The sequence below is a fragment of the Haemaphysalis longicornis genome, unplaced genomic scaffold, assembly GCF_048455015.1.
Source record: "Haemaphysalis longicornis isolate Haplotype H1 unplaced genomic scaffold, Haemaphysalis longicornis Haplotype H1 scaffold_6, whole genome shotgun sequence".
Lineage (NCBI taxonomy): Eukaryota > Metazoa > Arthropoda > Arachnida > Ixodida > Ixodidae > Haemaphysalis > Haemaphysalis longicornis.
Window position 1 is genome coordinate 29,286,794 of NW_027526407.1, and position 71,206 is coordinate 29,357,999.

A 71,206-nucleotide genomic window follows, 5' to 3' on the forward strand; every position below is an offset into this window, starting at 1 on the left:
CGCTGTGGGGTCCGGCAGGAGAACCTCGGTCGATGCGGACTGCGACTCGTTGCTCGGGGTGTAGTCTGATGCGGACAGCGACTCGTTGCTCGGGGTGTAGTCTGAAAACTGCCTCATACGCGATGGTCTGTGCTGCTGCTCTGATAGTCTGTGCTGCTGCGCTATGGATGCTCCTCGCACGGCGGCACGGGCCTCTTCACTGTTTTCAAGCATCGTCTCCGTATCCGCCGGGGGTGGCCGCTCTAGCGCGCTGGTGGTTCGAAAGAACTCACCGTCAGGCAGCCAGGAGACCGAAGGTTCGAGCAGCGATTCATCCCTGTTGGCGAAATTGTACCACGGCTCGCTCGTCTCCCCGCGAGGGTGCCGCGGGCGCCTGTCAGCAGGGCTGCCACGCGGATGGTGCGGGCGCTGCGCCGGTTGTGGCACGGAAGCTGCCGGGGGAGGTTGCGGAAATTTCCAGCGCTCGGGCGTTGCTTGCCGCGAGGGTAGGAGGGGCCGCCACGGGGAGCCCAGGGCGGTGTCGATAGCCGGAACAGAATCGGGTCCGCGATGTACTCGGGAGGGCGGTGCTCGGTGTCCTGCTTCGACGGTTGGTTGTAACCGTAGATGTAGCTCATTTCTTCGGGACTAAGATAGCGCTCTCGAATCAGCTCTGAGAAGGTTTCCAAGCACATTCGCTGAAGCTCTGCCCTGGTCTGCTCGTACGGTGGAAGTGGTACCGACACATTGTTCACTGATGGGAACAAACCAAGGTTGGTGATGGCTGGTTTTCCAAGTAGGGCTGTGCGTAGACCAGGTAAGATGTAGACTTTTTCCATGCTTTCTCGGCCGTTGAGCTTGAAATGAAGCCTTGCCAGTCCCGAGATGCGCAGAGTCTTTCCATCTGGACCCTGAAGCCTCCGGTCGGGGGAAGTCAGAACGACGTGCTTGAAGAGCCGTCGGAATTGTCGTTCAGGGATAACAGTCTCGTCCGCACCCGTGTCGATTTGGAAGACCAGGGTCTGTGACTCGACGAGGGGAGAGACTTCCCACTTGGATGAAGCCGTCGTCGCCATGAGGCCCAGGAAACCTGGCTCCTGCTCGATGTTTCGAAGAGCATTTGCTGAGCGGCAGACGGTTTGGAAATGGCCCTTTTTCCCGCACTTCTGGCAGACGCAGTCTTTGGCAGGACAGATGGCCCTCGCGTGACGCTCTTTGCCACAGCAGCCGCATTTCTTGAAGCCCCTCGGGTGGTGTGTGGTTGGGGGTTGCGTTGCAACTGGGTCTTTAGCGGGTCTACTCCGCCGTATCAGAGCGTCGAGGTTGACTGCTTCCTTTGGCGTGCCCGATAAGAGTTCTGCCTGCTGCTGTTGGACTGCTTCACTCTGACGAGCGATGGTTAACGCCTTCATTAGGTCTAGGCTGGGGTCAAGCTGCAGAGTTTGCGACAGTTTATGGTTCTTGAGGCCCACGACTAGTCTGTCTCGAATTAACTCTTCGCGGAGCTCCCCGTAGTTACAAGAATCTGCTAGTGCGTGTAGGGCTGTTGCGAAATCTTCGACTGACTCACCATCCAGCTGGACTCGGGTGTTGAATTTCGCCCGCTCGTAGATGATGTTTCGCCGAGGTATGAAGTAGTCCTCGAAGCCCTTAAGCACTGCGTCGAAGTTCTTCTGTTCGTCAGTAGTCAGCTTGAAGGTATTGAAGATGTCCTCTGCCTGGGGTCCCATGAGGTAGACCAGTGCATCCACCTGGCATTCTTTGGGTCGATCGCTGAGCCCTGAAGCAGCCCGGTAGCGGAGGAAACGTCTCCTCCATTGGGGCCAGTCTGACGGTGAGAAGGTGAACGGGTCAGGTGCCGTGATCTGGAACGAGGCCGCGCTGCCGTTCTTGTTGGCCATCGAGGGTGAGTCGCTCGTGAAGGTCGCACGCAGGTCTGTAGTCGAGGGAAGGCCCGTAGACGAGGCAGAAGCGGCTTCAGAATGAGGGTTGGTTGGGTGTGCTGACGTGTCGTTCAGGCGGAGAGCAGCGGTCAGCACATCCCACTTCTGACACCATGTTGGAAGGAATGCCTGCCCGGCGCCACGCGCATGACGTCAAGGTCATGGCGCGAGGCGCGGGGCGTGAGAGCTTTATTCTCTTCACTATGCTACACGTGCGGGTGTAGCAGATTGTCCCACAGTGTGCGGAGTTTTATTGTTTTTATTTATTATTTTTTTTTATGTTCATGAGGCCTATCGTAAAAATTCTTACCCGAAACTTGCTTGCGTTTTCTGTGCTCAAAAGTTTTTCGCGAAAAATTTACCCCGCGTAATGAATGCACCCCTAAATTTGCATCAATTTTAAAAAAAAGTGCGATCATAACACGAGCAAATACGGTAAAAATTACCTGCATCATGGTTGGCAGAACGTATGGTTGTTAGTCCGCGCTTTCCACCACCAGTTCGCGGTTTCTGCTCTTGCAAGATTTGTATTCGAAAGCGGCGCTTTCGAATACAAAGCGGCGCTTTGTATTACAAAGCGAAAGCGGCGCTTTCGAAGAATCGGAAGCGGCGCTTTTGGGCAGCGCAAGACTTTCGGCGTTTCTTTGGTACTGGGTCACTGCAGTAGGGCACCAGTAGGTTTCCGGTGGGTTACCAGTGAGCACGGAGTGAGAAACACGACAAGGAGGAACGTCGTCTCATGAGGCGTCAAGATAACATGACAAGCACTTAGCGCAGGTTAAGCTAGCGGTATCTGATATTCAGCAGTTTACAAAACAGTCCCCTTCGTGACAAGCAGTGCGCGAAAGGTAGCAAAGGTAGCGTTTCTCTAGCGGCCAGATGTCTGTAAGTAGTCTCTACATTTTGTTTTTCCGCCCTGCAGACCAATCCTTAACGTATCTTTGCCGTACGACCACTGAAGTCCGTCGGGTCCGGGTCACCCAGGAGGTGCTGTCGAGCAAGTTAATCAAGCCTTGCCAAGTAAGCGCACAATTGACGCGAAACTGCGCCAAAACAGGTCCAACACCGTCGCTAAAGCAGACCACAAAGCCGACGGAAGGGTCCCGCCGACGCGCCCGCCGGGGTGAGCACAAGGAACACTGGGTAATAGCACCCATTCGCCGCGCCATCTACACTGTGCTCCGTGAGTGAAAAGCGCCATCCGCCTCCCCAGCCACGTTGGTAGTTTCTTGTCTCACACGCCACGAAGGAACCGCTGGCTGGTGGAGGTAGAAATCTTTTCTTTAAAAGGAAGACGACGACGGTGAAAGGGCACGTGATTTCAGCCGGCACCGCTCCGAGATTCGCATCCTTGACGCTGCCTCAGCTGGTGGCGCAGCAATCACCAGCGAGCTAGGGCGCTGTGGGGCACCTCGATGCAATCCCACTCACTGCTATTGTTGCGACCATTTCTGCTTCTCTCGGCGACGAAGTAAGGCTATCCAGCCTAAAGGCTGAAGACTTAAACGTTGACATCTTATGACACTTTATTTTTCGTTCAGAATAGGAATTCCAATTTTTTGACCAAGCGTAAAAAGGAGCTCCACGTCGGACCAGCATCAGAAAGAAACCCCAGTCACTAGTGGTCCTAACCGTATACAAACATGTAGGCGGCTCAATGATTTGAAACAGCGTTCTTTTTTGTGGCCAGAGAAGGAGATCGCAGTTGACGACTGTCAGCCGTGGGCTATTACAGGGAGGCTAATCTTAAGTATTGTTCAGTGCATGCCACTAAACAATACTGAAACAGATTCTCGACTGATTTTAACGTACTGTTTTATTGAAGAATAGAAAAAACAGCGCAAAGTATGGGACAAGGAAGAACAACAGGACGAAGCGCTGACTAACGACCAAATGCTTTATTTCCGCGAACGGTATTGTAAAGGCATGAAGAAAGGGGGGAGGCGGAAATACTAACAAACAAAAGCTTGCAAACTTTACAAGGCGAGTGGATTGGACAGATATAGGGCCAATGACGGAACGCTCACACACGTGTCACCGCGTTCATAAATGCGGTGTGCCTCGCAAATTTCGCGAGTACTTTGGTCCCTGTATGTTTTGAAGATTTGGCACTTCTTGAAGAGGGGTTTGCGTCCTCATTTTTTACAGCGCTTCTTCCTGGTGTTCTTCCTTGTCCCGTCCTTTGAGCTGTTTTTGCTATTCTTGAATATGTACCAACCAGGCCAAATTTTTACGTTGTTGTTTTATTGAATTCCAACTTTTCTCCCAAACAAATCCGCCCGCGAGGCTGCGCTTGGAGGTTATTGTTGCGTAAGCTACACTGGCCGAGGTTGAGCAGTTTCGCGTGGACCCTGAAGGGCCGTGCTGCGCAAGTGCGAGGAGCATTGGATTGGATTTGGATTAGATTGGATTAAATTGAATTGGAAATCCAATCCAATTGGAGTACGGACGTCATAGCCGCGGCAGACGCACTGGCGCCGGCGCGTGCCCAGCTGCGTGCCTCCGTTGCGCAGTAGCCAAGTCTGGCGGTGCGCCGGAGCCGCTTGATAGCCGTTTCGCGTGGCTCCTGGAGAGCCGTGCTGCGCATGCGCGAGGAGCAGTGACTGGAATGGACTGGACCGGACCGGATCGGTTTGGACTGGATTGGATTGCTGAACCTTAGCTCACGCTATGTATATCCTGGCATAGCCGAGCTAAGCCACTGTTAATTTTTGTAGCCACGTTCCTCGCTTTGTGAAGAAGTTGCACGCACACGCCGCTGCCGTTCACGCTGTCTCGTGCTGTGAGCGAGGAAGAAGAGGACGCTCAACATGGCCGCTGTTCAGGACACAGCCCCGAAAACTGATCCCGGTAAGGTTTAACCCCAACCCCACCCTGCATTCAACGCGGAAAGATTCCAAATGTCAACGCGGGCGCATTCTCTCCCCGCCTCCTTCCATTTCAGTGGTTCCGAGCAGCTCGGCACAGGCGCCGGCAGAGTCCGACGCCCCCAAGCAGCCGCAGAGTCCTCGGGAGAAAGACCCTCTCAGCGGTTCTCAGGAAAGCCAGAGTAAGCACGACCGAATTCAGAGTGCGGGGTTCATAACGCGCCGAGGCTTCACATGGGCTATGAGGCGCGCCGTAGTGGGAGACTTACGGATTAATTTACACCGCATGGAGTTCTTTAACGTGCGCCAAAATATGGCTGCGTCTAATCTCGCGACAGCCGTGAGAATTACCTCCGGGAAATTCTCACGGCAGTTAACATGAAAGCTGGCTGGCCTAAACTTTGCTGAATAATATTACGTCCCAACGTAACCGAACGTAACATAACCTCACCGAACTAACGTAACCGAACCGAACGCGTGATAACCTACCTAAATCCAGTCCAGCAACAAACCTAATCTAACACAGTCCAACGACACAGAACACAACATATAATAAACGTAATTAAACCCATTCTAGAAGTACTGTGCGTCGATGTCTCGATACAGTAGAAACAAGAGTAAAAAAAGCTTTAACAAAATCACGATGACCGAAAATGTTTGAAAGCTAAAAAAAGAAGAAAAAAAAAAAACATCGCAATGTCGGACTCGAACCTGAGCCTCTTTGTTTCAAACCAAGTACTACACCACAGCGCTACAGGACAGCTGAAAACACAGCTTTTTGGGGAATATTAATCCCATAGAATCTCCGCGTAGCGTGCTTAACCAATGAGTGGCGGCTGCCGCGAGAAATTTCTTGCAGTAATTCTCACGCTTGCCGGGATAATAGACACTACCGTAAAAAAAGCCTCGAGGGCCATACAGTAATGTTTATTGTCTTCAGAGTGCAAGGAAGGGGGGGGGGGGATGTTCGGGAAATGCCAAACTGTGGCTGATGTTGACACCGTGGGAAGAAAAGCAGACGGGATGACGCGAAGAAAAGGGTGGAGCGTATATCAGAGGCCCCAAGATATAAATTTCCCATTTGGCACTTCATAGCTTGGCCTTATAACGAAACGGGAAGAAGGAAACTCAGAAGCTTAAAAGGACCGTTCAACACTTCCGATAAACGCTTTCACTGTTTGCTTCGCGTCTCGAAGAACTGCGGAATCTATAGCTATCCCCAATACGGAGCGGCAGTGCGGGATTTGCTTGTAGCAGCAGATAGGCCTCCCGTTTCTGCTTTAGTGTTGCGGCTTTCTTTTTAGAGTGGCCATCGAACGCATTCATTGATTGCTGCAACTGAACGAAAGCCGGAAATATCCGCCACACCGCTGTAATGACGTAGTTCCTGCGGTCGAAGAACGCCGAGACCGGGACAGAAAAAAAAATCTGAGCAAGGTTCTAAGTTATCTGATGGGCATAGCGCAAAAATTTTTGGCTGAGATATTTTTAGATACCCTAATCGAAATACTGAATGTGGTGGTGTATTATGTTCTGCAAGCATTTAGGATTTAGAAAAAAAAGTTATAAGAAAGTGTTGCAGGGTATCTTTATTAGAATCATTCGAAGAAGGAGAAGCGACAGCTGCTGTTTATGGTGACGCTGTCTGTTATGCGGAGCGCAGTCATTCCCTATATTCTTCACTGCTCACCTTCTTCCCGCAAAGGTCGCAGATTAGTAATGAATGTTCTGAGTTCATGTTGCAACACTTTTGGGGACTGGGTAGTAAAACACACGGCAGAGCAATAAGGAAATTTACTTGTGCCCACTAAGCCCATCTTCCGACTGGTGTGCATTGAGTTCATTTTCAATCGACACGTTGGGAGTTTTACTCAGTCCAGAGGGACTCCCCATTTTATGCTATCCACAGCTCCTCCATCTTTTCGAGGTCTCCTCAAAATGCCCCCATAAAGATCGTTAAAAGAGCCATGAAGACAAAACACAAGTTTGGTTCATTCGAAATGTTGCTTCGTTAGAATCATAATGACGCCACTTTTAACGTACTCTTCGCTCAAATAAGCCATATAATTAAGGGAAAAGGGAATGGCCATGCGACCCACTAGCTCATTTCCCGACACAGAACCTATGATGTCATATGAGCCCAGCTGTGTGATTGGCTCAAGCTGGTAAAAGCAACCGCAGTTTAGGCAGACCTTATGAACTTGCCGAACGAGCTATTTGCTCCTAAATACAGTGTATATCCATTTTACAGCAGTAAGAATGGCGCGGTAAACAACAAAAGTTACGAAAATACACGTAAACATAGAAATACCGATGCGCACTACTGTCGGCACTTGGCGGACCAGGCTTGTTTTAGCTGCACAACAGTCCGACGCTTTGGAGTTGTCTTACACAACGCTGGCCGATTGGCGTAGGCGACGTTGCATTACGTGACCCTCTTTGTCAAGCACACCCCATGTTTCACGCAGCGATTACTTTCTACCGTAACAAAAACAAGCCAGGTGTAAATACGGTCAAAAACAAAGCAACGGCGGAGTGCTGAGTATGCTAGCGCCACCTGGGAGGTTCGACGGAAAGCGAGGCTGCAGAGCCGAATGGCGCTGTGGAACTTTGTGTACGCGCCGTTATGACTTAATTGTACACGTCACCAAAACACAGGATTTGCGGGAGAATCAAAATTTTAATTTTTCAGTGAATACGGCATCATTTGTTGCCGTGCAACGGCTGGGGACGCTATAAAACACGACGTCTTTCTAATAAAACGACTTGTATTTTGTCTTGATGGCTCCTTTAAGTGGGCCATTATATTCTTAGTTCCAAGGGTTCAAACGAGGATATTTTCTCGGTTGTTTTCACTGAGTCCAGCCTTGGCGTTGCAACACTCCGGGTCAACACGCTTAATTTAGCGGTGGGGTAGTATCAGCCACTGCCGCTTCGGACCCCGACGACTCTGAGAACATTGACATTTTTAGACACGCTTTGGTTGGACCCGATATGATGCATGAAATCCGAATGGTGTTGCCTTTACGAGTGCTCGTTATGTTTTATAATGGCAGGAAGAAAAAAAAACATAGCAGATTTTTTACCTTCTGGCCAGGATATCAACAACACTGGAAAAAGCGTTATTAGGCGCATTACATACATTTATTTATTTATTTATTTATTTATTTGTTTGTTTGTTTGTTTGTTTGTTTGTTTGTTTGTTTGTTTGTTTGTTTGTTTGTTTTACCCTGAGGGCATACAGCATTGCAGAGGGGAGGGGCTTACATCGATGAGCAAAAAAGAAATCAAAGGCACGCGACAAATGTTCAACGATTGCACGCACAAAATACTATAATGTTTCAAAAATAGGAAAAAAAGAAAACGTGGTACAGTAAGCGCAGAAAACGCTGCCACAAACACAATCACACTCGGAGGAAAGCAAAAAACAAACGGTAAATGCACTTCATTCGCCGTAAAAGAACAATATCTACGCAGAAATGACGGATCGATACAAGCATACAATGCACTAAAAAAGAAACAAAAAAAGACATTATGTTCCACAGAGTGTAAGACCAAAAACAACAAGAAAAAAAAAACGAATTTGAATTTGACAATGCTTCCAGAAACCGGTCAGGGTTAGTAATTGAAGTTAATGAGGCAGGCTACAAACACGCATTTTGGTTTATAAATTTAACTAAATCATTACTCCGCCGCTGATTGAAGGAATTCATGCCCTCGTGAAGCTTAGAGTGTCGAAACCGCTTATTTGTTTGAATGTAGCTTGAAAAATCTCCCACCTTCTCTCGCGGGAACCCGTGTGTAGATGCGACGCATAGGGGGTTCACGTTGCAGCGTTGGACAGCGGAGGAACGGCGCTGGAACGATGGAGCGGAGCGGCGCAGGCACCGCGTTTTATAGCGCGCATAACGGTGAGGGGACGCGCTGGCGCCAGGGCGTCTGCCGCGGCTATGACGCAACACAATCCAACACAATCCACTTTAATCCAATCCAATCCAAATCCAAGCCAAGCCAAGACAAGTCAAGTTAAGCCAATCCATTCGAATCCAATCCAATGCTCCTCGCGAAAGAGTGTTTGCTATCGGAGAAGAGAGGGGGTGAGCGGCGGAGAGCGCAGCTCACGCGGCGAGGAGAATGGGGGAGGGGCGGACGCCGACAACAACGCCGACGCCGGATTCAGGGACAAGGCGAGTGAATGAGATCCAGTCGTATCTAAACTGTGGAAAACGGATATCGAAGCCAAAGGTGTTACGTTGCTGGGTTAGTGACAGGAAAACAACGACCAGATGGAGATGAGAAAAAAATATGCAACACCCTACCCGTCTTCTCAATAGACGAAATGTACTGATCTCGATTACATTACAACAAATACTCTGACATGACCGGTACATCTATCTATTCCCTACTCCACAACTTCTGTTTTCTTATATTCTTGAGCCTATGTGTATTCAACGAAATTAAACTGGGCGTGACGCTTGATGGGTGACACTCTTGTTGCGTACACTAATTATCACGTCACTAATAAAGGCGCTAGGACCTCCATAGTTTGATACCACGCCGCTTATATTTCTAAGAAAGTCTCTTCCAAGCAACGCAGTTGTTATCAGTGGCGAAGCCGGCTTTACAGAAACTCGGTGGACAGCGCTGCATGGCGACATTTGAGTTCTTTTGGAGATATCAGTTAGAATACCCTTGGGACAACATGTTTGGACACCACACATCTTATATTGGCCCTGGAAGAATGTCTACTCATTAATGTATTGGTGTATCGTGGTGAAACAATCTTTAAAAGGACTAGGTATACAAGGCTTCATACACAAAACTTTATGTGGGTATTTATTATAAATCCTCATGGCCTCCACATTACTTCTATGAAGCAGCTCCCAGGAAAAAAAAAAACGTTTTCCCAGAAATACACGTATGTTGCAATGAAGCCGCATTTAACGGGGCTAGGTGTAAGGCAGAACGGCCTGAGCACTGATTCCACAACTGCCACTTTTGGGTCCCTGCAAGTTTTTCTTTCCTTCTGGGATTGTTGTGTACGCGCAGTTTTCACAATAAACTCCCGTCTCGCTCCTCAGAGTATTCGCGTTGTTGCGTTTTCGTTTATTCCACAGCCTCGCGGCTCAGCAGATGGGAATGGAGTCCTTGCGTTACGTCTCTACGAAAACAGCCGATCGAGTCATCAGCAACATAGTTTATTAGTGATTATAAAAGAGAAAACTGTGCTTGTGAATAAAAGTCTTCATGGTAGATTATGGGAAGGGCACAGCTTCTGGCTTGAGCTCGGCATGACATTTGGATTATTAAGAGTTTTTTTGGATTTGCTCCAACACAGCGCGCTTTATTTTCTGCGGGTATAATAAAATACTCTTCTTGGAGTTTTGTGGCACTGTGTTTGAATTTATGGCCACTGATACCTTTTAATCCGAGCCAGTGATGAAAAAAAGGCGAGCGTGTGGTATAATGGCGGTCCATGATGGAACAGACGGCCTTGATGCGAACCTCAGAGATGCCAGCGCCAGATTTCTCTCTAGTGTATATTGTAAGAAACTATGATTACAAGACTGCTGACTTTTTATAGCTTGGCTGCGATCCATGCATCTAGAGGTTTTATATTACTCAACTACACTTGCCGCCATTCCCTTACACAAGAATCAATACAATGAAACCCAGCCGCGACGACGTTCCTCTCCGCCCCAATAACCTCCCACACATCTGTATTAGCCATAACACACCCTCTACGTTGACTCCTCTGTTGGCAGGGACAGCTCAGCCGCGGGCAGATTTCCGATGCAGAAAGTAATGGTTCGGCTCTCAATACCCCAAGACTGCTTCTCTCGTCATTTCAGAGCCATCACGCTGCTCTCGTGAGGCGGTCAAAGCTCCCGGTGGCTTCCAAGGGTCGCCGACCTCTGAAGCTGAAACCGCCAAAGCCAAGTTGCAGGAAAGTAGCCGTAAGTCTCATTCTTTCACATGCCCTTTTGAAATAGAAGGATCGCTGTATCCTTTAAACTTAAATTTAGTCGAGTATACGGTAACGCAGGTAGGTGAGTGCCATGCACATGAAGGCACGCATTCTAAAACAAGTTGGATTTGCTAATTTGATCATGTCGCAGCAGAACAAAGAACAGAATTCGATGAAAATAATTGTGGAGGAAGGGGGGGGGGGCGTATTGGATATTGCGAAGATATTAACCCCAGGTCATTAGCCCACTTCGAATCTGCATTATGCTTGATTCGCTTGACATGCACCGCTAAACCTGTTCGGTGCTGGAAGGCTTAGGTGGGTGCTGTGAATTATATCTTGCATGTATCGTAAGCATGCTGGGCTAGAGATAACCGATAATTTGACGATATTGTAGGAAGTACCGATTTAGGTCATCCTTTCGAGAATTTTTTTACTTTCACAAAGCTGCGCCACCTCTTTCTCTGTTATGTTAACTGTCCAGTGGAAGTAAATTGAATGGGGACTGGGAGCTAGAGAGCTGTATCGTTGTTTGCATCCAATAGCAAGCTTATTCTGGGCTCTGATTTCACACATCTTTCTGCGTTATAGTGCCGCGAACCTTGCATTGGGTTGGTTTGTTCTGTTTTTTCCGCTCCGCTCCGCTCCGCTGGTCTGTGTTATCTGTGTGCCAAATGAAGCGCTTGTTCCATTCTTTATTCTTGTGCTGCATGTGTTATCTGTATTGATAGGGAGAGCGTTTCGAATTAACGTCACCTGTCTAGAATAATCTTTTTTGATCTACAGTGTTTTCAATGCAATTCGACAGTTAGAGAAAAACTCGCACCGAAAGATAAACGCCCGCAGAGCGAATGCCGCAGTATTCGATTCGCCGACACTCGCCTGCGCACGTCATTTCGTTGGCTGTTGCTTCGCCGCCTGTGTGTTCTTTGAGTTGTTAGGGGAGCAAAAGCTCGCTCCAATAAAATTGTTTTTCCTTCAAGCCAACTGCGTCATCTTTGGCTTCGTGACAATATGATGCTTCGCAGTTTATCCAAATGTTACTGCCTATGCGGCTGTCAAGGAGAACGGCCTTCCCATTAACTTTGTCAAGGCTCTTAGGCTTTCCTTAGCCGGTGACATTGGTTGCGCTTACACGCCTTTTGTTTTGTTGGCCATGCAGCCCTCTTGGACAGCGACCGACACGAGGGAACGGCTCGTCACGAGAAGTCACAGGATGCGGCAGTGCCAAGCCAAGTCGACCTGTCTTCACCGACAGGTCAGTTCTGTGCTTTCGCGCATACTCTGCTGAAATGAAAGGCAAGTCACAAAAGGAATCAAAACGTAGAAGTTAAGAGCTGTGGATGTACCGCATAGCATTCGTAAGCGTGTGTGCACGCACATTTTCTTGCAATAGGGAGCCGTGTTAAGAGATAAGTGATAACAGACAAATCGTTGTCCACAACACACGCTGCTATTATGCCACCATCCTGGCACCGAGAGTATACTGCGCGGATCACAGCTGAGCTAGAGGAACGTCGCGACAACCGTACGTATAATCACCAACTTGGCCCGGTTAAATTTCTTTTCAAGTTTTTCAGTTTTTTTAAAGAACAGTGAGAGAAGACCTGGAATTTATTTAACTGTGAAACAGCTTTTAAATGAAGAGAGAGAGAGAGAGAGAGAGAGAGAGAGAGAGATCTTTAATGAAGTGAATTTAAATGAAGACAGCGCTTAAACTAGCCAAAACCCAAACGTTAGGGGGATTTATTCTAACGGGCACTGGAATAGCGGAAATCTCTGACCCATAGCTTGACTAAAACAACGGGACGCCATGCACACACAAGTGCATGCATATGGTTTCTAAATGACCGTCTGATACGGTTAAGAGTATAAATCGTACAATCGCAACCTCTTTGTACCCTTCAAGATGCTCATCGGTGACCTAATTTTATGCAAATTACGTGGAGTACTGGTCGTACGTGCGGCCTGTCCTTAACTGCTTGCGGATGCTCCTGCTCTTTTGCGAGGCCGTCTTTTTTGCACATCCCGGCAACGTCATTTTATTAAAGTTACCTTAACTTAATTGTTGTTATAAGAGTGATCTGTTTTTTTATTGAATCCGTTGCACACGATGTACACCGGCGTACGGAAAATGGGTTGAAAGGGTTTATTGCATTTCACTTCCTCCCTGACTGTACAGAAGAACTGCAACAAACATTTCGTTCACTTTAAAACCGCGGGGCGGAGGCGAATGAGGTCTTTCTTTTAACAGCGATGCTGTTTAAGTTGGTGGTTAGGCTGGCGCACGCGCCCAGCAAAGATTCGCAGAGCGATGACGTCACCGCGCGCGCCAGCATCGCTTCACTGTAGCCGACTTTCATCCAGCGGCCGCGCCGTAGCTTTGCCTAGCCGGACGAGGGTTCGATTCTTAGCCGCGGTGGGCGCTTTCCTGATGGAGGCGAAAAGCAAAAACGCCCGTGTGTACGAGATTTCGGCGCATGTTAAAAGATCCCCAGGTGGTCAAAATTAATCCGGAGCTTTCCACTACGGCGCGCCTTATCGCCTGCCTTGCGTCGGCGCGTTAAACCCTGCTGCAATCAATCAATCAATCAATCAATCAATCAATCAATCAATCAATCAATCAATCAATCAATCAATCAATCAATCAATCAATCAATCAATCAATCAATCAATCAATCAATCAATCAATCAATCAATCAATCAATCAATCAATCAATCAACCAATCAATCAATCAATCAATCAATCAATCAATCAATCAATCAATCAATCAATCAATTAATAAATTAATAAATCAGTCAATCAATCAATTAATAAATCAGTCAATCAATCAATTATACAATCAGTCAATGAACCAATCAGTCAATAAATCAATCTTTCAATCCATGAAAGAATGAATCAATCAATGAATGAATCAATAAGCCAATTAATCAATCAATCAATCAATCAACCAATGAATCAATGAATGAATGAATCAATGATTGAATCAATGAATCAATGAATCAATCAATCTTTGCCTTGCCTCGCCGTACGGACGCCACGGATGCGCAGATGCGAACTAAGCAGCGACATCACCACAGGGGCAAAAAGCAACTCCGCTCCAGCCCCCGCGGAAACAGAACAGCCGGGCCTCCGACGAAGAGAGCTATGGGGCGACAGAAGTAGTAGTAGGCACTTTATTTAACATCGGGCTCAGGGAAAATCGCACCATGTAGAACGGGCTTTACTCCGGCCGATGAACAGGAAGCGCGGCACGAAAACCGGCGCGCCGCTACTCGACAACGGATGCGACGACTTCGGCACGATCTCGAACATCGCGCCGGTGAAGCGGCGGCGGAAGTCACCAAGCTGCAGAAGATCCGGAGTTACGAGCTTGCGTTACGGAGCAAAGGCGTGCGTTAAAGGCCGCCAGCCTAGCTGATTACCGAGTCTTTGCCCCACTAGTGCGATGCTGCCCCAATTTTTGAACAGTTCCGGAATTTATATAGACTCTTGTGTCTTGCGAAATTACCTCAAGGAAGTTATTTGGTTTCCCGCGTTTCTAGATGGCAGCAAGCATGACCTGCGCACCCATTCTGCTTACTTTTGTAGTTGCGGAGACGTCAATGATCTTATATACGTAGTAAGGTGGCAGCGATTTATACCTATGTGCGACCTCAAGCACTGTTTGTGCGTCAATTCTATTTAACCTACACTTAATCATCTAATTTTAGATTATAGTGGGTACGTTTACAACGGGTTACGCAAGTCACATCTTTTTCGCAGTATAGTTCGCCGACTACCTCAGTCTCCCTCTTCAAACACACCAAGAAAGGTTGGCGCCGTAACAAAAGGTTAACTACTTTGAATCCTCTCTGGAAACAATGTTACGCAATGCTGGAGCCTTACGACGTCCTTCGGCGCGCAAGCAATGGCTTCCTTTCGCGTAGGTGTAATGGGGCAAGGACATTTGCGAGAACCAGATACCTCTCTTCTCCCTAGTTTCGTGTCTAAGTTTTCAAAAATGGAATTTGCATAGCGAGGGTTTTGTTATTGACTCTTCTGGCACCAACAATATTTTTTCGTAGAACTTCATGAGAAGCCTCAAGAGGAAGGGCGTTTACTACCGACAAAGTCAAAGGAAAAGGAGATACGGGAAGTGCACAAGCACCGTAGCTCCGAGGAAGGTAATTATTCGTCTCAGTGCTTAATTAGAATTGAGATACATCTTCAACGGGGATGCTCAAATTTCAGATGTAAGTCCCCATTTTGATTCTGTGAACGTGATAGATATGAAAGAGTTTGGTATGACTGTTAGTGGGGAAGAGACTATAGTCTTAATGAACCAAACGTGAGTCCACAAACCAAGAGGTTTACGAAAAAAGTTCCCAACGTTTCGGAGACTACACGGCTCAGCAGATTTATGAGGTATTTTTTTCTTTCCTGTTTGTTCCTTGCTCCTGCGGGTGGGAGTTCGTGGGCGTAAATGAAGGTTAGGGCACCTACGGATATATTCAGCCTTCCACGAGTCCTTGTATGTGCCAGGATTCGAGGGAGATTCTTTGAGTAATTTGTTTTTGCGCCAATCACCTGCGCGCCGGTGAGTATGGCCGTTTAAAGCGCGTAGGGGCTAACGAAGCACGGTTATGACGGGATCTGAAAATTGTAACCAATTGAAAAATCAGCCTTTCCAGCTGTCTATAGAGCTTTATAGAGTCTGAAAATTAATATGCGGAAAACTAAAGTAATGATTAATAACCTCGGGACAGCACAGCGGTTTTAGATAGGTGGAAAGGAAGTGGAAGTGGTACGCGAATATATCTACTTAGGCCAAGTTGTTACCCCGGATACCAACCATGAGGCAGAGATACTTCGAAGGATAAGGATGGGGGGGAGTGCATTCGGCAGGCATTCTCAGATAATGAATGGCAGCCTAACATTTTCCCTGAATAAGTAATTGTATGACAGCTGCATCGTACCGGTACTCATACGGGGCATAAATTTTGAGGCTCACTAAGAGGGTTCAACTTAAACTGAGGACGACTCAGCGGTCAGTAGAACGGAAGATGACAGGTGTAACGTTAAGGTACAAGAAGACAGCGGAGTGGGTCAGGGAAAAAACGCGTGTTAAGGACATATTAGTAGGAATTAAGAAGAAGAAGAAAGGGGTGTAGGCAGGGCATGTAATGCGGAGGCAAGATAGCCGTAGGCCATTAAGGGTAACAGAGTGGATCCCTAGAGAAGGCAAGTGTGGCAGGGGGCGGCAGAAGGTTAGGTGGCCAGGTGAGATGAAGAAGTTTTCGGGGATAAATCGGTCGCAGTTAGCACAGGACCGGGCTAATTGGAGATTAATGGGAGAGGCCTTCGCCCTGCAGTGGGCGTAGATAGGCTGGTGATGAGGATGATAGAGTCACCAGGATGCTGACAAAGCTTGCACAGAGGTTAAATCGAGCTGTATGCATTGTCAAGGCGTCCTCAGACATGTTTCTTCCCCGCTTCCAGACTCGATCGGGCAACGCGCGGAGATGACGCCACTGCAGCGCAAAATCGCCAACGTGACTTGCTGGGTCAGCACAGCCATCATATTCGGCGCCGTGGCAGTCATCGTGGCGATCGCCTTCGTTCTTCAGTCGAGGTACAAGTTCCTCAAGGAGTGCCGTTCTGCCGACTGCCTCAGCGAAATCCGTTACCTGGACGCCCTCACTGACGATGCCGTGGACCCGTGTGTAGACTTCTACGGGCACGTGTGCGGCAGGTGGAACAGCCTGCACGGCGGAGGCGGCTTCGTCCAGGATGCCCTCAGCAGGTTCTTCGACTCCCTGAAAGGAGCGGTGCAACGGGCCAACCCTGCAGCTTTCGACGACATGGCGCAAGGTGTTCTTTCCGGTACCGCGAAATATTAGTTTTAGCAGTCCGTCTGTTCCGTCATTAGAGAGTTTTAGCATAGCGTTACCGTGTTTACGTTACCGTCTACCGGGTTTGCGGGAGTCGACTACGCGACGCGAGAGTTACCGTGAACGGTAACTTACCGGCAGAGGCTTTACCGTCGCCAGCGGCTTCCGGTGATACGGTAAGCGGTAACGCAAACACGGTAACGAAATGCTAGAACTACCTATTTACGTAGTTATCGTGTTTTCCGGGACCCGACTGCGCCTGCGTGTGCGGAAGGGCGAGAAGGAAGAGCGAAGAGGCGCACCCCACCTTGACGAATGCACATGCATGGCAAGGGCCTGTGTTCGGAACTAATCCCCCTACCGCGACGAATGCACAAGTGCCCAGACGGGTTCCGGTCAACACGGTAACCACGTACAACACGGAACATACGGAGTGAAACTCTTTAATCTAGAATAAAGAATACGGACTGCTAAAACTCTCTAGTGTTAGCAGCCCGTCTGTTCCGTCGTTTACGTAGTTACTCTGATTACTGGGACTCGACTGCGCCTCCGCGTGCGGAAGGGCCCGGAGGCGCACCCCACCGGGACGAATGCACGAGAATGGCGAGGGCCTGCGCGCGGAACTAATCCCCCTACCGCGACGAATGCACAAGTGCCCAGACGGGTTCCGGTCAACACGGTAACCACGTACAACACGGAACATACGGACTGCTAAAACTCTCTATTAAAAAAATATTGCTGTGGGGATATTATTACTACGAGGGTAAAGTTCTCCAGGAAATCATTGGAATGTCGAGTACCCGTATGTTGGCAAAGAAAAACCATATTCCCAAAACGTAAATAGTACTTTCAGCATTTGTGGAAGGAATGTGTTGATTGTGTGCATGATTTTGAAAATATATCCGGACGAAAATGAGGTCTGACTTTTTCATTCGAATACCTCTAGAAGGGAAAAGAAACGGGGTTCTTCAAACGAAAATAAAATTACTTAAAGAAAATGTGGATGGTATACTGCGTACGCGTGCAAAAATCCAGAAGTTCGAACAAAATTAAGTCTATCTTCTCCTAAGCGAAGTGCAAACGACAAAATCCGCAGAATTGTCCATCGAGACGTTTCTGCGGCTTTTCATGCAGGTGGCATGTGCTCTCCGAACTCAAAATATCTCAGACGGCGCTTGCAAGCAGAATGAAAAATTGTAGATTTTGTTACAAAGACCAGCTTGGCATTGAACATTTTATGGTAGTTTACAGCCATAATAGATGGCGTCAGGATTTTGATTTGGTGCACGGTTATCGCTTTTAGTATGCTGGACAGGCATAGAATGTGGGACGCGTATACGCGCGTGCTTAGAAATGTGTTCATTCGACCGCTCAGTTTCCCCCCACAGATGTCGCTGACAGCTGCAGGGAAGCTTTTGTGAACTTGAGAGCAGCTGCTTTTAAAGCTAGGCATGCACTGTGCTTGCATGGAAGGGAACAAGATCTGCATCGCATCCTCAATAATTATCCTTTACAATTCTCTGGAGGCGCCTTTACGAGACGGGGTAGGCACCAATATGCAGGATTGAACATAATGTCGGGAAGGAATTCAGAAAGGGTTACCAAAAGTAAAGTTTACTTCCTGACAGGGAAGGCCGGGGGACTTCGGCTCTAGGCTTAGATGAAACGTTAGGCGTTTCCAGTGTGACGTCATTGCAAGTACTTGTGTTCGGTTAGTCGAAGGTTTCTTCATTTACTTCTTCCTGATATCAGCGAGGTAGTTTTAGTGACACATAGAGTGTTATTCGAAGGATCCAAGAAAACACATCAAACTTGAATACTCAGCACTTTGGGATAGTTAAGACTTCAGCTTCTAAACGTTTTCTCTGAACGCAGGTTTCCAAGTGGGACAGCAGCTGTTTGACTACTGCGTCACCTACATGAACTCAACCACCTTCAACCTACAGAACGACCTTGTTTCTGTGCTGTCCGTCCTCAATGGGATGAAGCTTGTTTCCGCCAACACATCCAGGAACGCGTTGATTGTTGCACTACAAGTCTCGTTCGAGACGGGTCTGCACGCAGTCGTGGGCATCACAAGAAGAACGGGGCGTCCGTTAGAATCGGGCTCCTACCTTCACTTCTACAAGACAGCCACCCTACGCGAGCAGCTCCAGGAAGGATCCGAAGCAGATGACGTTGAGTCGTACGTCGATAGCGTAGTCGCACAGGTGAGGTACTTGACGAATAACACGGGTGGCTCTGCAGCGAAGTACATCGCTCGCGACGTTATGGACACCGACAGTACGCTCGCGGCAATGCACAGCGGGGACCCGGATGTGAGGTGGCTGGAGGCTGAGTCCCTCAAGTCGGACAAGGCGTTCCCAGAGGGTGTCTGGAAGGAGGCGTACCGTATCTTCGGTGCGAGCGGTCTGCCTGAAGCTGACGTGGTCCACGTACTCTTCGAAGACTACAGCAGGACCCGCGACGTCTTCAACTACCTTGACGGCGAGCCCGCGGAGACTACCGGCTGGTACCTGGCGATGATGCTTCTTTCCCAGGTGTGCATGTGTCTGTAGCAGTTAAAATGACTGTCGAATGGGATTCTGTAGAAAACGGTCACACACGAGTGCTTATGACTGCAAACCTCAGCTTTGGAACGGTATGGGATACTTTGCGGGATGTCCTGGTAGGGTATCGCTTCATGGGAAATACTACCACGACAACAATCAGAGTACGGAGTTATAGGTTGCGGAGAATACAGAGCTAAAACTAAAATCAGACCCACCAATTGTTGTCCTTTCATTATCTCCTGTTCATGTCTCTCCTTGGAATGAGCGTGCTCGACTTGAGTGCGACCGGTCGTTGTCTTTACAACTCTCCGTCAAAATAATTTGAAACACGTTCGAGCTGAGAATGTGAGAACGAAGAGGCTTGCAGGACCTGCATGGTGAAGAACAGGTAACAGATTACATACACAAGTAGGAGCTGTTCTACGAAGGGACGAGACAAAGTTCAGGGGCACAAAAAGCTGGATGTAGTGATGAAATGGAGTTGGAAAAAAAATATGGCGCAAAGAGGCAGGGAGAAGATATGGGGGGCGCACTGCTGGAAATATTTAGCCATAGAGAACTGAGAAAAGGCGTCAAATAAAATCGGGCACACGGCCCGTAGCTCACTTTTGTATCAGCCTTACTGGCCCATGCGGCCTCCGCCGATAAGGTTTCGCAAAAGGCAGAAGACCATCGCCCATTTGGAGGTAATTGAGAAGGGGCTAAGCAGTATGGTGAGTCCGAGTTCGAGCGCAAAGAACTGATTTTGTTGAGGGAAACTTAGAGCAGGTGTGAGCCCTTCATCGGTTGCACAGGACGGAAAAACGCTGCCATAACAGATGTCAAATATGACGCGTGGGTGATGTAACACACCTGCTTCAATTACGAAAAGTCGTCAGTTTTCGTACTCAGATTCTGTAGTTCTGCCTACGTGTATTGCTTTGAAGGATAGTTAAGAATGCAAGTTAGGAGCTGTTCGATCATGACATCACTACAGGTGCAACATGAAATATTCTTGACGTAGTCTTCCACTGTATTTTTTTCTTTTTTGATTCCTCGAAGCTGGGGGTTGTTATAATTGCCGGCAAGCTCCTAGCTCTTTTCGAAGGTATTTTTATGAGTCGTGAAAAACATTACCACCAAGTTGAAAATCACAACAGGAATACTACAAAAACATAACAGGAATTCCTGTCACACGACAAAAAACTTTGTTGGGACAACAGAAGCCCATTTGTTACGACAAAGCCATCTGTTGTTACGACACACATTTCTGTCGTAACGACAAAGTCAATTTTCTCAACGAGAAACATTCCTGTAATCACAACGAGAATGGCATTTACGCTACTCTTCACAATGTGCGATAACATTCAAACATGTGCAGCTACTGATGGAACATCGGGATCCCGACAAGACGGGAATTCGGGACGACGAAACATCGAAATCAGGACAGGAATACGGCACACGACAGAACATCAGAATCCCGACACGACAGGAATACGACAAAACGACAGTGCGACATGCTAAAATACGGAAAACCTACAGAAATTTTTCTAGTCATTTTTGACTGCGCACGCGCATTACAAATTTTATCATCTAAGACAGTAATACGATATAGCATGATGTTTTCCGTCCATCACTTGAAATTAAGGGAGTTGGGTCGTCCCAAAGCATGCTGTGTTCTTTCTTGTTCCCTGAACCCGGATCAGAGCGCTACATTTTGTTCTTTTCATTCGCGCGATATAAGCGTACATTGTTATCGTTGCCATTATCAGCAGGAACTTCATTGTGTCTGGTACCCGACAAGAGCGTCTCCCATATACCCCGAAGTGCTTCTATTGTTAACTGCCCGAATCTATTCTTTGCCACCAAACTTCTTTATCTCGTATTTCCACCGTGTTACCGGTCTGCTTCTGTTGTCCTGCTTGCACTCCTATCTCTTGTCAGGCAAAGTTGTCCATCGGTATCCAACAGTTTTCCGTTCTCTGCTTTACACCTCTAGCCGAAATTAGTTTGATTTTCTTTATTTGAGCAATGGCGTCTTTTACCAAACCTCTTCCTTGATAAACCTTTCATTTTTTTCCCTGAACGTTCCTCTTATCATTTGTCCTCCCCTTACCGATTGCGTGCCATTTGGGTGATCACCGCCAGTACGATTTGATTGCATACAAATCTTTTGTAAACCGATTTTCCCACTGATTTTTGTGTGCTTTATTTTTCTTTGTTTGGACCTATGTGAACGAGCTGTTCACACTTCCCGTAAGCGCTATGTTTATTATGCCACAACCTGTGCCAATGTCAGTTACACGTATTGTACACTTTCCCAACTCCTGCGTGACATGAACCGCATCTTTTGAGTTGTTCGGTGATTATGTATAATGCTAACTTACACATATTTAGTTCTTGTTTCTATGTTACTCATGTTTAGCGCTTCCTTTTTGGCACATTTTGGTGATTTAGTTGTTGTAGATATCTTTGTTAGCCCCCCTTACTCAATGCCCTAGCCAAGGGCCTGTAAGGTACGTGTAAATAAATAAATAAAACTAAATAAATTGTTTTCAGTGAGGGAGGTTCCCTACACTTTAATTGAATGTGCTTACCGAAAGCCTTAAAGTTAATACGAACTCCGTGCCATATTTTTTCACCATCGTTTTTGCCCGCACGGCAAAAGTGAAGTCTGTGCGAAGGATCCAACCACGGGACCAGTATCAAACCTTGCTACGATTGCAAAGTTTGAGCATCTTCTTAATAGGAATTTAATCTGTCTGCCGTGTGTCTAAACTCTCCCCGCAGGCATTGCGCTTCGACTTCGCCAGGCGATTCCTGCCGCCTGTGACGCGGAATGCAAACTACCTCTGCCTGGACGCCGTGAATCGGGCACTGGAACTGCACTGGCACCTGTTCGTGCGCGAGCTGAGCTTCTTCGAGCTCTCCAATAATCCCGAGGTGGCAGAAATGTTCGAGCAAGCCCGCGACAACGCCATTCCCAAATGGATGGACTACGCGACGTCGGGAGACTTGGAGGACGAGACGGCCTCGCTGGCCAAAACGAAGCTGAACCTCGCCTCGTTCCAGTCATACCTGCCTCCCAAAGACGTCCGAGTGCGACCCAGAGGTATATGCGTGCACGCCTACTGTATTGGTATGCATCGCATTGCTAGAGACCGGAGCTTTGGGCAAAATGCCTATTTTCCCCTTGTGTCCATAACAAGCCTGTTCAGAACTTATTGCTGGGCGTGTTGGTTTTGGTCTGAGAACATACTGAGTAGCGCAAAGAAGCACACGCAAGAAAAGGGACATGGGACAGATGCTTCACTTCCAACTGTTGATTAGCGAAGATTGCATCGTACATTTATACCTAAATCCACACATGCGCAATATTTATCGTCCGTATTTGTCCACAAGCCTATACGTCCGTAACACACAATCATTCTAAGCAATAGTTTATCTAAATGAGCTTTTTAGTGCGTATTTCAACTATACGGTCTTTTTATCGACTAAAATAGCCTTTTTTGTGTTTTATGTGCCTGTTTTGGTGCTGTGAGTCAATGTTCTGCAAGGACTGTTCTGGCTTCAGAAGCCCGCAACTTGCCGTTGGTCGCACGCCGTTTACGACAAAAATCCGCGCTCCGTGCCAAACACGCCCAGAAGCGGTAACCATGCTCAAACCGCCGTCACCTCGACATTGCCAGCACGGCCAAGCCGCCAGAAGTCTGTGGGCAGCGACACCGCAGCCAAGCTCTCCGACGTCACCCCTGTCAGCAAGAGCTCTTAGGTTCTGTGCGCTTCTGAAGCGCTGTGTGAGAACCTCTGCCCTGTCAGAACGTCTGGTGTGTCAAAACTTTTGCCCACGTTCCTATGAAGCGATAAAAAAACTGGGGTTGATTCCTCTGTCATAGGAATCGATAAAACACGAAAGTGAAATGTGCAGTAAAATCTGCAGCTGAGCATGATTTGCGGGTCGTCGGCTGTCTTGTGGGTGTGCTTGGCGAGCGACTTCCTGGTGGCGGGCAGCTTCGGCAAAGGTGTACTGGTGTTATTTCCCTGACAAATATGACGTACGTCAGTCAAATCTTGGTGTACCCCGGCAAAAACACGTTCGTGTTAAAATATGAAACCCGAAAACAAAAAAAAAACCCTAAGTAAAGCGTGCTTTTTAGTACTAGAGGTTGCTTCCCCGCAAGAAGACCCTGTGTGCAGGGGTGCACCCTTTACAGGCACTTGCTTCATTGCACTGTTGTCACTTCCGTGGCGGATATGGCGTCAGTGAAATCATCGTGTATCCCGGAATAAAACACTTTCGCGTTAAAACAAGCAAACAAAAAATGAACGCTACACAGCCGCGCACATACCGCTCGAGTCAAAGACGCCTCTTGGGGAAAACCGCGTGCAAATATGAGACAGCGAAGTTCTAACTGACGCCACGAACTCGTTCGCTGTGAGCCGCCGAACATGGGTACATCCCCGACCGACAAGACTGAGCACGTGTAGCACGAAGGAACGAGAAATGGACCTTATTGGAAGGAGGATCTCAGCCCTCCAGAAGTCGTCTAGTCGTGACAGCCGTCATATGCCGTGCCGGATAACCTTTAAGGGCATTCTCTAATAGCATTAGGGGAATTAATTCGAAAGAATCTTGCGTGCTGTCTAATGTTCACAATCGGTATATAGTGCATATTTACTGAATGGTGTTACTCCCGCAGCTTCGCTAATCATCCGCTTTTGCAGGACAGAATGGCTGACTAATTTGTACAGAATTATTTCACTTCAGTGTACTATCTATGGGATTCATCTTTGTTGTGAAGAGCTGCGGAAGTCGTTATTCTCTGTCAACGAATAATAAGGTGCACTTAAGATGTTTCTTCTGAGTGCAGTTGTGTCTTCAAGGAGCGGTTACGAATTCTGGCTCTTTCACCAGAGCTCTTTGCTACACCTGAAGGAACTCGGCTGATGGGGGAAAATTACAACAAAACCACTCCGGCGGTATTAACAGCTTTGCAGTCGACAAAAGCGTCGTAGTCAAAAGTATTCACACCGCGCATGACTCATTCGTGTGCTTATTTCGCATTCTTAGCAGAAAATATTTCAACAGCTGAGAGCTTCGGCGCCACTCCGACTAAGAATGCTGAGCTCATTTGGGAGGTCCAGGATCGATGCACCACCATCCCCGAAGTACAGGTTGCTTAAATCTGACTAACATAGACTTCCTCGATTCCCTATGCTAAAAGAACTGCCGAAGGTTCTGAGCAGCCAACATTCTGGTATTCCAGATGGAATTAGATCATGGAGTGTCCTGAAGTACAAGTAGGCTCCCCCAACTTCAGTGGACGTTGAGCGTTCTTTTTTTGCACGCAATTATCGACTGAAAGGATGTACAACTTCAAGCAGCAATTCATTAAGATTGATGTGGTTCGTCATGGCTTTCAAGCCTTTCCTTCAGTGTCGAATCGCCGTGCATTTCACGTAAATTTTAAATAGCAACTCGCCTGTGGTTTATTTTCACGAAGAACAAAACTGTTTTCCCACAGCACGTGATTGGTGCACTGTTTTCACCGCAAGTCAAAAATTTGTCCTAACACATGCTGCAGAAGTAAATAAGAATTGAGCCTATATATGCCTAAATGCACTTTTCAGTGCCCATTAAGCAACCTAAAACCTCGATTTTTCGAGGCCTAAACTTTCGGTCTCTACGTATATAAGCAGTAAGAATTTCTGCGTCACACCTCCGAAGTCTCATTTTCTGCTACACGATCTCGGCAACGCGGACGCATGGAAACGTAGTCAAGAGATTATTTCAATTGGTTGTGGTTCATTCCCTGTTTACTTTTGTGGCCACTGGTATTGGGGCGACAAGAGCCCCGCGTGATACGGGATTGTAAAAAAATTCGGCATCGTGGAGCAAAATAGGGATCAGAGTAGCCGAAGGTTTAAACGACAACAAAAAAACGCTGTATAGAATTCTCAGCGCAACCAAAATTTTGTCGGAAGCTCGTAAAAAGTGAAGTAATGGATGAGAAAAGGGAAGTAGGTAAATTTGGGTGGGAGAGCCGAACTTCGGGCTTCCGAAATGCTATTATTTATTTATTTATTTATTTATTTATTTATTTATTTATTTATTTATTTATTTATTTATTTATTTATTTATTTATTTATTTATTTATTTATTTATTTATTTATTTATTTATTTATTTATTTATTTATTTATTTATTTATTTATTTATTTATTTATTTATTTATTTATTTATTTATTTATTTATTTATTTATTTATTTATTCGGTGAGCGCATTCAATATCTCTGGGTTGGACTGAGACTTCAAGATTGGTAAGACATAGATCGATGACGGGCTTCTCAGACTGTGCCCAAGTCTCGTCACTGGCATCTTCAAAACCGTAAAAGACAAGGTTGGATTGCCTGTCCTCAGAGCCGTCCATCCTGGCGACAAGGCTAGTGATATCACCGCAGTTTTGCTCAGTTAGTGTCTGTCAGCCGTCGACCTTTTCTTTTACCGTGGCTATTGCAGAGCAGTTGTCTTCAATTTTAGAGTCTTTTAGTACTTTCTTCAAATTTTTCCTCGTGTTGCAGCAGCGTAGAACGTATAGATTTCATTTCATTAAGGATGGCTGCCTGTCTGGACTGGATATCGCTGAGGACAGACATAACGTCGTTAGGGGTATCAGTATTAGCGAACCCAGTTGTAGGGCCAGGGTTTGTCTCGATGTCGCCACAGAATAGCAACAGCGCTCGCAGGGCACGAATACAGCTACAAACAATCTCTAAGCAACAGTTGGGGCTCGGGAGCACTAACAAAGTAGCGTATTTGGCACGCTTGGAAAATAGGGGAACAGGAATTTTTTACCTGCACAAAAAGCAGGCGTTGCAAGTAGGGTTTAACACGCCGATGCAACGCAGGCGATGAGGCGCGCTGTAGTGGAGGGCTCCGGATTAATTTTGACCACCTGGGGATCTATAACGTGCGCCGAAATCTCGAACACATGGTTGTTTTCGCTTTTGCGCCTTTATCAGGAAAGCAGCTGTTGCGGCCGGGAATCGAACCCGCGTCCTTGTGCTCAGCAGCACAACGCCTTAGCCATTGAGCCACCGCGGCGAGTCGAAATGTGAGAAGAGCGGTCATGTTTATAACACCGCGGTGAATCACGGGTCCGGCTGAATAAAGCTAAACCTTCTGGCCGTCTTGTGCCCTTAGACACCGAAAGGTGTACTAGAGACATCTACTGAGCCCACAAGAAGCAGCGATTGAGCGAGAAAAAAAGCGCGCTTCAACAAAACTTTATTGGCGTGTCACAGCAGAGCCATCATGTCAGATATACTAATGCTGTAGCGATTGCACGGCGTTGAAAATTTAATTGCAGGGTTTTACGCGCCGACGCAACGCAGGCGATGAGGTGCGCCGTAGTGGAGGGCTCCGGATTAATTTTGACCACCTATGGAATCTTTAACGTGCGTCGAAATCTCGAACACACGGGCGTTTTTGCTTCTCCATAAGCACAGCGGCCGCCGCGGCCTGGAATCGAAACCCGCGACGTCGTGCTCAGCAGCACAACGCCTTAACCACTGAGCCACCGCAGCGGGTGGCGTTGAAAATTTAAATTTAGTAAACAAATTATATTGCAAAAACGTTGGCCAATGGCCAAAGTTTTAAGCAGGTATACATGTGAAGGATAAGGCGCCAAGACCGAAGGGTGATGCGATTATGAGAAGATTATGGGTTTTGGACACTAATGCTTTCACTTTCACTAGAATATAGTGACTGTTTAGGTATACTCGTGGTTTTTTTCAGGTGTAGGTTTTTGTGTAATGCGGTCGTAGAAGATATTACAACGGCGAGTTTACACTTCTAGCCAAGATGGCATATTGCAACGAAACAACGACGCTAAAATATGACTCGTGAAGCGGTGCGTCAAGACGTGTGTCTAATTAGATGCTTCAGGAAATATGTTTTGGCGATTTCGAGCCATGCCGGGAAGGGGACCCCCCCTGCAGTATGCCCACCCCTGAAAAATGTTTTCGGCACTAAGAGATGGTGTCATGAAAATGAAATAATTCTGCAACTTTAAAAGATAGGCCCTCAAAAATCTTTTGCCTGACTGGCTAGCGGGCCTAGCATAGAACGAAGGGATGCTACGACGGAGCAATGAGGAAAGTAACGCTACTAAACTCGAACAATAATGACGGGGAATCAACACGTAAGCTCCGAGGGCACTATTTTCTGCTGTGTGTGGGTATAAAACACAAAGGCAAAGTGAAGAAAACACACTTTAGGGTATGTCAACAATAAAAGATCTCAAAATGCGATGCAAGCCTCAGGAAATATCGAGTAAGTCGCTGTTCTGGGGACGAGGAAGAATCTCCATGCTGGTTATATGTCGATATAACGGTGACGTGCCTTGACACGCCTAGTGACACGCCCCATCATTATTTCAGGCCACGCGACGTCAAAATACCCGCTGGGCGTGGTGAACATTACCGTGAATTTAATATGCGCTGTGCGCCACAATTTGAATTTGTTTTTCTGTCGTGGCTTGTTGTAACACGAAAGTGTTTTATGTTGGGATCCACCAAGATCTGACTGACGTCATATTCGTCACGGAAATGACATCGCCAGAAAAACGCGGCTGCGCCAGGATTCGGGCCGGGTGCTCCATCGCCGCAACGGGAGGTGCCAGGCGCTTTACCGACTCCGCTACGAGCTGAAACGCCGACAGACGTATGAACTCGCCATATATATTTCCTATAACCTCCTCTATTTCGATGGTGCTGCCGTCTAGGAGAGGGGAAGCGAAGTAGTGCATCACGATTCTAATGAGCGCCCACAGTTGGCGCCAGCTGAGCTCATCGGAACTTCCTCCGTACACTACACGGAGCAGGGACGCAGTAGTCGAACATTTGCGAAAACGACACCCCAGACGGTTGCCGCTCACCAAACACACCCGCAAGACAGCCCCGCAAGTCATGCTCTTTCGCTGCAGCGGACCGTGAGTTCACCAAACGATTCGCTGACAACCCGTTCGGTTTCGGTGGCATGGTTTGCGAGCGCGTATGGTTTCATTCGGATTTACGCTGTGCTCCGGCGCGTGCAATCCAGTGTCTATGGTTGATAAGTCTGATGGTGCCATACCGACAAAATATAAATAGTTTTACCGATGCCTATGAAAGAGGGATCAACCACATTTTTTCATGTCACGCACATCTGCCCACAGGTCATAACCTGACGTACTTGGTTCCTGGTGCGCCGTGGGACACTCCTGCGGGCAAGAACTTTCTCGGGAGTTACATCGCGCTCCGAATCGCGACGCAACGGGAGACGATGCTGGTGAGGCCACCGGATGCGGCCGAGGCGGAGCTGGCGCGCAGGTGGGCTGACCCATGGCCCGTGTACGCGGAGGCCCAACATGCAGTCATTCTGCCAGCGGCGTATCTGGCGAAGCCGCTCATGTACGCGGGGTCCTCGGCGCCCGAAGCCAACTACGCCACCGTTGGAGTCGCTTTGGCCAAGGCCCTCTCCGAGGCAATCGACCCTTACTCGCGGTACGTGGCAGCGGACGCAACGGATACCGTTTATTCGCAACATCGGTGCATGGTGTTCTGGACTGCGAAAACACGTTATCTTAAGCGAAGCATTGGCGAGGAACGGGAAGAACGTAAATTTTAACCGACAACGTTGTTGTTCGTAGCGTTCAAGTAGCAGTTGTCGCTTAGAATACTGTCGCGTAACCGTTTCGGAAAATCTTGTAAGGGAAAGCAAATCTCTGCCAGAGGGACTGGTTCCGGTGACTGAGAGCCGTATCTGCTTGCTTCGGCACAAATGGCGCCAATAGACGCTAGCATTTCTGCTGCCCCTTCCGTGCAACGTTCATCAAGGCCTTGAAACTTGCCTCTGACCCCCTGCTTCTTACCTCTTCCCCTCATGCTCTGACAACCACCACCTCCACCCCTCTCTCAACCCTACCGTTCTCCTTCTAATCTGCGCTCGTGCCCTCCGTTTCTGCCCCTCGTACACTTCTTTCATGCCCCTCACCTTTGATATTTGTATCATACTACGCTCTATTTCCCACTCCATTCTTGCAGACGGGTTCCACGAGTTCCCTCCCTTTTCCAGAATCCTGTCTCTTGCTGTCCTTCACTTCTCCGTCCCCCTTCGGATGATGATCTCTCTCCTTTCTCTTTCATCCACCTTATCTTCGCTCCTCCCTTCCCTTCCTCTTGCGCTTCACTTACCTTTGATATTTGACTTACCTTTGACCTTTGACCCATACGTGATTCCGCCTTGCTACGACCTGCCTCCGCTTCTCTTACCTCGCTGCTTCCTTCACCTTTCATGGTCCCGCAACCATCACCGCAGGCAACTCTCCCTCCTCTTCCTCATCCACTTGTCCCCACATTATATTCTCCTTCTGTATTGTCGCGTCTGCCCCGCCGTGGTGGCTCAGTGGCTAAGGCGTCGTGCTGCAGAGCACGATGACGCGGGGTCGACTCCCAGTCGCGGCTGCCTCTTTTCTGATGGAGGCGAAAAGCGAAAACGCCCGTGTGTTCGATATTTAGGCGCACGATAAAGACCCCCAGGTGGTCAAATTAAACCCGGAAGCCTCAACTACGGTGCGCCTCATCACCTGTGTAGCATCGGCGCGTTAAACCCCATAATTAATCAATGTACTGTATCTTCCCCTTCCAACTCATTATTACCTTCTGGCTCATCCCATTCCCATCCCTCTTCCATTACTGTCTTTTCCCAGCATGGCCTTCCTCATCTGCGAAATCTATTAGCTTGAATCAAGGCGGAAATTTGGGTGAGTCTGAATACGTTCATCTTGCACAGCGTAAAAGGACGGGACACGAGTAGGAAATACACCACAAACGCTGAGTCAGCATTTGTGGTGTCTATTTCTTGCTGGTGTCCCGTCCTCTTGCGCTGTTCAAGATGAACGTAATCTATTTGCGTCACTCGATTTATGCCACCTTTCCTCATAACGTTCCTTCAACTGCAGCCAACTTTAACTCACCAATCACAGTCATAACATTTTCAGCTCTGATTTTTTCAAGCAAAATATATTTTCCTATTGTTACACTAAACCTGATGGCTCAACCAAGCCCAAACAGAATAGCGCTAGTTGTGCAATTATTAATTCAATAATGAGCCAATAATAAGGACATCCAGCAAATAAACATGTTATGTTAAGCAGAAAAAGTTTTCCTGCATTTCTTCCTACATTTTATGACCACAAGAACCCACAAACGAAAAATTACCTTTGTAATGCACATATTTAGCAGATTCATAAGGTTTGAAATAAATCTAGTACCGATGTTTTTTGGCGTCATTCTTGTAAGTGTGTATTCACTTTTGTATTCAGATTTTTCTTTTTTGTAGCGTCTAGCTCTTTTAAAATGCAACAATGGTGATGTTTATCGCAATAGTCGTCCTTGAAGGACATCCCTCCAAAACTAGCAGTTTGGTTTCGATCCCTATGCGCTACAGGAACTTTTATGTGGTGGAGCCCATCGACATCGCCAGGTCCGCAATTGCGAACAATTGCCAGCGGTTTCGTAAGCCGCTAGGGAGGAGGCTCACCCGTAACATTTATTGTTGATTAAGGTGACAGCCTCACGGGTGGGGGACAGACAGACACAGGCAGCCACATTTTCGCGTTACGCAGTCTGAGGGAGAATATCAGCAACGGTCTTTAAATATTTTCCTGGTAGAACTTCAGCGGAATCGGGCTCGCATCAGCATGCGCTAAATATGTAACAGTGCATAGGTGGAAGGGCACTGTTTTACAGTGCCATTCCACAGTTCTAGCAGGTTTTATTCAAAAGTGATAAAGTCCTACGCAGGTTTTTTAATGAGAGCACAAAATAGCTCTTGCTTGGGCTGTCGAAAGTGCTGCGCGCTTCGTAGTGCATTGTTTATTGAAAGAAAAAAAATGAGCGAAAAGACATAACCTACGCGCTGACGACGTCAATTCAAATTTGGAAAGGAGCTCAATGTTGTTATCTTCGTTGCCATATATTGCTACGACGCAGGGAGGTAGGCGCAGGGAGGTAGGCGTGAAAAGTGGTTTATAAAATTACAAATCGTTCTTCAGCACCATTAGGTAAATCATGATTCCTGAACTGAATGAACATTTCAGGCAGCTGGCACTAACCTTCCAGCAGGGTGGTGGTGTCATCGGTTGCCTTATTCATTTTCTGAAACTTCATTGAATGCAGGTGGAACGTTACGTCATCGGGCAGCTTCTGGTCACATGGACTTAGCTTGGCGAACAACTTCATTCTGGCCTGCTTCGTCCAAGCCACCGGCATAAAACTGGTGTCCGAGCGCCACCTGCGGGTGCAAACGGTTGCGTACCGAAGAAGTCAGTTTGCCTGGATGCGTGCCGCCAGGGTTGGACTGGACATGCTCCGCAAAGCCTTCTTTAATGGCTCCAAGACAGAACCCAGGAGCGACTCAGCCTGGACCAGGGCGCAGAGGATCTTCTTCAAGCGTTTCTGCCTTCTGTCCTGCGGGTCGGATCGAGGCGTCCAGTTGTCGTCTCGGGAGCGCTGCACGTGGCCACTGCTGGGCATGCACGAATTCAACGAAGTTTTTGAGTGTGCGGGCAATGGAACGGTCCAGCAGTACGCGAGACACTGTACGCCACTTTGACTGGATATTGAGCTGATCTCTTTCTTTGTGTGTCTTTTCTTTCGGACCACTGTACTCCTTTCTTTCTTGACAATTTGCTACTGAATTAAATGTCACAGAGAGCAAGACTCAGAGACTTTGCAGTAATTCTTGCCCCTTTGTGCACTATAACCTTTATTACATTTACATAGTCACACCTATATACCCATACCCCCTCGTGAGTAACCCGCCACGGTGGCACAGTGGGTGAGGCGTTGCGCCACTGAAAATAAGGTTGCGGAGTTCGAATCCTGAGGCCACTGTGTGTATTTTAAATGAAGCTTATATGGTAGGGGTGTTCAGCAGTTTGGACGTTTAAAACAAATTTTTCCGAGAGTAGAAAATACACAAATACAATTTACCAGTAAAGGAGATAAGTGTAGCCACGCTTTTGCCTTCATAGAACGTAAAGTCTTAGGTGCCCTGTAAAATTTGTTTTTTAAGGGACGCAAGAAAACACAATTGGCCAATGTGGCGATGCTATGGAGCAAAATAAAGACACGCAGGTTGTCTAACGTATTCAAGAGACCACGTACAAACTGTTGCATTACAATGTGCCCTCACTGGGTATCGAATAACGCAAAAAAAAAAAAAAACAGGACTGTGCGCTGCAGCATCGGGCGTTGCTAAACTTCTGCACATAGTGATACTGCTTGCACAAGGCAATCAGCGAATGAATCGGCTTGAACAAAATAACTAGGAAGATCGACCAGCAGTAATCTGGGGTGAAAGAGAACTGAATCTTCGGTGAAAACAAAACGTTGCATACCCACAGCAGACACATACCCGCAGTGGGATATTGGAGCGTGCTCATTAAGCAGGAATGCGCGGTGTTACTGTACGCTTTTTTGTGATTGGTTCTGCCAACCCATCAGTGAATCGTTTTCGTCCACGAAGGATTCAAAGAGTTGTGCGCAATGAGAAAGGCGCTTTGTATCCGACCACCTTCTCAAAAAAACACCTCGCGCACTAAGGTTAAGAGCAAAAATTTTGACTTGTTATTGGAGAATAAAATTGATTTCGAAAGCTGCCAGGCCTGACCTGATATTCCATCGCCAATTTGTGATTTCGCGAATGCACGACGCTAAAGCAATAAAAAATATTGTTATTAAAAGAAATGTGTAGTATGCTGTTTTCTGGAGCTGTATTTCTTCTGCTTCTGAGCAAATCCTTCTACTAAGTTGTGTTTAAACGTTTCTGTAGGTCGATTTTTTGCGCTACGCGATGTTTGCACGTACAGATGGACAAATGAAACGCGAACGCCGATTAATTATCAACCCGAACACACAAAAAGCGCGATTTCGTTCCATACGACTGAAATTGCAGCGTGGCCTTATTACAGTAACAAATATTGAAAGCGTGTCCTTCCAAATATACCACTACAGAGCCATTATTTTATCTCCACTACCCGTATTCTCTGAATCTGGGTGTCCTGCTTCAAATTCTACTGCACATGCTTCCTTGTGCTTAGTAGAAGGAAGAAGAGGACAGTCGATATGGCCGCAGCCCGAATTCTAAATGGATTGCTGGAGGATCATTTGTCAACCCTTCATCCCCATATCGTCATTGTTACCGATGCCTCACAAGTTGATGAGAAAGCTGGAGTCGGGATATTCTCCCAGTACCTCGATTGGTCCTTTTCGATCAGGTTACCTGATTTCACACCTATTTTCCAGGCGAAATTATTGGCAATAATTTTGGCTCTTCAAAAACTTCAGCATAGATTTTCTCATGTAGTTATACTTTCTGACTCCCTCTCTGTGAATTCCGCATTAACATCCGAAAAAGATTCTCCAATTATCCGCACATTCCGATCATTTGTTCCGCGTCAGCTTTGTGAGGTTCGGCTAGTGTGGGTTCCAGGACATGCAGGAATCTCATACAATGAAGTGGCTGCTCAATTAGCCAGCATGTCTCTTGGTGGCCCTGTGGTCGTGCAATGTCAAAATGACAGTTTTCTATTGGGGGAGAGATTTAAACGTCTACAGCTACTCCAGGCTTATAAGCAAGACGCCCTTCTATCTTCTAGAGATTATAGCCACCTTCGTCATGCATGGAAGCCGATGTTTTGTGAAACAAGGATATGCGAGGTAGCAATCACTAAACTTCGGTGCAAAATTCCCCCACTAAATTTTTATCTTTATAAATCTCGTCTGGCTCCATCTCCGCAATGCCCTTTCTGCGACGAATTGGAAAATATAGAACATTTCCTTTTTAATTGCCGCAGCTTCTCCCCAATGCGACGCACGCATCTGGAGTCAACCTTTAGACGCCTTAACCTTCCGCTATCTAGTTCCGAGGTCCTGTCACTAGGCGCTTCCGCCCTAGGAGTCTGCCACAGGGATGTTGTGTCTGCCCTCCATTCTTATGTTGCGGCGACAGGCCGGTTTTCCTGCTAGCCAGCTAAACATTCACACATAGCTCATTTTTCTTCCTGAATCTACTTTCATATTATACGCATTTAAAAAATTCTGTTGGGTATTTCCTTTTCTAAATTTTGGGATATAAAATAATATAGGTCACATCCTCATTAGGCACAAAACTTCTTGGCCAATCCCCCGCGTGGGTATTTGGAATTTTTTTTTGTGTTACTCATAAATAAACCATATATATGTAACAACACAAACGATTTTTTTTGTCACTTTATGGTCACCCGAAAAAAAATTACGATAATTTTTTTCTCGAAATAGATTCACCCGAAGAATTCAAATCAGCAATAAAAAAATCAACCCTGTGGGTTCGCATTTGGCGAAAAAAATCGACCCTACCGAAAAAAAACCGAAAGGGCTAACCCCGTTATCGCCTAAAAAAGAACGAATAAGTGGGATAATGATGTTAGGAGGTCATTGCGCCCTTTCTCTTAGGTTCCAACACCGTAATTTGTAGCTGAAGACCCTTTTTGTGTGACAAAAAGGGTGGCGACCGACCGCAACACCCTTGATTTTTTGTAGTGCGTTGATAGCGTGTGAAATAGGTGTTCACGAGCCAAAAAAAAAATGAACGCTGGACCTGGGTTTTGACCTAGCTTGTTTTGGTGTTGCTAAGTTTCCTAGATTTTGCTATGCTTTGCTAAGTTATGCTTCATTTTGTGATGTTCTTGATAGGCTAGGCTTAGTACTGAGCGTGAGGCGAAGTTTAGCCGGATTTTACAAGGCTGTTCCAGTGTGTAAAACTCCAACCTTTTTGGCACCGAGAGCAACACCTCTCCTTTCGGCCACGCTGATTACACTAGCGCTCCGAATCCTGCCCTTGACGCTCCATTCACGCTGAAAAAAACTTGACCAAGCCCTCTCTTGTCTCATCGGAAACGCCACTGCCGGTCACGACCACGTAACCAACAAGACTATCCCCAACATGGACAATGCCCCTCTAACAGCTTTAATGGGTTTCTTCAGCCTCCACTGGACAAACGGCACCTTCCCTTCCCAATGGCGGCACGCATATATATGTCACTTATACCTAAGCCCAAGGAGTTATTCCAGCTCTCCAACCTTCACCCCATCTCCCTCACCTCCTGTTTCGGCAAACTCTTCGAACGCATGGTCCACAGCTGCCTCACTACTCCCCTTGAAGACAACGACCTATTCTCCCACATCATTTTTGGCTTCCGCGCACACCTCTCAACTCAAGATGTTCTCGTACAGATAATAGGGCAAGTCATCGATCACCTCAACAAAATTCATCCTAGCCCCATCTTAGCCATCGACGTTAAGGGCGCGTTCGACAATGTTACACATCAGGCCATCTTAGAAGCACTTCGAGAAACCCAGTGTCACCGGGTGCGTGCATGTACGGGCCTTTCTTACCGACCGCACTGCCACCCTTTGCATTGGGCCACTTCTCCCAACACATTTCGCACGCCTCAGAAAGGAACACCCCAAGGTTCAGTTTTATCCACCCTTCTCTTCAATATTGCTCTCCTCAAGCTCCCACCTCTCCTTCGAACCATTCCTGGTCTCCACCATGCCCTATACGCCGAGGATTTAACTCTTTGTACCACCACTGGATCTCCTGGCACACAACAAGATATCCTTCAAGAAGCCATCGAGGCCATCCTCGCTTATCTATGACCTTGAGCCCTCGTACGTATGACCCCAGTAAGAAGGCACTCATCATCCTCTGCACCCGCACTTATGGGCGACCTCCAGTTCTTGCACTAGGTTGTGGGAACTGGAAAAAAAGCTCCTGCGTTTTTGCTAGCCAAAACCCTGCCAAAAGCCTGCACCAGCCATACATTCCACACCCATACCTAAAGTACACACCCTTCGTATACTCGGAGCCCAATTCCATCAAGATGGCCCTGGCGCTGCCGTTCTTCCCCAGCTACAAGCCACTAGCTGTCACCCAACTCACCCATTTAATCAAACCCGTCACAAATCACAGTTAAGGTTTCAAAAAAGACGATACAATACGACTAATTCAAGCACTTTTAATTATTCGCCTCACATATTCCACCCCATATTCGCCCTCAAACCCAAAGTCGACATACTAACTCGAAAAACCTTCAAAATCGGACTTTCCCTCCTCGCTCAAACCTATACTTCGCTTCTACCAAAGGCTAAAATCAGTTTATCGAACGCTACATTTTGTGGAATGCAAATACTCCTCCTCATTTGCCGACGCGAAGGCACTAAAAGGCAGGCACACATGGCCATTATCCCATCCCTGCAATGCAGATAGCCGTTTAGGTCTCTGAACTTGTTTAACAATCTCTGGAACTTGTTCAACCATCTCTTGTGAAATTTCGGATATGAGTGCCGAATTATTGAAGAAAGAGAAACATACCAATGTTGGTGCCTTTAGTATCAACCCTGAAAATATGCATTACCCACTGCCTCAAAATCATCTGTTTGTTGCCGTAAAAGAATTCATTACTGTGGACAGTTGATAAATTGGCATTACTGTAGAGCCTGTTTTTGAGCTACGGAGGCTTTTATTGATTTCAATGTACGATAGTTTTAACCGAGACGTTCTTCTGGAGAAACGTGGAGTATGTATCTGTTCTAAGGTGGCTCCAATATTCAGTGACATTTTTCAAAGTAAAGTACATCGAAACTGAAAATATGATTTGAGGAAGTTTTTGGCAGGATGGCACGTTGCTGTTCTCTTCTTCTGCCACATGTGGATTACATGGTAAGGTCGCGTCAAATGCAAAACACATGGCGAGTGAAAACTGTTGCCCTCGATTGTTTGCGAAAAAGACGTCACCGCCGGGAGTGTTCCTGAGCTGTGATCGATAAGGCAATGATGTTCATTGTCCCCGTTGCTTGGCATTTATCCTGAACATTTTTTTTTGCATGTTTCTTAAGGCGACAAGCTACTACGGTCCCCTCTAAGTGTAAGTGAGTCATGCAAGGGAGGTGCGACTTCTGCCATATGCGCTGATGTGGCAAGCGAAGCGAGCGTATACGGAAAGTGGTCTGCAGTTACAAAATATTTTGTTCCGTGCTTCCGTGCTTTGTTCCCTGCCCTGTGTGCGTGTGAACTTACATATTTCTTGGCACGGATAATACTCAACAAAGGGGAGTTTTAAAGAATGCGGCAGCTTATCGCCCACTAGTGCGCATCATCTAAGGGTGCGGCCACAGTGCTACCAGGGAAGCAGAGAATTGTGGAGTGAAGAAGCACAGAAGCCGACTCGAAAAGGCCGAAGATCAGCGTGGTCGAGATTCATTCGCCTTTGCGGGTCTCACAGATTGTTACTGTCGTTTTTCCGACGCCAAACGCTGGTATGTCATGCAGTTTCTTTCCTTGTCTCGCGCTTATGCGTGTCGAAAATAATAGCTGCTTCAGTCCTTGTTTATTGCCAGTTTCCGTCACCGTAATTATGTAACCAACGTACCGTAACTGCTGAGTAAAACTGAGATCATGGTTAGCACATTATGTGGTAATGCAAACGCAAATCGCTCAACCTTTTCATTTCGAAACGAAGGAAAATGTGTTAACAGCAGCAAGCTCACTTTGTCTTTTCTGCTGCCCTCTCTGGTCTTCAATCCTTCATTCCGTTCAAATTTACGCGCTTAGGTCATGTTGCATTTATAGTACTGTATCCGACAACCATCATTATTAGTATAGCTCCAGGCTCGCTGTCCTAGTAACAATTTCCCCTCTGCTAGGGCTACCAGGAGCCTAGTGGTTAGCCGGCGTATGGGCTCTCCGTGCGTCCAGTCATCCTTCCCCTTCACGCTGTCTGGAACAGGAGACGCAGCGCGGCAGCTGAGCTTGACCGGTGTTATGATCTGACCGGCATAGCCAACGGCTTCAACCAGAACAGTAGCGACGTACTTTCTGTAGCACCTTAGATTGGACTCCTTCCACATCTGTTCGGACGATGTCAGAGGCTCTTCCTCCCACAGCGCTCAGCAACAGGACGTAAAGAAGGGACGCAAAACTCAGCGCTGGCTGCCAACTGTAGGTTTTAGTGGAGAAACGTGAAGATATATACTATCAAAACAAACACAGTAAAATGTGCCCTTGAAGTCCCTAATCTTTTCTCTATCGGATAAGGAATTAGAATATCTGGACGGTCGTCAATGCGAAAAGGTTAGGGAGTTCAAGGGCACAATTTATTGTGTTTGTTTTGATGGTATATATCTTCACGTTTCTCCACTAAAAGCTACAGTTGGCAGTCAGCGCTGTGTCTGTGTCCCTTCTTTGCGTCCTGTTGCTGAGTGCTGTGCGAGAAGCAACTAGCCACTAGTGCGTGTTCGTCAGAGTTTCTCTTTCCTACCCCCTTCCCTTCTTGTTGCACGCGCAACGACACCGCCATCGCCGTAGCGTTTGCCGCAATGTGTCCGACATATCCTGGCCAAACTACGAGACGTCCTCCATCACACAAGTAATGCAAGGCCAGTGTGCCTGCGAGTCTTGTGCTTTTCCCCTAGATTCAAAACCGATCAGAGTTGCTTCCCATCGGTTATATGGCGCGCCTGCCTGGAAGACCTGCTCCCAGGCCGTCACGGCGGCCTTGGTCATCAGGCGCTCGTGGTTCACGGACAGCACGGCTACGATGACCTTGGTGAAGTTGAAGTATTCCGGCTTGACGCCTTTAATGGTGGTGGGGAAGTCCGCATTCTTGTCGATCAGGTCCATCGTCTGCTGCGGCTGTTCCAGCGAGTTGATCAGGTTTGCTCAAGTGGGATCCCACCGCGGCGCCGTGTGCCCTGCGAACGCAACAGCGGGTCCATTGCTGACATAAGTCATGAATCACGATTCGTCCGGGAAACTTCGGGCTAAGGTTGCAAAAACAACTTACAAGCAAAAATGTTTACAACCCCAACTCGTGGCCTTACAGGCTATGAGGAGCGGCCTGGCGGAAAGCTACGCATTAGTTCATGGCCGTGTCTAGAGTGCCGTCCGGCGGTACTGTAAGCACTCCGCTAAAGGAATGTCAACCAGAGTTTCGATGAAAAGGGCCGCCTCTGGATCCACTTCGCCCTGCATTAACGTAACGTAACGTAAACTAACCTAACATAATCTAAAGAAAAAAAAACATTTGAAACACCCAAAACCAACCTAACCCATAAAAATTATTAACTTAAGATGTAAAAAAATAAACGAAGCGAGAGCAGGAATAGAACTACCGCGGTAGTAACAGGAAACTAAGACAGAACCTTCACAACACATCGGCAGACGCTCTGGCCTGTGTCAGCCCTGTATTAAAATTAGAATGTCGGACGCCACTCTAAACGTCGCTGTTGCGCCGAGTTATAGTGCCGTCGGAAGGACTTTTATGAACACTGCGTTAGTTTGTTCCACGTGAGCAAACATCTACACAAGGGAATTTCCGCGAAAAACAGCAGTGGCCGAGATCTAGCTCACGTAGTAAGGCTGTACAGTAGCTCGTCACCATCGGAAAACATTGGCCATTAGACTCGTGTAGACGTCTAGACGCCGGCAAGTGGCGTTACCGCAGAAATAAAGGTCGGGTGAGTCCGGGCCTGGATACCGCACACACTATTCAGTTGCAGAAAGAAATTTGAACCTCGCATATCCATTGCAAGGCTCAGTAAACCCAGCTGGCATAACCGCGAAGCACAAAGGCGTGCATTCCAAAGAAAATGTAAATGAAATGAAGAATCAGAGCGAGCCGTAATTATGAAACTGTTCGCTAGACAACTGCGCATCTGGACAAGTGGCATCCAGATGCTGAAATCCTTGCAGCCCTGAGAATGCAAGAAGCGACAGATTTGTGACCTGTAACTGAAATGAAAGCTAATAGGATGAGCGAATGAAAGAGTTTATTGTTTGGAGAATTGAAAGGAAAGTCCACCAGCAGGTGTAATTTGTCACACATGGGGGTGGACACCGGAACTCATGCTGATGGGCGGATTGGGGGAGGGGCTGATAGATTGATATATGAGAGAAATAGAAGAGAGTGGGCATATTTCTAGCATAAAAGCGTCAAATATAAAGAACAAAACACAGAAAAACGCAAACAAGCTTAATCAACTAGCTATGTACAAGTATCCTGACATGTATAATACAAGCTAGACTATACCCCCTTTTCTATTCCCTTAACTATAAGAACCATATATTACCCAGAACCTGCACCAAACTCCTTTCCGCATCCGATAACGAAAAAAATGGGCACAGTAAAGCCTCCGAAGAAGTTTGTAGTCCCGATTTATAGCCGAAATTTAAGTGCTTGTCACTGCATATTTCGTGCATGCTTAGGCCGCTTTCGGCTCCGACGCCACCGGTCATTCAGCATAACTCTTGCAGTATGCGGCTCAACTCGATTCTTCCGGCTTCCTTCAAAAATTTAACCAAGCTCAGGTATACTATAAGAACTCTTACACAGCCAAAATACGACAGACCGCAAATGCATTTTTTGACATGCTGCAAAGAAGATGTGAAAGGCCAAGTGCAACGAAATCTTCGGTCGCCTAAATGCACTGTTTTGCGGTAGTTTACTTTAAAAGGCACTACGTGCAAAATCTGGAGCCCCAAATTTGCGTTACTGCATTGCAAACGAAGATCGAAAATTGCTCTTGTCCAAACCGAAAGTGGGAAAAAAGGGCAACCGTTACGGCCGGCCGGCCTTCAGCTTCTCGCATTTCGGAAACGCGTGAAAGCAATTATTCATGCAAAAGGCGCGAATTACGCGGCTTACTCGCGGGAGGCCGCCCGTAAAAGGTCTACTGAGGAGAGACGATGGCACGACGGGAGTCCTGCCTGGAATGTCATCCGGAAGTTCGCCGCAGTGCCAGCCAATCGTTGCGACACTCTGCTGGGTGTTGCGTCGGATGAAGTAGCGTGTTTTCAAACGGTCTTAATAAAAATGCTGCGTGCGGGTGGAGTTTAAAATTAGGTCACAAGAGACTTTAGTAGTGTATACCACACGTTGAGGAGGAGGATGAATAAACGTGTATGTGAAGTTGTCAGCCCAGGGGAGGAGTCCTCATTCCAGGACCCCTTGAGTCCGTCCGGCTTCTTGCGCTCGCTGCACCAGCCAAAGCTGGTCGCCAGGGTCCCAGCTGGACAGTGCTCTCTCCCAGTGCTCAGGGGGGGGGGGAAGGCAGGGGTGCAGGTGGGGGTTCTTATCACAGCCCCACATGATATGGTAGAGGGTGCCCGAAGCCTCGCAGAAGCGGCATTGCGAGGAGTACATGGTGGGGACCAGAATGTGGGCTCTAGTGGGGTGGGGAAAAGTGTTTGTTTGAATGCCTCGGAGGTGGCGCTCTTGTTCTTTCGTGAGGCTTTTGTGCGCAGGGGGATATAGCGTTCATTCCGGGCGGTAATGCTGGGTGATTTCGTGGAATGACAAGAGGGGGCAGACCTGCCACTGCTCGCCGAACTCCTGGCTTGCCCGGTGGGTCAACTCTCGGGCACTCTGATGTGAAGCTTCGTTGCCAGACACGGCGGAGTGGGCTGGAGCCCAAATAATCCTCACGGGATGTTGAGGAGGATGCTGGAGAAGAATTGTTCGGGCAGGGCGTGATGTGCAACCGCTGGAGAAGGTTCTACATCCTTGTTGGCTTTCTGTGATTATTATTTCTGCCGAAGTTTGTGCAATCGCTAGGGAGATGGCTACTTCCTCCGCCTGCAGCGAGGGGATGGCAGGAATTGATGCGCATGTAATGAGGTTGTAGTGGCGGCAGCCCCTGTAGCACCAGCTCCAGCGACATCGCTGGATCGAGCGCCGCTCCTCGCGCATCAGCCCGATCGACATGGTCACAGGCTGCGTGGCCGCGCGGGCGCACGAGGCACGGGGGTCTCGCTGGTGCTCACAAAATAGAATCTCCTTTTGCCTTGCGACGAACGGTCGTCCTGCCTGAGGCTGCTTCCTCTCGCCTGACATAGCGCCCCACAATTGGTGACCCTACCGAACACGCCACCGAGGTTAATGTAGATCCATGTCCCTCGACAACCAGGTCTCAATCCGTTCACGAGAAGCCGGCGAAGCAGTCTCAGCCTTGACCGTTAGGCTTCCGCAATTCTGGGAGCGCCACCCGACGACCTGGTTTCTGCAAGCAGAGGCGCAATGCCAGCTGGCTCGGATCACCTCTCAAGAAACCAAATTTCTCCACGTCGTCCGAGCCCTTCCGCCGACAGCCGCAGAGGAGATCTCCGACATCCTCGCTTCGTTCAACCACACCCACCCCGCAGCGCCTTACGACCAGCTCAAGGCTGCACTCATGGAGCGCACAGCTGCTTCGGAACGCATGCGCATCCAGCAGCTTCTTTCCACCGAGGAGCTCGGCGACCGAAGGCCAAGCCAACTCCTACGGCGCATGAAGCAACTACTTTACACGCATTCTCACGCCATGGATGACACACTACTGCGTGAGCTCTTCCTTCAGCGCCTACCTTCCAACGTCCAAATGCTCCTCGCCACTGCCGCAGCCATGTACCTGCAGGCACTCGCCGCGCTGGCAGACAGTCATGGAGGTCGCCACCCCCTTTTCTCAAGTGGCCGCGGTTGCATCATCTGAGCCCCCGTCTCCTCCCGCCCCAAGGAACCCCGCTTCAGCGCCCAGGGATTCCGCCGCTTCATCTAGACTCGACAGCCTTTGCGATCGTCTAGAGAAGATCATCGTTGCCGCAATACGCCGCGATAACTCGTCGCAACGTTCGCGTCAACGTCATCGCTCGTCGTCGCAGCGCCGAAGCTCAGAACGCCCGCGCTGTGAGTCGCCCAACCACGGCATTTGCTATTACCATCGCCGTTTTGGCGCTGACGCCCGCCACTGCCGCCTGCCCTGCGCCTGGACGGGAAACGGCCTGGCCGACCGCTAACGGCGACAAGCGATCTCGGCCCAACTCAGGAATGTCGCCTCTTTCACGTCACCGACCGCACCACCGGACAGAGATTTCTCGTGGATACCGGTGCCCAGGTTAGCGTTTCGCCCGCTACACCGCCGTTGCACGTCAAGTCTACCACGACAGTGACACAGAGCCCGGCTCCACTCCTGTCGCAGCATAACTCGGGTGCAGCGCATGTAGTGGCACCCTCCGCGGACCCCGACAACACAGACGCGACCCTGACTCTACATGAAACGCCCCGCGCCCACCCCGACAACCGCGACGTGCACGATTACCAGGAAAAGCCCGACCCACTGGCGACAGACGTCCAGCCTCATAACTCACCGATGTCGCCACCAGAGGAGCGCTTTCCCGAAACTCGTCGCCGACGTCGCCAACGACTTCGTAAACACCAGTCGAGAAAGCGAGTTTCGTCATTGCCACTGCTTCGGCGCACATCGACGAGGCGTCAGTGCCGTCTTGGCAAACAACGTCTTGCATGCCGGCTACGACCAGCGTTGTGGGCTCATATCCGTCGGCGTTCCTGGACGTGGGGGCCTCGCTGCAGCCGCTGTCACCCTAGGAGTCGTACGGAGGTTACGCTTAGAGCATGCGCAACGATGTCGCACCAGACACCGCCGTGCTCAAACCGTCACCGCCGACAGTATAAGCCTCCTCGTACTGGCACACGAACGCCAGTGTACACACGTCGCAAGAGTCTGGTCATGGAGCGCCCGTTCTACCGGCCCCGCCAAGTCTGCACTGTGGCCGCGGTTTATGCCTTTTTCAATTCGGGACTACTCCACCGTACACCAGTTCGTCCCACCTTGCACTCCAAGCCAAGGCCACCTGAGGCCAATCAACGCTCCGGAGGCCCACAACGGACTGACCAGGACTGCTCCCATAGTTTACCTGCGATTTGCCCTGGACCGTCTAAGGACCTTTACCATGGATAGGCCTAGTTAATTATCTGCACATAGCTTGTACTTCGGCTTCTTGCTTAACGCGCTACGCGCTAGGGGGGGGGGGGCCCTGTAGTGGCGGCAGTCCCTGTAGCACCAGCTCCAGTGACATCGCTGGATCGAGCGCCGCTCCTCGCGCATCAGCCCGATCGACAAGGTCACAGGCTGCGTGGCCGCGCGGGCGCACGAGACACGGGGGTCTCGCTGGTGCTCACAAAATAAAATCTTCTTTTGCCTTGCGACGAACGGTCGTCCTGCCTGAGGCTCCTTCCTCTCGCCCGACATAGCGCCCTACAAGGTCTTCTGTAGTAGAAACCACAGTGGTCGTAGCTGTTCGGCCGGGATATGAAGCGGCGTCTGTATAGACTGTGGCAGAGTTTCGGCCGTATTGATTCAGAATAGCTTTTGCTCTGGCTTCCCTACGAGCCTCGTAATGTGTCGGATGCATGTTGCGTGTCAGTGGGGCCACATCAATGAACTTGCGAACCTCATCGGGAAGCTGAGTCGCATCCGCCTTCCGCCTACGGGTGTTGCAGAGGAGAGCGCAGGTGTAGTTGAGATAGAATGGCTCTACCGGTAGGGGTAGAGCTCAGGCGTAAGAGTTGGCTCAAATGCTGGGCTTCCAATAGTTCATCTAAGGTATTGTGGACTCCCAACCGCAAGATTTTCTGCGTTGAGGTGGTAACAGGTAGTCCTAATGCTAGTTTGTACGCCTTGCGTATCATCGCTTCCACCTTTTCGTTTTCAGTCTTGAAGAGTATGGCGTAGGGGAGGGAGTAAGTGATCCTAGACACCACGACGGCTTGAACCAGCCTAAGTACATTCTCCTCTCGCTCTCGCATACCCCTCGTCTTGGTACTAATCCTCCCCATCATGTGGGATACTTGCTCTGTGGTGTTCTTTAGTCCGTTGAGCAGTTGGTTGTTCGAGCGATCCGCTTTGGAAAATCACGCCCAAAATTCTCACTTGTGGAGCCGAAACAATTACATGGTCATCCATATGTAGAGAGATGATTGGCGACCCAGGAGGAGTTTCTTCTTGCTGAGAGGATCAGCAGCTCCGATGTCTGCGGCGAGCATTCTAGGCCACACTGCCGTGCATATTGAATGGCTGTAGATTGTTCTCCATGTCCCGTACTGATCCATGAATGGTCCATATGGTAATATCGTCCGCATACAATCCATGGCGTATGCCTGGTACGGCAGCCAGGAACGGAGGGAGACCAATCAGGGCTATGTTAAATAGCAAGGGGGACAGAACGGCACCCTGGGGTGTGCCCTTGTGGCCGAGGGAAACGGGATCAGATTTTGGGTCACCCACCTTGAGAATAGCTTTCCGGCCGTGAAGGAGGTCTCGAACGTAGGTGTAGGTAAGTTGTCTGCGGTTTAGGCCGTTTAGCTGTTTGAGTATGGCTGTGTGGTTGACATTATCGAATGCCCCTATTAAATCTAGGGTTAGTATGGCTTTTGGGTGGTCCCGGGAGGCTTTAAGCATGACCTCTTCCTTAAGTTAAGAAGTATGTCCTGGGTACAGAGGTGACTGCGAAATCCACACATGGTATGAGGAAACATGTTGTGCTGTTCGAGATAGTTCTGTAGCCTTTTGTGGATGATGTGTTCCAATAACTTCCCCAAACACGAGGTTAGGGATCCCTAGATGGGGCGTAGATTTTCTGTGCTCGGTGGTCTTCCAGGCTTTGGAATAAGGCGCACTTCTGCCATCTTCCATTCTTCCGAGAGCCTACCTGACCTGCACACCATGTGGAGGTGGCCTGTGAGATCAATACTAGACTCGTTATCTAAGTTAGCCAGCAGCTTATTTGTTATGCCGTCCCCACCTGGAGCTGTGTTGCGCCTGATGATGTGCCCACACGTTGGAGCACTATTTGGGGCAGGTGATTTTTTGTTGCAGTTGGCCTTTAAAGAAAACTGCGAGAAACGTGGTCAAGACAACTGTGGTTTTCATAGATGCATTTACAAGACATTAGTAGCTAATCTTCGCCTGACTTTTCTGCACGAATAGTCTTATTTGATTTCTTAACGATGTTTCCGAATTCCAAGTTTCCCCGTACGTAAGTATGGTGCTGATGAAGATATTCTAAACAAGTAAGGCGCTCTGGCTCATTTGAGGGATAACGAATATACATTTACTGTAAAAGTGCTGCATTATGACAAGTACAAAATGTATTTCAGTTTTACAGAAAAAAATATGCGCACGGGCAATGCTCTCAGACGCAGCTGTAGAAAGGTTGCATTCCCTGTTGAGGTCGTGGTTAATTTATATTGTATGAAAAGGCAAAACGGGGCGCCCGATGCTTTACAGTGATGAATGCACGTTTAGTGCATTTTATGCCCACGTTTCGGGTTAAAACTTATAAAAACGTTTTCATATGTACACCCCGAGATTTTATGGGCGCAGTGTTTCGAAAACCCGGGAACGTTTAATATAAGTTGTGCCCAGTTATTGACATTCTCCTATACTGTTGTCGCGTTTAAGAAGGTTCGATTGTATACGTCCTCACAAGGCGAGGGACTTCGCAAGCGGGAACATACTTCAACGGCGCTCCCAATCGGTGTGGCGTTGTGTGTTATCCGAGCCATTTATCGCCTTTGTCTCCGGCGAAGTTTCTACTTATCTCCAGGCCTTCGAAGCAGCCCAAGCCCTCGACGGCGTACTAACACTTATTGCCCGCCCAAGATATACGGCTGGACATCAAAGGTCTCTACCCGTACTTTGTGCTGTTTTCGTTTGGTCGTAGCTCCAGCGTACAGAGCTCGTGCTATCCGCCTTTATTATGCCAATACCCTTACAAAACGCGCTATCACCTGCTGACTGGTAGTGTGCACGGCAGGTTCCCCTCCCGTTAATGGCGAGATATCTCAATCGAGGTGACTGCCGCCCTGAGGTATGCGCGCCGCGATAGCGTCGCAACTCAGCAGTTAATCATCGTTCTGCAGCCGCACTATAGTGTTTCACACAGGGGAAGACGCACCCGCCGGTGGCTCCAAAATGGCTCCCCGCAGCCCGTACTACACGCTGTTCGGCTACTCGCGGGACTTGGACTGGAGGCCGACCTGCTTCGTGGACCCCGTGCCCACGGTGCGGGTGTGCAGCCTGTGCGGCCTGGTTCCCGACGCCACGGCGCAGCTGCCCTGCGCTCACTTCATGTGCCGGCCCTGCTACGAGGGCTGCCTGCGGCTGGGGGGAGTGTGCGCCCTCGACGGCCAGGCCTTCGGGCGTGACGACGCCGAGTGGATATCGCTGTCGCTGGAGAACTTCATGAGGAAGAAGGTGAGACAGTTTCTGGTCCTTCCGTATAGCTTGGAGGATCGGAGGCAGCTCAGATTGCGGTTACGGCGATCACTGCCAGTAGTGGTAGAAAGCACGTTTATTATAGAACAAAAGCACCCGTGGTCCAGGTAGGGGGAATAGGCGGTTAGGTGCGAGGGAAAAAAAATCAATACGGCTAGGAATATAAGCTGTCGCTGAGAGAAGTCTCCATGGGGACCATGAATGGTGTTTTTTCACTCATGGTTCCTCGCAGCACAGGATAAATACAGACACAGCATTCACAGTATCAGTAACCGAGTTAGGCCGCCTGTAAGGGAATAAATGGCTATTTTATGAAGTGTGCCCGGACCCACTTGATATAGAATATACATACATATATATATATATATATATATATATATATATATATATATATATATAAATATATATATATATATATATATATATATATATATATATATATATATATATATATATATATATATATATATATAGTCAGGTAAAAGATAAGAACAACTTTGCGGTTAACTTGTTTATTATAAATTAGTCCGACAGTTTCGGAAGTGGAACTTACTTCCTCAGGGGGACAGGGATTGTCCCTGAGGAAGGAAGTTCCACTTCCGAAACTGTCGGACTAATTTATAATAAACAAGTTAACCGCAAAGTTGTTCTTATCTTTTACCTGACCGTTTCTTCTGGCCCGTTGCAAAACTCATCGAAATCTATATATATATATATATATATATATATATATATATATATATATATACACATATACATACTTCTCTTTTATTAGTCATTTCGGGCTTCTTTTCTGGTCTTCGCAGACGAGAAAAGAGAGCATGTGTCACTTGATTGTCCAGTATCTACGACTTCACCGATTCACACAGCTCATTGCAAGGCTGAACTGGTCACTTTAGATGAGAATTCCGCAGCCTAAAGTGAGTGTTATCCAAACCTGCAATTTTGGTAACGGTTTCTGAGAATTCCAACAATGAGTTCTCCTCTCCCTAATCTTAACCGTAGGAAGTCGATCTACTGTTGCCTGGGCTCTACGAGAATTTAAGTTGGAATTGTATTTGAAAGTTTGTGCAGATGCTCATACTTGGACTGCTTCGGTTAAAATGCTTTTGCGGTTTCCCATTAGTAGAAAGGCTTTCGGAATTGGCAAAATTCTTCTCTCAATCTACCCAATCTTTTTTATGATCAATTGTTGTTATCGACGGTGTTTGATAAACTCGCGTAGAAAAATGTGCTTTGTTTCACTTATTCTATGTGACGCAATGTGGCTTGAGTGATTCCGTGAGATAAAAATGTTTGGGTGGTCATTGGTGGAGCAATGACTGATTTCTCAGAAATTATTGTTTGGGTAAATGTTTGTACAAAAATTTATCGCGTGCTTTCTTAATAGGATTGTTACTATAGCTGCAATCGTCGTGCTTCAGCAAATTCATTCCCACAATACAAACAGACCCTCATATTTGATGACCTGCACATAACATTTATCCTTAATTGTGATATTATTGTGTTTTGCTAGCCGGTGTATTGGTAGGGTTTGGAGCAATGTTTCAACACACAAAAGCCCTACTTTTCTAGCCTATAAGCTAGAAGCCCTACTTCTCTAGCCTATAAGACATTCTACAACAAAATGTTGTGCAAACTAATCCTGTACAAAAGTTCTGCAGAAATTCAGAGAATTATCTACTAATGCGTATCATTCTTATGCCGCCTGTCTTGAGTGTGAGTTACTTTCAGGCCAATTTTTTTGTTTTTTTTTCTAAATCCAGTCCGACCAACTATCTTCAATTACGCTGTTATAACGAATACAGGTGAAGCTTTCGCGAAATTTTCATTATCGTGGGAATGCAGGGCGTTACACGGTTCGCCATTTTCCCTTAATTATTTGAGATTTTTCTTTTTTTAGGTTTTTCAAAATTTCGTTTAAGCAACTTTCTCTCTCTTTCGGATTCATCACCCTTTTTTCATCTCTCTTTCTATCTTGCTGCATGATGCAGAAATGTATTACCATTAAGGGGGCGCAGACCTTTGTCAAGCCGCTTATCGCAGGCTTTTTGTCTGCCCCCTGGCACCTCTATGAATTTGGAGTTGCCAAATAAAATTGATTGATTGATTGAATTATGTCCATTTACGCTATTATAACGATTACAGGTGGAACATTCGCGAAATCTGCATTATTGTGGAAATCCAGCGCGTTACACGTTTCGCCATTTTCCGTAATTTTTTCATTATTTTATTTTTTAGTTTTTCAAAATTTCCTGCCACCAGTTATCTTCATTTACGCCATTATAACTATTGCACGCGGAACTTCCGCGATATCTGCCTTTTTATGGAAATGCAGGACGTTACACGGTCCTGGCTGTGGGGGTGCTCGGCAAAGAATGCTACGCATTCAAAAGCTGGTGTGCGTGGCTCATAGCAGAAGGTCAAAAAACATTGCGCAGCACGTGCCAAACAGGAACTCCTCAGTATAAAGATTGGTTGCCATTTATCTCCGCGGAAATGATTGTACAGCAAAGCTGTTCCAATATCGATAAAAAAGTGCGCAGAATAATTACTACAACACTTTAAATTGTAATTTTACAATAGCTTATTTATGACAATATTGATTAAGGCACTGCCCAAACAAGTCCAAGGTCAAACGAGTGCAAGAAACAAAATGTGGTTTCTATTTTGCGATTAAAAGTACAGGCAAGGAAAAAAACTTAAATGCGGGTTGATGCAAGAATATTGAGATTCGTGCGTCGCACGAAAGGAGCCACTGAAAGTATTTGGAGAGGTTTTGCCGCCTACACTTGACATTACATCCTGCTCACGTAAACACATGTACAGTCTTTTTCAAAATTTTCTAGGCCACGCCACGCGGTTTTTGTCTCAAAGAGTAACAATTCAAAGAATGAGCGCAACGCTTAACTGTGACCAAAATATTTCATGGCAGTGAGAAATAAAGGTGTTTTCTTACCCTTCCGGTATAAAACGTTTCAGCATCGCTGGCGAGGTAACCTTGTATATTGAATTTTTGTGGCCTATGCACTTTCGCTATGTCCTAGAACATTTTGACAGACTGTATAATCTATGTGTTTGTACATGAGGGAAGGGGTGTGAGTGTGGTGTTTCTGAGTTACGTCCCATCGTACGTAGTGAACTACCGAGGGTTGGAGGCATATATATTTCCGCAATAAAGCACCAGCTGCGGCCTCATGCATGCAGGTATGCTGCTGGAACGAGGTGAACGGTTGCGACGCCGTGGCCGAGGTCTCCAAGATAGCCGATCACTTCAGCAACGAGTGCGCCTTCCACGCCGCTTCGTGCTCCCAGTGCGGGGCGGTGGTCCTTCACAGAGACGTGGTCGACCACCTCCGGTCCGGCTGCCGACTGGCCGTGGTCCCCAGAAGAGCGCCCCTGGACCTTCCGGCGGACACTCTCTCCCAGACAGAATCCGCCACCATAGACAGCGAAACTGAGAAGGCTCTCCAGGAAGCCACGGCAGCTCTGGAGGAAGTGTCTGCGAAGAATGAATCTCTGGAGGCCGACCTCAAAGAACTCAAGGAGCTGCTGGCGCAAAGCTTTGCGGCGCTGGCCGCTATGGAGAAGAACCCGGGACCAGACAGCGTAGAGGCCTCCAATGGCAGCCAGAAGCGAAACTCCGCCAAACAACGCGAGATGAACTCCGCCAGGTACGCACAGCACGCGAAGGCGGAAAATGAAATCATAACACACGCTTTCAAGCCATTATAAGTTTTAAGGTAAAGAAACCCAATGGTGAGACCTAGAGCTAGAGCAGTCGGTTCACGTTGAAAGCGCAGATTGGTTGTACTATTCCGTCGAAAAGCTTGAAGGCTTGCACGCATGCAAAACCTGCAAAGCTGAGTCTTGCGTTGTTATTACCCCACTTTACCCTCAGCAACTTTGCGAGTAAACTTATGTACAGTATGCGGCAAAAGAAGCCTAAACAAAGTGAAGTTCCCTCGCTAAGCAAACGCGCGAGCCCTGCTGACAAGACACGCACCAAAATGAATGCCTGCTGCAATAGGCTAGTAATTGGCATTTCCCCAATGAAGCCCTTTACGTCTCACCGTCGTGAGTTCGAACTACATAATTCTGAACAGTTTCTTAAACGCGAAGAATTTATTGAATAATTGCAAATGCTATCCATCTGCTCACAGCATGTGATTACTATATGAGCGACTATGTGACTCGATATGAACTGTGATTTAGGGTTCGGATCACGCGAACCGCGCATCTGATCAAACGCTTGACATTCCGGCTACATTCAACACAGAGATGGCTGGCGCACTTCCTTTTTTTTAACTGAGCATTTTGTATATACGCGCAGCTGCAGCAAAGACTTGCACACGCATATACGTAACCAAATCACTCCCGCAGTAACTCAAGTACGCCACTTTTCTGCCAGTCATGGCGGCAGTAACTAAAGCGTTGGGCTCGGTCACGTTTTTGTAATGCTTAACCATGAATTTCTAATAAAGGCGAAACACAAGAACCATCGTAGGTACGTGATTACTGTGCCCGTTCACGTTTGCCGCATTGTGTGAGTGCTATTCCCAGTATAGCTCTCTACTACGGCGTCTCGCATGAAGCAGGTGCGGCTCTTGCACAAAGAAATCGAAGTTTTTATGTCCGCTCCCAGTGTAGTGCAATACCTGCGTTGACCATTCAAGAGGGCTCTCAAGGCTTCAATACTGCACAGAAGCTTTAGGAAGCGTAGCAGTGGCATACTACTTCTCTCACTGTATTGTGCCCGTGGGGTGACCTGTAGGACATGGTTTCCCAAGTGAGCGCATTCAAGACATATGGCGCTGCTCTCGAAGGGTGCGAGTGCGTGTGCGTGCGTATGTATTCATCACTTGTCCTAAAATTATGTGGCTTTATATATGTGATGCACAGGTAGCTGAATGTCGGTCTCTAACAGAAACATTTGCTTCGATAGTGGCATCAACCAGCCAGTTTTTTTTTTAAATGCGATAATTATTTACTATTGCTCGAGTTATGTGAGACTGAGATCGAATAGCATGCCTGATGTTTATAGCCACTCTTCGCAACCCCTTCGGCATTCAAACAGTTAACCACTTGTTTTCACCTGTTATTAGTTTTATATTTGCTGCAGTTTCCTTTCTGTATATCTGTTTATTTCAGTTGTTAATGTCTTCATCATGTACCTGACTCACGCTTGTGCCTTTTACTACTATCAATTATGTTCTACTGATTCTATTCTTGACCCCTACCGCTACATCATACTGCGCAAGGGGCTCTTAAGGCTACAATAAATGATCGCATGAAAGATCCGCTAAGGCCAACAGTTCATTATGAGAGAGGGGTGCTGATGCATATTTTCGATGAAAATGTTATGACCGGAAGTCACATTTTTTTTCGATTATGTAGCTTTAAGGGATGACTTTCAAGACGTTAGGTGGTGTTAAATGCAGAACGGCGTATCAAAAGCGATTGAACTGGACAGGTATCGAAGAATGGGATCACCGTATATACGCCGTCAGTGTGGAGCTGACTACGGGGGCAGAGAACTCCCCGGGAATTCGGAAGGTTAAGGCAACAATGAGCAACCTCTTTTGATGAAACTGTCGTTTCTGTTTCAATATTATTGAACCTCGACAAGTCGGTCCATCGAAAGCTGTAATCAACTACCCTAAATTCTAACCGCATTACAAACACTCTGGAATCATGTCCAAGGTTATCTGATGGTTTTGACTGAAAGGTACGCTTGAGACCAATTCAGTGGTCATCACCTTTTCGCCGACTTACCCTGTCCGCACTGTGGCATATAATGTGAGACTGATGGGTGTGACAAGATAGGGAGCTTTGACAGTGCCAATGCTCCTCCTTCGATTGGCAGTTCAGGGGTGAAGCAGCTTCGCGAAGGCATCGGCGAGGTCCTCAAGGCGTGGAGGACCTACCAGTTGCGGTACCGGACAGCGCACGCCGACGAAACCATCGACAGGGACGCGAGGACGCGGCTAGACGTGCACGCCGGCCCCCTGCGCCCGACGACGGCCTGCAGCAGCAGCAGCAGTCACGAGTGGTGCGTGATGAGTTACGCGTCTCTCAAGGAGGTAGCCCTGCGGGACGGCAAGGTAGACGCGCCCAGCAGCCCCGGCTACTTCTTCGGCTACCGCATCGAGCCCATCATTCGGTTCAAGAAGCACGACAAGGGCGTCAGGATGCACATGGGCCTACAGGTGGGCTCACTATTCACCTGTTCCTTAAAGGGACACTGAAGTGAATTTGTCAAGCTCCCGTTTTTGCTTGCACTGCGTAGACTGGCTCAAATTAGCACACTTTTCATCGTTTATCCGGTTGACAAATCGGTAATTATTTTACAAAGCGCGAAAGAAGAAAAACTACCATGCGCGGTTTGCGGCGGCCGCACCAACTAAGGCTGTGACGTTGAGAGGAGGGGCGCCGTGATTGGACGATGCCCAAGGTTAGCAATCACACAAGTTTCGGTTTCGGTTCTGTAAAACATAACCAATGGCTTTGTTGGGTGGGCATTCTCAATATCTCAGTAATCATCGTACCGCGCTTCTGCCATGTTGTCGGCTGTAAAATGCACAAGATAAGCCTCCCAGGACGGCTTGTAGTCGTAGCATTCACTAGCCGAGACCTACGCAGTGCATGAACGCCCTCCGCGTACCCGCAGACGCCCAAATGTCATGCGCTTTTCCCCCATATTTGGAGCTTGCCTCCCTCATGCCTGTATCGTAAAAAGCGTGTTCGCACCAGGCCAAGGGTCTGTTCATTCTGGCCTGTGCCCACTGCCTGCAAGCAGTCGGTGCTTATGGCAACAGCACGCGAACGAGAACTCGCTAGCGCGCCAGTGCCAGCCTGCGCGCGTTTTGTGAACTAGTTCGTGTAGCCATGAACGTTGCGGCCCCAAAAAAGGTGAACTCAATATAGAAAACATCGGCGGAAAACAAAAAAAGTTAACTTACAAAAAAAAAAAGCACGTACCCGCGGGGATTCGAACTCGTGACTCGCAAAACATTTGCGGTGAAATCCGAGCGCCCCAGACCGCTAAGCCACAAAGCGGATCGCGAATGCCTTGCTAATATAGGGTATATATTGTACAACCGGTTTACACTTTTATTTAGTTTTGGCATTTCAAGCCGCTTAGGTGACTATTTGTTGTACTGCGATCGTGCAGTAAGCGTCGCCCGAGTTTCCACAGTAGCTCACGTCTAGCAATTGCATTTCGTAGACGGAAAAGCGTTCGCAGATGCGTAGTCGTGCTGCTGACCGCTGTGCTTGTTCGCCCAGCGCAAAAAAGTGCTTCCCGCGCCCTAGTTTTACGCTGTACGGTAAAAATATCAGTTGATTTTATTTGCTTAGTACCTATATTGACTTCGCTGACTCTTCTCCCGCCTTCAAGAGGCCTTATATTTTCCTACTGGCGTACCAGTCAGCGAAGCGTCGCATGTGCAGCGCTTGTGTGAAGCGACCTTGACTTGGAGCTAGATACAGTGTACAAACAAACCAAGTAAAGAAAGGCACATTCTTCCATTCACAAACGTGTCCTGGCTTCGTTTCAACTAAGCGAACGAATTGCGACCAAGCAATTTTTTTTACCCTCCTTGATTGCGACGACCCGCCGGCGGCCGGCGGACGAAACGCTGGGCCGACTGACTCTGTCGGCCGGGGAGCCGTGCAGTAGCGCAGCCGTGCACGCGCAGCCAATTGCCAGCTCGTCCCCTCCTGACGTCACACGAAAACGCCACAGAAAATGGGCGAGCGTAAAGAGAGGAGGACAGCGTTTTCGAATTAGTTTTTCTACTAAATAAAATCGCGTAAACGCGCCTAGAGTGGTCGAAACATGGCCTGGGGACTCCGGACTACAATTTGCGCTAGTAATCCCGCAATGTTTACATATCACTTCAGTGTCCCTTTAACACACGGACGGCCGATGGACCACTGGCCGTCCCTGTGTATCTCTTCTCTGTGCAGTGTCTCTTCTACTGGTTTTATATATAGTAGACTCCCGTTACGACGAACTGAAAGGGACCGTAAAAATTTGTTCGTATTGTCAGAAATCCGTCTTAAGCGGAGGTTTTTTGCATTGTGGACGTTACAAGAGAGCACAAATGTTGTTCGTCTTAACCATAGAGTTCCTCTTAACCGAGCTTGTCTTAACGGGAGTCCACTGTACTTTCGAAATTGCCTACGTACCATACCAGATATCAGTGCAGAGTGTGTAGGCTATTCTCTGAATTTTCTCCGTTGGTTTACAGAGATTTCTTCGTGAGAAAATTTCGTTCCAAAGAGCTGCCTGTCTCGCACCATCACGAAATCGATTTGCTGACTTTGACTAGACACACTGCCGAGCGTGTAGGAATTTATTTATCGGATGACTAGTGTGTTCAACCTTTTCGACGTGCGTGCTAGCAAGCAGAAAGTCGATTGTGAACCGGGAAAAGGGGAGTGAGGGGGCGAATGAGCTTTATTTTAGCGAGTTAAATGAGAGTGTGAAAAGTGAAAAGCGGACGGTTGTAAATTTCCACTCTGAAAACGCTCGACAGGTGTTGCGAGGAGACAACGACCAGCATCTCCTGTGGCCCTTCCACCACCACGTGCGGCTCTGGGTAGTGGTCCCGTCGGGCGACGCCCGGATAACCTGGCCGCTGGAAATGGAACCGGGGGCGGTGGACGATCGGGCATACGCCAGGCCCTGCGAGGGCTCGCGCGGCAACGGGCCCTGCATCAGCACCACCTCAATCGACCTGGCGGCTCTCGAAGCAGGACAGTACGTCGCCAACGACAGGCTCCGGCTGCGCTTCGAGGTGCTGCCATGACGCCCTCGCGTCCGCAGCACAGCCTGTGGGCACGATACGGGGTCGACACCGAAGGCCAACGACAGATGCTCAGTGGTCGCTGTCCCTCGCATTGAACGGTTGACGTGCACTAAGAGTCGCGCATCGGTTCTATTGGTGCCTTGACAGCACCTGAAAACTGGCACCAACCACAAAGTTTATAAAAATATCTCTCACATTTAGGGCTTCCAAACATAGTAATCACGAGCCAAAGCAAAAAATTCACGCATCTCCACGAAGGGAATCATGACTAATGGGCGAAGCACTGGGGATTGTTCTTGCCGTAAATCCCCCGTGAGAGTGCTTACTGCTGATAAAACGATTTCCAATCCAATCCAATCCAATCCAATCCAATCCAATCCAATCCAATTCAATGCAATTCAATTCAATCCAATCCAATCCAATCCAATCGAATCCAAATCCAATTCAATCCTATCCTGTGTTCCTCGCGCATGCGCATCAAGGCTCTCCGGGAACATTCTCCCTCTCTCTCTCTCTAACGTTTCGCGAACATTTTATTTTGTTCTTGTTAACCTTTGTGAACCTTTGGTTCACAGATGTTTCGATTTACACGATGTTGCGCCGTGAGCACGGACGCCGGACAAGCCGGCCTTAAGGTTCTTTCGACCTTAAGGTGCTTCGCCCCTAAAACAATGCACACCTTCTTTCGTGAAATTTTGCATTTGCTCAACATTTCGCAGTCTGCCATCTAGCTATATTTAGTGGATTACTGGATTCATCCTTTCGCTTGCGCTGAAAGGCACGAACAGACATCCCAGCCGGCGCGCCATCGATGCTGAGACTGAGAGGCCAGGCGCCGGCGAAGCAACCCTCGCCGAGTCACGTGGTTCGCTTGCGCTGAAGCTCACTGAGACTGAGACTGAGCGATCAAGCGTAGGCGAGGTATAGCCATTCCCACCTCGCCTAGTCACGTGTTATCGCAGCAGCGAGGACATAGGAGAGCGAAGCGGTAAGAAAAGAGCAGCTTGCACGCCGACGGCTCAACGCGATGAATGACTTTGAAAGATTTAGCATAGTAGACCTTTCGCTCTAAAACAAAGACGTTTCGGCTTCCACACGGGAAACATTCCGCAGAGCAGAATCGCGAGCCAGACTAGTTGCTTTATTGCGGGATGTAGACCTTCAAACAGCGCTTGTCTCGTGCTTATACGCCCACCGTCTTTCCCCTGTTGTGTTGTTTGATGGTCTACATCCCGTAGTGGATCTGTACTGTTCACCATTTGTAGACGATGTGATGAAGCACGCGCTGAAACGTCTTTGTTTATGTAAACTCCCGTCGCCGGTGTCAGTTTTTAATTGTTGTCATGCGTTTTACCGACCCGACGGGCGTCCGTCCAACCTCAGCCGCTCGCTCCTTCTCATCGAGTGGCCGTGGTCCAAGTCTTCATTTAATCGACTCCCCTGATAAATGGGGTTCATGCTCCGTGTCAGTTTAGTGACGATTGCTGCGACGTAGATTGATGCGACACTAAGTGTAGATGCGCTTACGTAATACACCGTGCCGTCTAAGAAAAATACAGGCATCCACTTAATAAATACAGCAGGCAAATTCTTTTTGAGGTGATCGACGTCCGCCCGTCTAGACGTCGGGTCGCCACCAGAAAAATTTCGTCCCCAGTTTCTCGCGAATTCTTCGTAGCGTTCAATCTAATGTAGGCATCGCGGAAAAATATATGCTGAAATTGGCAGCTATAATACAACTATATCATAACGCTGACTTTCGTTTAATTGCCACTATTAACTCTCGATAAAGTCGTGAAGGTAACAGAATTCCAATCCTCTGTGAATATACATGGCCGTTTGCGGAGGGAGTAAGGTTACAGAAAACGGCTGTAACTGTCGTTTTACCGAAACTATCCGCTAATACAACCCTGAGATTACGCCGAGTTTCATCTACTTGAGTTCGCAGTGGAATTGTAAATATTGGCACGGGACATAATTGGACAACTCCCCGAGGCGCAATGGCAACATTGTGGAAGTCTCGCCTTCTTTCTGCACGTGGACTTCTACGAGAGGAAAACGGACATCCCCAATGTTTGTTCGTCAGAATAAAACTCTAGTGCTTACAAGCTTCTGTGCTCAGTTACAAACAAACGTGTTTTTTCCACACGCCCATTGAGGTAAAACACACAACAGCTTCGCTGCCCGTTAATCTCCACAGAGTGGAAGGACTGATGAATTTTTTCCTCTTGTCGTGATCCATTCCTATATCTAATGCTACTTGGGTAGGTTGATAGTATGTTCTAAGACAAGGTATGCTAAAAATGTTCTTACGTTTCGTAGACAAATATTTAAAATGTTTGCTCAGGAAGTCTGCATTCTGATGTAAATGTATCGCTAATAATTGCGAAATAAAAAAACGTGAACACAGTCAAGCAGATTTTATTGGTTTCTTACTTTTCCTCTGGACATCTTTACCAATCCGTAAACATTATGGCCCGTTGAGTCCAAAAGCCGTATCCCTGTGTTTGTGGCACTCGAAAGGCTCCTAAAATGACCGATTGTGTAAAGAAAATTCACGCAACTGAGTTTAAGGTGAATCAAGAAAAATCGGAACTGGTTGAGAATAGTGCCCATATATCCCCCGGAATACAAGTTGAGCAGGTATGTTCGGCGCCGGCTCTGGCCAAAGTCCCTACCGCGAACTAGAATAGGCCTGGTGAACGCGTTCTGGCCTTCGAATAAAGAAACGTCGACAACTGTTGCCTCTGATCGACGTGCAATGAGTTTAACGTTGCTGGTACGTAGGCTCACAATCAAGCTGCATATAAGCCGGACACACTAGCTGAAATGGATTGGCCAGTGGCGTTGACAACTGCCGTCAGAAGCCCACGGCCGTTTCGCAATGCTCATGTGGCTACGACGTCAAAATAACCTCCCACAATTCCGCACACTGGGGGCTATCCAAACCATCCGCGATCATTCTGGCGCCATGACGCACAGAAATTTCCGCTTCATAGCCGGTTCCCACGTAGCTCTTCGAAAATTCAATCATGCGGTCTCGCCGAATCACACGACCACGAACATACTCCACATGATCCGAGATCTCGAAACGGAAAGTTTCACCCTCCGCGTTGTCTGGACGCCTGGGCATACCATAGGAACGCACGGTAACCGCCCGGCACACGCCTTGCCAGGGAGAGGCTCCACATACCTGCCACGGCTACCAGCACCCCACCGTCCCTCCCCGTTCAGCCAGACTGGAAGATTAAACTACGAAAGTTTAAGATTCAAAGTCGCCAACGCCTGAGGGATGCCACTCCGGTCGGCATTCCTATTCCTCTAAAAGGCTTCACACGCCCGGGCGAAATCATGACAAACAAAATCTATGCCAACTCGGCCCTGACCCCTCATATCGTGCATGAATGGACAACGCCCGCTAGTTCCGTCCTGGAACGTCGCCCCTACTGCAACACCCGTTGTACGCCGAACTTGTTCCATTTACGTTGCGAATGCTTTCATTTCATCGATGGGCGTGCGCAACTGCTAAGCGATGGCCCCCACCCGCGTCAGAGGCAGCACATCTGCAGCGAGTAAGAACAGCGCCTTCATTTCTTGAAAAGATCACCGAATACGCCTTAGCCAACGATCTATACAAAGTTGTGTAATGATCTGAACCGACTTCTCTCATGCTTGCTGCAGCTGCTCTACGAGAAGCCATGTGAAACCTTCCAGTGCTGAGTGAACTTGAACATGAACAACTACCCTTTTTATGTCACCTTGTGAATGTCTCAGGTGTTTTACTTTCCCCTGTACTCTTCATTCCCCCCCCCCCCCACACCGAGGGAGCATGTGCCCCCTTTCTATTAATAAACCCATCGGGGCCGTCGCCGATGCGACACTACAATTACCTGTAATTGTTACACCTAAGTACCTGTGGCTTGACACGCGCTAAGAAATACCGAGCGTATGTGTATGAAATGTGTATTTTTTACGATTTCTACTAAGCACTAGGCATCATGCCCCACCTTTCACGCCGCTGATGAGTGTTATTTGAGTTGTTATTTTGCAACATGAAACATAACAACACATAGCCATCACAGAATTATCTAATATCAACACCTGTATACACGACATTCACAATGATTAATATGTCACGAGAAAATGAAGACCTGCTGTGGTTCCAGCAGGTCGGGGCGTCCCGCTCCATGGAGCACTCGACTAAACGAGGCAAGCCGCTTTTCGTGGCACCATTCGGCCGCTACAAGCAGTTCGAACACTTTGTTCTGTTCCCTGAGGCGCGCGTGGACGTCTTCGGGTGTGCCGCTTTTCTTGTATCCTCAGCCGCAGTTCGAGGGCATGTCACTGCCACCCTGCCCGCCACTGCCTGGAACTTCGTCCTCGTAAACCAAGTCATCACCCTGGTCCCGCGGTGTCCGGCTGCTGGAACGCGTGCGACGGGGGCAGATGCTTCTGCTCGTAGCCAGCAGTTTGGTCGCTCAGCTCGCGGCTGCCGTCGCCTTCGTTGACGCAGACCACGGTCCCCTGCCTGGTCACCGCCAAGGGCAGCTGTTTCCGAGCCACCCGCCCAGAAGCAAACGACCGCGACTGTTTGATGGCGAGAGTTTCAGTGGCAGAGCTGCGATGCACAATGTCGGCGTCCTCGTTGTGATTTTGCCAGTACACGGCTCCCGTTGCCGCAGGGTCGCCTGCGGTGTGCATCGCAAAAGAACTGCTGGTGCCAACCACGAAGTCCTTCGCGAAGGCGCACGCCGGCCAGTTCTCATGCCGTTGGAGCTGCTGCGGATGATGTAAGGAGGCGCGTTTGTTGCCACTGCCAATGCACAGCGTGTATCCGTGTCGTGGCGCCCTCAGCTCACCGTCTGAGCAGTGGCGGCACCAAAGGTGGAAGGTGCCATGGTGCTCACGGAAGGTTTGCCTTGGCCGCATGGGATACTGAAGCGGCGGGGGCAGCAGGAGGCACCGAGGCTGGCTGGTCCCCACCGTAGGGCTCGCGTACCCAGTGCTATCACACCGCACGTCATCTACAGGTTGCCGTCGAAGCCTGTGCTGGGGCGAGCAGTTGGGCCACACACTGGACGCAGAGACCTGCACGGTAGCCCCTTCGGAGGCACCGGGTGACAACCTCGATCCCCTCCAGCTGCCGACCCCCGTCACCTTCTGGCCAGGGTCGTCTGGCCACTGGAGGACTGCGGAGCTGAACTTCGATGAGGACTCGGTTGACAGATCTTGCCCTGCTGGGGTAGCCCGCTGAGATTCCGGCAAGTCTGATGGCCCGGGTGACATCGCCTGCAGCGTGGGTGGGAAGTGGCTGGCTCCTATCCGTGATGACGCATAGTCGGGAGGCTCATTCGGAACAGGGCTCTGACGGTCGACAGATGACGTGGCGCCCGCGCCGGCCGCTTCCAACAGCCCAAGACCGAGCGCCGTAAGTGTTCGGCTGGGAGCTGCCCGGTGTCGAATATTCGGAGCTTGGTAGGGGCGATGCATTACATCGCGCTCTCGCGAGCGGACCCAACGAAGTCAGAAGGAGCCTTCGATGATGGGAGGACCCCGAGCTCTTGGGCGCAGTATTCCGTGACCAGGCTCCCGGCACTGCTGCAGCGGACTGCAGGCGGAAATCGGCGAACACAAGAAGCAGCAGGCCAGGTTGGGTCTGCGTCGAAGGATGCACTCGACTGTCTTCTTTTTCGGGATGAGCGTTGCTGGCGATAGAGAGCAAGACGCAAGCAAAGCCGCAGTAGACCTGATGGAATCCGGCTTTGGCAACCCACGCGCTCGTGTTCTCGTGCAAACGGTTGGTTCTTTTTCTTCGAACAACACATGGTCAATTTTCTCACTATGTTTGTCCCTCTAGATTGCGAGGTGTCTTTTTATTTTTACATTACCATTTTTGTTTTCCGCTTTCCCGGGTTTTTTTTTTTCACTCTTTCATGTGTTTCCTTAAGTTCGTGTGCATTTTGTATGTATTTTTTTTTTCGATTTCTTGTTGGGTGCCCTTTCTTTGGTAAAAGTACCCCTGCGCGGCAATGAGGCCTCTTCCTTTGGCATCACTGCCACCACGTGCACCTTGGAGGGATTATCGTGCACAATAATGAAGGCATGAATGAATTCAATGCGACGAAGCGACTATCTCCGTTCGGGAAGGCAGTCTAGAAAGGAGGGTAAGGTCCTTCCAAGGTTAGTACAGGCGGAAACAGCTGGTTCGAGCGAACGCCGCATACTTATATATATACGGTTGTTTAAGATTAATGTCTTTTTAGTTGCGTAACTCCGTACACATCGCCGTGATACCTGTGAACGAAAAGGTTCACCTAATCTGCAATAACACTGGAAAAGTTAGTTAACATAAGCTATTTGAACTAGCTTAACCGGGCTTCTAGAATTCAGGGTGGTCTTTTCTATTGTTTCGCGTCCCCGCCGTCCACAAGACTCATTCACTGATTCGAAACTGTTCGAGCCACGCCAAAGTGCGACCTCGATTTCACTGGGGGTTGTTTACTTTCCGGTCACAAACCCAGCCCTAAACAGTTTTAACGTGAAACGTTCTGGCGACCCCCGAAAAACGCTTTCGTGTCAGGCGTTACGCGATGGCTATTCCGTCTATATATACTCTTAGCCAAAAAGGACGAAAAAAGGAGTAACTACATCTATACTCCTCGCGACCAACCGTTGCTCCTCAAGAAGAGTAACTGTGGGAGCGTGCGTGCCGTGTGCATAATTCCCAGAGTAAATGTTCGTCCCCGCCGATCTAGAGAGCAACGGGAGGACGAAAAGCCGAGAAGTTACTTCCCCCTGTAATGGCGTCACTGCTATGTATCTGCCGCATATGTCTGTTCAGTTTCATAATTTGCAAACAAACGTAGATGCCAACACGAAATCTTTTGTGTACTGCCATAGCAACAAATTTTAGTTTTGAAAATAACAAGAAAGCGCCTTCTCTGAGTGAAGAGACGGCTCGCGGCAGGGACCGGCGGTGTGCGATAGACAAATGCCTCTTGTAAACGTTAATACGAAGTGCCACTCACCTAGATCTCGCGAGCGATAATACAGGCAAATGAAAGACTCCGCGCACATGACACACTTAGGCATGTGTTAGTAAAAATCGTTAACCTTAATCACTAAGTGTAGTGAATACACATATTTATACCAGCCGACAAACGTCAACACCAACCATATATGGTTGTGCAGAAACGTGGACAGCATTTTAAACGGTGGACAAAATTTTTTTTCGCTTCCCTGGCGGATATTACGCATATGTGGGAGTCGATGCAAAGCAAATTTTTTCAATGATCTCAATAATGTCAATAATATCAGTGCCCAGAACTTCGCAATAGAGTTCACGTAGCGCCGTCTGAAATGGTTGCACGGGCGCCATGAAACACAGTGTTTCTGTCCGTTCGTCGGTCGCTACTGGGCCACGGCGCTCATCGTCCTTCAATGCCGCCACGCATTGTTGCCTTGGCTCACATCCTCGAGACAGAGTACATTCGGAGTTTATACCCTACATTTAGCTGTTGATTAAGCGAAGACGTTCCTGTTCTGCGTAGCACTTCTTTCGCGCCTGGATGTCCTAGACGCTGCGGAAACGTTTTTTAGCAATTGTTCTGGGGCATGTTCGTGTGCTATTTCGACGCATCGGTGACGATGACTGCGTGACTGACTGAATAAACTTTATTGAAGTACTGATGGGGGAAAGGGGAGGGTGGAGGGAAAATGGAAAAATTACATTCAAAACCCTTTGTGCAAGGCTGCAGTGGGTTCTGCTCCCGCCTTCCGCCATGCCAGAAGCAGCCCCTCGAATGTCCGCGAGTGGGTCAAGTGAAGCTTCGCATTAACAAATATTCGCCTTCCTGGCTGTTTCAGGCGAGAGCATTAAGAGGCCAGTTCTACCAAAAAACGGCGTCGTCGTCGTTGTTGTTGTCCCGTCAAGAAAATGGCTGCATCTGTAAGGACTAAATAAACCGCGAAGCTTTCGTCCTGCTGCACCTGGGGTGAAAGGGACTGACATGTGGCATTTGTTTAGTCTTTTTGTGCTTGACATAGTTACTGACTGTTCGGTTGAGCCGTGGCGAGTGCGTCTAGAACTTCGAGACCTAAAAAGAAATCTTCAACGTTTCTATCTGCCTGTCGGAGAGGCCACCGGTTCCGAGCACTGACAACGGGATACACGCAGGAACGGGGGCTACCCCAGGCGCCTCTCCACCCCTCTCCACCAGGATCGTTCCCTATGGGCCCATCGGGCGCGGTCCGAGAAAGCCACGAGCGTTATCTCGTGCAACGTTATCTCGTGTTAAAATAGACAAGCACGCGATTGGAGCGCCGAAAAACTGAGTGCGGTGCAAAGGTAGACAAGGCAGACGCTGGTTGCACTGCGGCGATCCTCTAGAAACCTTTATTATCTGCCTGGTACTACTTATCTTTAAAATAGTCCCTCATGATATCTAATCTACTCCGTATGCATGTCCAAGTGATGAGATATATAAGCTTGAGTTCTGAATCGCCTTCTGACTTTGAAAATGGTGTCTATTCAGAGTGAATTATTCTCTTGATAATGCATATCCAAGTGATGAGACGTACCAGCTCCAGGTCCCAATCAATGTTTTGAACAGAGCGCGACTTTCATGATGACCGCGTGCTAATAGCAAACACACTGGAACGCCGTTTTCCAGCGACTCGCGCTACAAAGTCACGTGATATTTTGTTCGCAGTTTGAGCTCTATATAATATAAGCTTCGCTTAAAAACTCCGAGGGCACGAAGCACTGGTTAGGAGTTGTTAATAAGATTGCTTAATCTCCAGTTGAACGTCGCTCAGTGAACCTTTGCGTTTTGCCGTGACCGAAAATGCCGTGTCACTCACATGTGCACTCACATGTGCACTCGCCCTGCGAAAGTGAGTAGGAACGACAAAGACGCCGGATGCCGCCTTTCTCTCTTAATGTTCCATTTATTGTTTTCGCTGCAAAAAGGTTTCAGCGATTGTTGAACAAAACGACAAATGGCAACAGCGTTAATAACGACAGCATAAAAGTGTAGAGGAGCCGCAAGAAGTCCTTCCCAAAAACATTGCTTCCTCAGGTGCCAAAAATACCTTCGGCCACTTTTACCTGTTTATGCGCTTTCTAGGCGAAAGTGCGGCGGTATTTACTAACTGCTTCTTTACTCCTACACTGCATGTGCTTGCGTCTCTTCCTTCGCCTTCGTTTCTTTGTCTTCTGGTGCGGATTACTTCGACCGGATTCTTCCCTGTTCCACCGCGCTTCCCTCTCTTTCTTCGCCTTCGTATTTTGCCTCTTACGCTGCGAATAACGTCAGCAAGCACACCAGCACCCACCGGGGCTTCCCTGCAGAATCAGGATTCTGCTCGGCTGGTGTGCACCTGCCCTACTGCCAGTGTCATCACGTGCAGGTAGAGCGAGGCACGCGCTATCCTAAAGCTTTTACATTTTCAATTTATATATGGGAATTATTGAAGCGGGCCCATTGCCCCTCAAACCTCCCGATGCCGGGATAATTTGCGAAGTGGGTATGTGGCCAACGACGAAAGAAACAACAACGACGACAGATTGTTGTTTTATTAAATGCGACGCATCACTTGCTCTCGGGCTTGTCCCTCCTGCGTCGTCGTCGTTGTCGCGGCGTCCGCACACCAACTGCGCATGCGCAAACTCTCCTCCGTTCTTCTCGCCAACAGCTGTGTGCAACGCGTTCTCTCTGTCTCATTATCATAACAGCTGCGCGCGCTACGCTGACGCTTCTCTCTCGCATTTGCTCTCGCTGCGCATGCGCAACTCTCCCCCGTTCGTCTCCTCTCCTTCAAGTGCTGAATATAAAGCGGTGAGCGCGCTGCGCCGGTTCTGTCAAGTGCGTTCGCTTGACTGCGCTTGACTTTGCCCCATCTTCCCGCGTATGAGAACACCCGCATGTGATGGAAATGCATCATACGCGTTCACAACACGTTTCACGAGATTTAGAGTATCAACCCAATGGAAACTCCAATTGAACCCCCCCGATGCGTCGCATCACATCAGGGTCCCCTCGCGGGAAGATGGGCGTAATTTTTTTCTTGTAAGACCTTTATCCTCTCTATTCCCTTCTGTTATTTTGGCATCTACAATTATATCGGTCACATTCTACTTTGTCGGACCGCTACTTCGCCAATCCCCGCGTCGGTACGTACAATGGGCCGATGAAACCAACGAACCACAAACCGGGAGGCTTGTGGACATTAAGGGAAGGCGGTAGAGGGGGAGGCAGGTTGCGTTCACATTGTTCGGGACTGAATTATAGGCGCCTGGAAGGGGGCTCGCTGTATACCTTCGGCGATCCGCGGATGAGGTGTACGGCTGGAGGTGCATAGTAGGTCGTAGCCAAGTATGTTTCACTTCTGAGACCAGGGGCCCTGCAGCACTTACCCTTGACTACTAGGAATGTATTTTGGGGTAAAGTCTATTGTCCCAGCAAGAGGGGTGGCGGCTCGCGGCGTTCTCTTCCGCGGCCTTCGATACATTACAGGCCGGGGAGTTTTCTCCTTTTCTCCGCAACGTGGAGGGGTCTATTTCCGGTCTGGTGCCACAAAAAAGGAGGCAGGGGTGTCTGCTCGCAAGCAAGCGCTCGGGCTGGTAGGGCGTTTTTGAAGCAATAAACGTTTGTTGTCGAGTGGTCTCGTTTAAAGGAAAGTATTGAGCTCATCATTCAATCTCCGCGCGCACTCAAAGCACAAAAGAAACGGCAGACCTCTGCCTACAGGTTCAGGCATAGAAGACGTTCGTACACAGCGCTGACGGCGGCGGATCGTCACAGTAAATGCGAGAAATTAGCCGCGGAGTTGACCAGTGACAGCCCATCGGAGAGCCATGGCCTCAATGACGTCGTTTAGGCCATGCCAGGGGTGCATAATGAGGAGAACGGAAGAGAGCGCGGTTGGTTTTTAAGTGCGAATGCACTTCTTAAGCGAGCCTGAATCGTCCGCCGCCGTCGTCCGCATAGCAACAGCTGCGGGTGCGCGCGCTCCTCGTCTTCCTCCTCGTCTTCCCTAGCAACGGGGGGAGATGGGCGCGCGCTACTCTCCTCCTCCTCTCTCCGCTCAGTGACTGCGGGTGTTGGGCGCCTCCTCTCCACTCCAAGATCACGATATCCACCGTAATCGCGCAATCAACAACCGTGCATTCGCACTTACACACTCTCCCCCTCGGGGAAGTGCGAGGGAATTTTTTCGCGTGTTTCACAGCGACTTGCGCGCTCTCCGCTTCACGTGCACATGTAATATTTGGCTCAGGTATTTCTGGCAGTGTAAGCTAAGCTAAGCGCAGGTTCACTTGCACTGCTCAAATAGTGTTTCAGGGTCCCTTTAATTAGAATGCAGCTATGATAAGTTTGGTGTGGCGTTCGCGAAAGTATAGGCCCACGGGGATGTTGGAATCGTGTGAAGGGCACGAAATTCCCATTTCGTGTGCATTTAGGGCAGCGGCAAGGGAGGTGCTGGAGAGTTGCTGGGATGTGTAGTTTGCAATGGGAACATCGTTCTACACCTGGCAATGCGCGGAGGTAGTGCAGTGGTTGCGCATTCGGCGGCTACTTTGGAGAACCGAGTTCAAGCCCGTCGGATCAAACATGTATTTTTATTTACACACTTTTAACAGCGAAGCTGTGTTTACTGGCATTCATTCCAGCGTTGAAAAAAAATCTCCATGAGCGCATGCCCACTTAGGGAGATCGGCCAAAGAGAATTCGGAAAAGTCACCGAGGCCTTCGAATTCTCTAGAAGCCATTATGGATAACTGGAGACGTGGCTACGGCTGTGCGAGTCCTGCCCGTGACGTGACGTCTTGCAGATCCCCGAGACACAAACAGCGCAGGAACGAGACGATAGGAAGATCACACAAACACGGCGCTGTGTTGCAGATCCCGCCACCGCTGCCTCGAGTCGATCACGAAGAGATGATGGAACTCTACAATGCTGAGGATGACTTTGCATCCACCACTCGCTGCGAAGAAGACGACGACCTCTTCGATGCATTTGACGACGATTACTACCACCACAACTATGCAAATAAACAATCATACTCACACACATCTCTGGGCCCGCATGTTGTCAACTACACCAGATTCGCCATTCATGTCTTGCGCATGAGTGTAAGCGTTCCTGAATATTTTGACTGGACAACTACAACGATGGCTTTCGCAGAATGGAGTACTTGAGGCTTTCGCATTAAAAATTGCTAACATGGTCCGAGCAATCACTTTCCTTTGGCCCCTACGCATCCACATATCCGCCTTCACATCTGCTTTCAGAACTCCACGAGCTGTTATGGTCGCGCATTCTGAAACCACAAGAAAAAGATTGGGTACCCCCTTAACTTTTTCCTTTGTAGTTAGAATGAATTTTAAAAATTTGCCATAAATACTTTCCGTTGAATTCTATCGAGTATCTTATGTTAGAATCAAACAACGAATCCCACACTATATGCAAGCATGTTCAAGTTTGTCGACTAAGTAAAGGTGGCTCACTATTTTGCATTTGTGGGTGTTTTGCTGAGATATTGCCTAAAAAGCACAGTCTCGGCAAAGGAGATGAGAAAATATTGTCGATACGGGTATCCCAGTGCATTTTATCAGCAACTGTTATATCTAACTAGCTGTGGCTACTGACTGACGTTAAAGAATTTCCTAGTGTATATGCGGGCAGAATGGTCTCTTTTTACCAGTTGCATTACAGAATTAAGGGCTATGCCGCACTATGCGTAGCGCATATGAATGTTATTTAAGCTGTTATTTCGGCACGTGAAACACTTTAAGAACACCGTCATCCGAGAACAATCGTATATTATCGTACATTATATTGTACACGGCATTCACACTATCATTAAAATATCACTAAAACACAAAGAGCGCAGCAGAGTATGACACTGTGGTCCTAGCGCATCATGGCGCCTCGCCCTTGCAGCACGCCGTCGAACCACGGCAGCGGCTTTTCGTGGCGCTCGTCGACCTCTATACAAGCAATGCGAACACTTCTTTCTGTTCCCTGAGGCGCGCGTAACCGTCCTCGGGTGCGCCGATTTTCTCGTCTCGTCAGCCGCAGTTCGAGGGCGCGTCACCGTCACCCTGCCCGCCACTTCCTGGAACTTCGCCCTCGTCCTTGAGGTCATCATGCTGGTCCCGGTTGTGCGGCTGTTGGAACGCGTGCGACGGGGGCAGATGATGCTGCTCGGAGCCAGCAGTTTGGTCGCTCAGCTCGCGGCTGCCATCGCCTTCATAGACGCAGACCACGGCCACCTGCCTGGTCGCCGCCAAGGGCAGCTTTTTCCGCGCCACCCGCCCAGGAGCAAACAACCGCGCCTGTTTGATGGCGAGAGTTTCAGTGGCAGAGCTGCGATGCACAATGTCGGCGTCCTCGTTGTGATTTTGCCAGTACACGGCTCCTGTCGCTGCAGGTCCGCCTGCGGTGTCCATCGCAAAGGAACGGTTGGTGCCAACCTTGAAGTCCTTCGTGAAGGCGGACGCCGGCCGGTTCTCGTGCCGTTGGCGCTGCTGGGACTGATGTAAGAAGGCGCGCTTGTTGCCACTGCCAAAGAGCACCTTGTATCCGTGTCTTGGCGCCTTCAGCTCACTGTCTGAGCAGTGGCGACTACAAAGGTGGAAGGTGCCATGGTGCTCAAGGAAGGTTTGGCTTGGGCGAATAGCGTACTGAGGCAGCGGCGGTGTCATGAGGTACCGAGGTTGACCGATGCCTACCGTGTGGCTCGCGTACCAAGACTTGTTGCACAGCGGGTCATCTACAGGCTGCCCTGGAAGTCTGCCCTGGGGGAGCCGTGGACCCACACGCTGGACGCAGACATCTGCATGGCAAAGTCTGCGATAGCAGCCGTCCGGGCGGCCCAGCGGTACAGCCTCGATCCCCTTCGGCTTCCTAGCTCCGTCCCCTTCTAGCCTGGGTCGTCTGGCCGTTGGAGGACTGCGGAGCGAAGTTCCGATGCGGGCTCCGTTGAGATACCTTGAACTGGTGGGGTGGCCCGGAAAGATTCCAGCAAGGCTGACTCGCTGGGTGGTATCTCCGGCTGCGTGAGTGACGAGTAGCTGGCTCCCAAAGGTGGTGACGCAGAGTCGGGAGGAGAGCTCTGACGGGCGAATGATGATTCGCCAAATCCCGGCCGTTGCCGACAGCAGAGAACCGGGAAACGGCAATGTTCCGTCAGGGATGACCGGGCACCGAATATTCGGATCTCGAAGAAGGGGCTCCATTACCTCGCGCTGTCGCGAGATGGACTAATTGAAGCGAGGGGCCTTTGGTGCGGCGAGGACCGCAAGATTGTGGTCGCAGTATTCCGTCACCAAGCTCACGGTACTGCTCGAACTCGTGAGCACCGTGTTACAGCGGACTGCAGGCTGAAACCCGTGGACACAAGAGGCAGCAATGCAGGTCGCGGTTTCGTGGAAGACCCACTGGACTGCGTAATTTTCCGGAACAATTGCTCCTGGCCGTATAGAGCACGACGCCAGTGAAGCTGCAATAGGCCTGGCGGAATTCTGGAACGGGAGCCCCGACGCTCGTGGTCTCGTGAAAACAGCTGGTTCTTTTTTTTTTGTCACAGCAACATATGGCCACTAAATTACTCGATGTCTTTTTATTTTTACAAAAAGGTTTTTGTTTCCCGCTTTTTGCTCTCGTTTGTGTGTTCTCATACGTATTTACGCATCTTGGCACATTTTTTTGCGATTTTCTGTTGGGTGTCCTGCCCGAGAACGAGCCTCCTTCCACTGGCGCCACTACAACCACCCACCAAGAAGGAATAGCGCACAAAATTAATTTAGTTGGAAGAAGGAGCCTCCCTTCGTTCGAAAAGAGAACGAGGAAGGGGGTGAGATCCTTCCGAGTTTATTACTGCTGAAAAGAGCTGGCTATATCGACCGCAGCAGACACGGCCGATTGTTTCAGATTACGCCCCTTTGGTTGTGCAACTCAGCACGTGTCTGTGCTACGTGTGAAAGAGGAATTTCGTCTCATCTGCGGTAACACTGGGAAAGGTAT

At 48.6% G+C, this 71,206-nt stretch overlaps 2 protein-coding genes across 4 annotated transcripts; both read left to right on the plus strand.

Annotated features, from left to right (window-relative positions):
- Window positions 1–4,636: 4,636 nt before the first annotated feature.
- LOC144141454 (uncharacterized) lies at window positions 4,637–32,248 on the plus strand. Its single transcript, XM_077673009.1, has 10 exons — window positions 4,637–4,772; window positions 4,867–4,971; window positions 10,642–10,746; window positions 11,920–12,015; window positions 14,826–14,924; window positions 16,240–16,611; window positions 18,507–19,171; window positions 21,953–22,274; window positions 28,379–28,706; window positions 31,383–32,248. The coding sequence occupies exons 1-10, from the start codon at window positions 4,733–4,735 to the stop codon at window positions 31,816–31,818; spliced, it is 2,568 nt and encodes an 855-aa protein (XP_077529135.1). The 5' UTR covers window positions 4,637–4,732; the 3' UTR covers window positions 31,819–32,248.
- A 4,955-nt stretch (window positions 32,249–37,203) lies between these two features.
- LOC144142412 (uncharacterized) lies at window positions 37,204–56,567 on the plus strand. Of its 3 annotated transcripts, none has more exons than XM_077673910.1 (5): window positions 37,204–37,565; window positions 47,026–47,336; window positions 50,565–51,031; window positions 53,224–53,566; window positions 55,901–56,566. In XM_077673910.1, exons 2-5 carry the CDS (start codon window positions 47,055–47,057, stop codon window positions 56,171–56,173), a joined length of 1,365 nt encoding a protein of 454 aa, XP_077530036.1. In that variant the 5' UTR covers window positions 37,204–37,565; window positions 47,026–47,054; the 3' UTR covers window positions 56,174–56,566. The 3 variants fall into 3 exon arrangements, with proteins under 3 accessions (XP_077530036.1, XP_077530037.1, XP_077530038.1); XM_077673911.1 differs by lacking the exon at window positions 37,204–37,565 and adding an exon at window positions 45,299–46,763; XM_077673912.1 differs by lacking the exon at window positions 37,204–37,565 and adding an exon at window positions 46,782–46,950 and having other exon boundaries at window positions 55,901–56,567.
- The last annotated feature ends 14,639 nt before the right edge of the window (window positions 56,568–71,206 follow it).

Excerpts from the sequence above, each read along its gene's own strand:
- LOC144142412 (XM_077673910.1), top strand. The coding sequence starts at position 47,055 with ATGGCTCCCCGCAGCCCGTACTACACGCTGTTCGGCTACTCGCGGGAC. Across the intron at positions 47,337-50,564 it reads AGAACTTCATGAGGAAGAAG|GTATGCTGCTGGAACGAGGT; the intron begins GTGAGACAGTTT and ends TCATGCATGCAG. Across the intron at positions 53,567-55,900 it reads GGATGCACATGGGCCTACAG|GTGTTGCGAGGAGACAACGA; the intron begins GTGGGCTCACTA and ends AACGCTCGACAG.
- LOC144141454 (XM_077673009.1), top strand. The coding sequence starts at position 4,733 with ATGGCCGCTGTTCAGGACACAGCCCCGAAAACTGATCCCG. Across the intron at positions 4,773-4,866 it reads AGCCCCGAAAACTGATCCCG|TGGTTCCGAGCAGCTCGGCA; the intron begins GTAAGGTTTAAC and ends CTTCCATTTCAG. Across the intron at positions 28,707-31,382 it reads GCAATCGACCCTTACTCGCG|GTGGAACGTTACGTCATCGG; the intron begins GTACGTGGCAGC and ends CATTGAATGCAG.